This window comes from Gossypium hirsutum, chromosome A13, assembly GCF_007990345.1.
Source record: "Gossypium hirsutum isolate 1008001.06 chromosome A13, Gossypium_hirsutum_v2.1, whole genome shotgun sequence".
Lineage (NCBI taxonomy): Eukaryota > Viridiplantae > Streptophyta > Magnoliopsida > Malvales > Malvaceae > Gossypium > Gossypium hirsutum.
The window spans coordinates 53,321,937-53,394,025 of record NC_053436.1 but is presented as its reverse complement, the minus strand read 5'-3'; the positions used below and the strand labels follow the sequence as shown (position 1 = coordinate 53,394,025).

Genomic DNA, 72,089 nt, shown 5'->3' with positions numbered 1-72,089 from the left:
AATGATTATAACATTATACTCAAACACATATAAGCCATTTTCGCATGGCTATCCAAAATTATACAAGTCCAAAGGGTCCACGACCCACAACAAACGGGTAGTCCTATACATGCCATTTCGAAGTTCAACCAAAATTGTACCAAAAGGGGGGGGGCTTTGATAGTGTGGGCGACTTTGACTTCAAGATCCCGAGTCCGATAGCTGGAGAACCAAATCTATAAAACAGAGGAGCAATGAAACGGAGTAAGCAATTTATGCTTAGTAAGTTTTGAGCAAGGAATTCCAGCACAACAAAAGTATAGCATTCATATAGCTAAACGGATAATTTCATATGCACAAATTTTCGATATCATACTTGCTTCACATTACCAACCCTTATGTACATACACAAAAGATCAACTTAGCCAAAGGCCGGTAGCTCGTTTATCTACTGAGCGAATACTTATTTGTAAGGGCTCAACTAAATTCAAGCACATACGAAACATACCTCAATGTTGGGATGTTTCTAGAGTATTAACTGAAATTTTTACAGCAAGATCATTCATTCCCAAATCACGTACCTTCGGAATTTAACCGGATATAGCTCCTCGTTCAAATGCCTTCGGGACATAGCCCGGTTATAGTAACTCGCACAAATGCCTTCGGGACTTAACCCGGATTTAGTAACTCGCACAAATGCCTTCGGGCTTAGCCCGGAATTAGTATCTCGCACAAATGCCTTCGGATCTTAGTCCGGATATGGTCACTTAGCACAAAGCCTTCGGGACTTAGCCCGGACATCATTCAAATAACCATGCACATTTAACAATAAATCATGGCACATTCGTATTTCATTTTCGTTAGCAAAACTCAAACACAAGACACTTATCATTCTTGTAATTTCGGCTCAATAGCCACACACAAAGAGCATGATTTTGATTTGCTTAAAACATGATCTAATCAAATCTTAGTTTAAGCTCTCTTACTCAAGAACTTACCTCGGATGTTGTCGAACGATTCCGATGGCTATTCGACCACTTTTTCCTTCCCTTTATCGGATTTAGTTCCCCTTTGCTCTTGAGCTTAATTAAACAAATAAATTGATTTAATCATTTGAGCATCGAAAAGAGGAACACAAGGCACTTAGCCCATATTTATACATTAGACATTAAAGTCACATATGTACGGAATCATGAATCAAACTCAACATTTTAGCTAATTTTCCCCCTTGGCCGAATTTTCTAAGCCAAGACAAAAGCATCAATATGCTTGCCTCCAACCGAATACATGCAACACCAAATCTTCTTCCTATGGCCGAATATGCATGTCTATGTTGGGGCCGATTATATGCTTAATACTTCCTACAAGTATGGTTACTTGTATTGATTATAAATATCATCTTGTTTCAAGTTCAAAACTTGGCTAATACACACATATATACACTAGTAAAGCATCCTCTCCCTTTCCATCAATTTAACACATGCATTGCTCATTAACATACAAAAGTTATATTCGGCCTTAGCACACAACTTGCTAGCCGATTCTTCCCCATCTAGCAACCAATGCACATATGTGCTCACTCAAAAATGCTAAAAAGGAGATTCAAGAATCATCAATCCACCATCACATGCATCATTACAAAGCTTTACACTTAGCATGCAAATGACATCAACACAAATCCACCCTAGCCGAAACTTAACTCATCTTCATGCCTCATCACCACAACATCAAACATCAACCAAGAATGATGCATCCATGGCCGAGTGTCATTTCCATCACATAGCAAGATTTAGACCATGGGCTAGGTAGAACTCAAGCTAACAACTAAAACATGCATGCATCTCATGGAACATCATCAAACATACCTTAGCCTAGCTACATGCATAGCCGAACCTCTTCAACCTTTCTTCTTCCTTCCTCCTTAAAATTTTTGGCCAAGGATGAACCAAAGGATGAGCACTTTTTTTTTGTTTTTCTTTCTAGTTTCGGCAAAATGAGGGGGGGGGAGAAACAACCACACACTTTTTTGTTTTCATCATATTCCCTTTCATTATTTAATTTCCATGCTCATTATTTTATTTTTCCTAACATACCTCACTAACATAACATGTTTGTGACATGTTTCCACTCATGATGCACTAACACAACATGTCTATGACATGTCTTGCCCATCACACTTGGTCTACCATGCTTGTCATGGCCGGCCACTACTAATAGGGGGGAAATTGACATGCAAGTCCCCCCTTTTTCAACATGCACTAATAGGCCCTTATGCTTTGACCTATCACATTTCAAAATTTTCTCACATAAGTCTTATCGACTAAATTCACATGCAATCGACTAAATCGAACCTTGAAATTTTCACCCATTCATAATTACATATTCTAGACAATAAATATCACATTCAAACATTTCGGTGACTCGGTTTAGCGGTCCCAAAACCACTTCCCGACTAGGGTCAATTTTGGGCTGTCACACCCCTAACCCGTATCTGTCGTCGAAATAGGGTTACAAGGCATTACCGAATATTTCACATTAATCACATACATTTATGCAATCATTATCGTAAACTATTCACAAACATTCACATTGTCCCTTACAAGGTAATACGAAAGCTTAAAACATGTATAAGAGTGGTTCGTGTAACACCCCTAACCCGTATCTATCACCAGAATGGGGTTACGAGGTATTACCTAACGAGACACATCTTCTGGACATTCATGTATACACACAAAAATGTCATATAACATATTTTTAATAATTAAATCACAATTAACAAAACCACTTACTAAACTTGCATCAAACCATCTTGTTTAATAAAAGCATATGTTACTATTCATATGGTCAATTTCTAAGCTTTAGCCGAATGTAAATATGTTCAATACTTGTGCTTTAAAAATTGTCCACTTTCAACTTTATTCAATCATTTTACACGCCTAAACATTTCAAAGAACTAAACCAATAAATCAAACATATTTTGCCTTTCATATCAATGCATCATAAATATATATTTATGCATAATACATAGCAACTATTTGTCTAACACTTTAACATACCAAAACCAAATTTAAACATGTTAATTTACTTATCATGCAGTATATATATATTTATTCAATACTAATTCAATAAGCACAGATTCGGCTAAGCACATAAATATACATATAGCCAAAATTTATGTCATGTCAGACATATTACAAATATATCTCAACTAATATATAACTAATAAACCAATAAATAACCAAATACACAAACATATATGTATAATAATATAATCTTACAAGCCAAAACAACCAACTTTCAATTCACAAATACATGTTTTCCCAATTATCTAACATTAACCGAATGCTAATTCACCTTGTTTATCGTATCAAGACATGGTCATTTCACAAGCTATTCATTATTCCCAAAGTCTCATTTACAACCAATGATAAAAAACATATAATTATTATCCATATCTACTTTATCATATAACCAGTTACCAATACTAATATCATAACCATTTACCTAATACATCCCACTTTTACATCATGCATATCACTCAACAAGAATATCCAACCACAAATTTCATATCATACCAAATATACCATACTCATGTACTTTGACATAACTTCACCAGCATTAGCAAATATATCAGACAAGATTCACATATAAATATATAATGGCTGAAACATCAAAACCAAACTTAACATAATAAATAAGCTATTTTTGCATGGCTCATATTTACTTAACCCAAAATCAAACATAAACATAAGCTAGCTTATACATGCCATAGGTTTAAGTTTAACTTTATAAAAATACCGAAACAGTTGATAGTGTGATAAACTTCGATGACGATCCCCGAGCTTATAACTTGACTCCAAAATCTATAAAATCGAGGCAAACATACACACAGTAAGCTATCTTTGCTTAGTAAGTCATAAGGAAATTAACAACTCAATAACATTTATAATTCAATAAAACAAAGTCGAATCATGCTATCATATTCATATACATTTTCAAACTTGCAAAAATGCATTTATCAAACATATAACTATGCATCACATTTAAATAGATTAAATACACATGTAGTTCATAACATAATTATTTTTCACTTCTAAGATCACATATATACCCTTGGCCGAATATATTTATTTCATATATGAATACACATAAATTACAACTACAAGGTCACATATACTTAACATTTGGCCAATTATAGATTTTCAGATACGTATATACTTTCATTTGCATCATGAATACATCATTAGACCGAATGTATACACATGTCCCAGACGTGGTCTTACATGTAATCACATATCGATGCCACTGTCCCAGACAGCGTCTTACACGAGAACACATATCGATGCCAACGTCCCAGACGTGGTCTTACAGGAGAACACATATCAAAAATCCTATGTCATGACATATATATCCTAGCTATTCCTACGGTTCATACGGGGCTTTCAGACATCATAACTCAATTGAATCGAATTCGTAAACATAGCTCTCAAGCATATACACATTCAGCTACCACATATATATTTTCATATAATTCATTTTAGCATATATAACTCGTATTTATTTAAAATTTACAATATCTATTTGCTTATAAACTTACCTCAGACAACGATAATCAGAATGAGACGACTATTTAAGAACTTTGGTTTTCGCCCCGATCCAAATATGATTTCTTTAATTCTTGATCTATAAATATTCAAATTAAACTCATTCAAACATAATTCCATTCAATTTAGTCCAAAAACACATAAATGGGAAAGTTACCATTTTGCCCCTAACATTTTACACTTTTTAAAATTTAGTCCAAATTGCACAAAACACAAAACATGCAAAATTTACACACACCATGCTTAGGCCGAATCTTCCTTATGCTCATACAAGTCCATAAATTTCATTTATTTCACATTTTAGTCCCTTGATTTAATATTTTTTCAATTTAGCCCTAATTATTCAAAATCATCAAAAATTCCAATACAAAACATATTAATCCAAAACATATCTTTCATAATTCATCATCTAACATCACAAATCTCAATTATTCATCAATGGAATAACTGAAAATATTCATCAAAATCAGAAATTCAAGTATGGGCTTTGTACATTACACTATAATGATCTTGAAGGTATAACCCGAAGTAAACTCTTAATATACTTAAATATGCATGTTCTTGAATGTATGGAAATTTAGATATTCATTGCTTGATAAACCATGAAATGTGGTAGCGTAATTAAAAAGATGAATAATGTCTCGTTGAAATAGAAAGGGGAATCCGATGGATAAATTATGGCTTACCTGACATGAGATCCTGCATGTGTTGCAGAAAAGGATTTAGCTTGGACGGTAATTTGATGATCTCAAAATGGAAATGATCTAGCCTGGACGGGTGTACCTTAAGTGATCGAGCCTCTCAGAGAATATGGGTGCATTAAGGATTTAGCCTAGACCCGTAATTCGATTTGAGGACTGGATTTAGCCTGGATTGGAAATTCAGATATGAGCTTATGAGAGTAATTGTCGTTAAAAGGGATTTAGCCTAGAATGGTAATCCCGACATTGCTCTATGAGTTACTACTATAGGGGATTTAGCCTAGATTGATAATCTCGTCGTAAGATATAAGGTTCACGAGAGTGCGTACTCGAGATGATCACTTGTATGACTTGACGATAAATGGCTATCCATTGAGATTTCTGAGAAAATTCAACAGGATTGACGTGAGAAATAAAGAATGAAAATATTAAATTGATGAGCTCATCTAAGACTAATGACATGATGTATTGTTATGAAACTAACTTGGTGATTGAGTGCATGTGATAGGGAAACTATTTCATGCTTGATGGACTTATTTCCAAAATATGGTTGTATGCTAATTAACCGGTAAGTTTAATTTCCAGTTATCCGGACTTACTAAGCACATAAATGCCTACCCCTTCTCTTATCCCTATCTTACAAAGCTTGTGGACTCGTGAATATTGGAAGACGGTTGGAGAATCAACACATTATCAACTTGTCCTACTTTGGTATATAGATACTTTCATTTTGTTTAATGGCATGTATAGGATTTTTGGTTATTTTTTTATATCTGTCATTTGGCTAGCCAATGTAAGGGCCTAAATGGTATACTTATTCTTTTGTATATGGCCAAGAGATATGGCTCATATTGATGTAGGTAGTAAACCTACCAATGATGCATGTCTATGTTTAAATGTTTCATGAGATATGATGATGAGGTTTACCATGACAGGATGATTGAAAAGGAACCTAATAATTTGAAAGTGGACATAGCATATAATGGTATATGGTTATAATATGGCCTAAGTGTAAAAACAAAAATGTACTATGTTAAACGTAATACGAAATGGATTATTTAGCATGTACTAAACCGATTAGATGAGGTTGACATGCAATTTGGTTATGCTAAGGTTGTTTAAGTGTATGATTAGACCATGTTAAATACCCTTGAGGTCTTTAAGTGTGTATAAATGATAGAGGGTGACCAAAGGCTTGGTAAATAGCCCTAAAAAGGTCCACACGGGTAGACATACGGGCATGTGTCTAGGCCATGTGTGACACACGGGTAGCCCCATGGGCGTGTTGTCTGGCCGTGTGTCCTCTGCACCTAAAAATTTAGGTCAGTTTGCATGGTAGTAAACACACAGCTAGAGACACGGCCATGTGTCTCAACCGTGTGGAAGACACGGCCTAGCACACAGACATGTGCCTTGGCCGTGTACCTCAAAATGAATGATGATGTCATAAACATAATGTCCTTGTTTTTAGACACGAGCAATGACACGGGCGTGTCTAGGCCGTGTGAGGGACATGGGCCAGGGACACAGGCGTGTGGTTGGCTGTGTGAAAATCCCTGTAGGTTCAAATTGAAAAATAAATCCAAATAATTCAACACGGGTGGGACACGCGGGGTGTCCCTCAGCACACGGGCGTGTGAGGTACAACCTTGGTAATTTTTTTCTAAAATTTTCTATAGTTCTTAGTTTAACCCCGGGTCACTTTTAATGTATGTTTTGGGCCTCGTAGGTCCATAATTGGGACATTATGATGTTGTTAGATCTATTTTAAATTAGAACGAAATTTTATAACTCGTATCTTCTGAAAATATCTGAGTATGTGTCTGTTAACGCCTTGTACCTTGTCCCAGTCTCGGGGATGGGTAAGGGTGTTACATTTAGTGGTATCAGAGCTACAGTTTAGTCAATTCTCAGACTAACGTAGCATGTATTGTGTATAGCTATACATGCCATTATACAAGCTATGATAGTGTGTCATCTCCTAACCATTTTTAATTGTATTTGAGTATAGTAAATGTCTTCAAATCAAGCCCAAGATGAGTTCGAGGGAGCTGAGAGCCATGCTCCAGCTTCCATACAATGAGCTATTTCTAGTAGTAGCTGAAGGCCTATGTTTGAAGGCCGAGAAGAGGCAAAAGCTACCTTCTTCGAAATGGTGGATGAATGGTTTGGAGATTATTTGAGAAACAGCCCCAATATACCATGACCTCCTCCGCCCTCTGATCGGCCTGAGGTAGAAGTGCCACAGGGTATGGCTCCCGTGAGAATTGGTAATGCCATAGTGGACAAGCTTAGAAAATATGGGGCTGAAGAGTTTAGCACTAAGGTTGAGGATGATGTTGAACGAGCTGAGTTTTGGCTTGAGAATACTGTGCGAGTTTTGGATGAATTGTCATGTACACTTGAGGAATGCTTGAAGTGTGTAGTATCTCTTCTGAAAGATACAACAAATCATTGGTGGAAGAGGTATCCTCAGTGGTACCGAAGGAAGACATTACATAGAAGTTCTTCCAAGCTGAGTTTAAAAAGAAATACATCAGTCAAATATGTTTAGACTCGAAGCGAAAGGAGTTCCTAGAACTCAAGCAAGAAAATAAGTCTGTGTTAGAGTACAAAAGGGAATTCATGAGGTTAAGTTAGTATGCAATGGAGTGGGTCCAATCAGAGACAGAAATGTGTAAGCGCTTCGAGGAAGGCTTGAATGAGGAAATTAAATTACTGATCAAGATCCTTGAGATACGAGAGTTTGCCGCATTAGCTGATCGGGCCAAGAAGGTCGAAGAGCTAAATAATGAAAGAAAGAAAGCTAAGAGAGAAGCTCGAGTTTCGAGTAAGAGGTCTAGCGGTAGAGCACACTCCTTCATCAAAAAGAAATCAAGAAGTCACCAAGAATGTTCCGCTTTATCAGTGGGATATTTGAGTAGAACAAGAAGCTCTAAGTGACATAACCCGAAGTCTTCTTCCCCTATTGTAACTAGGGTGGGAAGCATAGATGATCTAAAGCAGAAGTGTAAAAGCTGTAACAAGTTTCACTTAGGAGAGTGCCGAATGAAGAGTGGTGCATGTTTTAGATGTGGGTCTCTTGACCATTTTCTTAGAGACTGCCCGGAGCGAGCTAATAAAGAGGTTGAATTAGCTCCGCAGCCGAGTGCTCCTATTTCTTGAGGCAAACCTCTGAGACATCCCGGAAGTGCAAGTGGCAGTCGAACTGTTGCCAAGGATGCTACTGGAAAATCAGAGGCTCGAGCCTCGGCAAGAACTTATGCAATACATGCTCGAGAGGAAGCCTCTGTTCTCGATGTCATCACGGGTACAATATCTATTTATAATACTCGTGTCATTGCCTTACTTGACCCAAGGTCAACCCATTAGTACATTTGCATGAAATTGGTGTCTTGTATGTTTGTAGAACCTACAGAATTTGTGATTAAGGTGTCAAACCCTCTAGGCAAGTCATTCCTAGTTGATAAAGTCTGTAAGAATTGTCCCTTGATGATTCAAGGTCATTGTTTTTCGGCTAACCTTATGTTATTTCCATTCAATGAGTTTGATGTAATACTTGGCATGGATTGGTTAGTTGTGCATGATGTGATTGTAAACTATGGTAGCAAGTATATTGAATTGAAATCCTCAGATGGTGAGATTCTCCGGATTGATTCAAACGGGTTGGATACTCCGCCGGTTGTGATTACTTAAATGATGGCTCAAAGGTATATGAGAAAAAGATATGAAGCCTACCTTGCTTTTGTGTTGAATACTAAAGAATCTGAGTTGAAACTGGAATCGGTACTGATAGTATATGAGTATTCGAATGTGTTTCCGGAAGAGCTACCCGGATTACCTCCCGTTAGAGAAGTAGAATTTGGTATTGAACTGGTGCCTGAGACAGCTCCTATTTCTATTTCTCCGTATAGGATGACACCAACCAAGCTGAAAGAATTAAAAGCACAGTTGCAAGAACTGACGGATAAGGGTTTTACAAGACCGAGTTTCTCACCTTGGGATGCTCCGGTATTATTTGTAAAGAAGAAAGATGGCTCTATGAGGCTATGTATAGAATACTGAAAACTCAACAAGGTAACTATCAAGAACAAGTATCTGTTATCGAGGATTGATGATCTATTTGAATAATTGAGGGGAGCCACTGTGTTTTCTAAGATAGACTTGAGATTCGGATACTACCAGTTGCGAGTTAAAGAGTCGGACGTGCCTAAAACCGCTTTCAGGACTAGGTAAGGTCATTTTGAGTTCCTGGTCATGCCTTTTGGTCTAATGAATGCCCCATCTGCGTTTATGGACTTAATGAATCGTGTTTTTTGACCATACTTAGACAAGTTTGTCATTGTGTTTATTGATGATATCCTAATTTATTCCAAAGATGAGACTGAGCATGCGGAACATTTGAGAAAGGTTTTAAAGATCTTATGGGATAAACAATTGTATGCTAAATTTAGCAAGAGTGAGTTTTGGCTCCGAGAGGTTGGATTCCTCGGCCACATTGTGTCGGGTGATGGCATTCGAGTTGACCCAAATAAGATATCTGCTATTGTTGAGTGGAAGCCGCCAAAGAATGTAACTGAGGTTAGAAGCTTTTTGTGCTTAGCCAGTTACTATTGACGCTTGGTAAAAGGGTTTTTGATGATTGAAACTCTTTTAACAAGGTTGCTGCAAAAAGATGTTAAGTTTGAATGGTCAGATAAGTGTCAGCAGAGTTTCAAAAAATTGAAGAGGTTGCTAACTGAATCTCTAGTTTTAGTGCAACTTGAGCCGGGAAAGGAATTTGTGGTCTTTAGTGTCGCGTCCTTAAATGGACTGGGTGGCGTGCTTATGCAAGAAGGCAAAGTAATAGCATATGTTTTGAGGCAACTAAAGCCGTACAAGAAAAATTATCCAACACATGACTTGGAGCTAGCTGCCATTGTATTTTCCTTGAAGGTTTGGAGGCACCATTTGTATGGCAAAACTTGCCGTATATTCACAGATCACAAGAGTTTGAAATATTTGATGACTCAAAGAGAATTGAATCTGAGACAACGGAGATGGTTGGAGCTGATTAAAGATTATGAATTGATCATTGACTACCACCCAGGAAGGGCGAATATGGTCGTAAATGCACTAAGCAGAATCCTTGTTTGCTTTGAGAGCCTTAAACACGCAGTTGGCCTTGATAGATGATGGTTCAGTTTTGGCAGAGTTAAGAGCAAGATTAATGTTTCTACAAGAAATTTGTGCAGCTCAGATCAATGATAGCGATTTACAAGCCAAGAGAACCTGATACGGGACAGGCACCAAATCAGATTTCTAGATTGGTCCTGATGGTTGTTTGATGTTCAGAGACAGGATCTGTGTACCGAGAGACGACGAGCTTATTCAAAGAACTTTGAAAAAAGCACACGATAACCGTTTGTCTATTCATCCGGGAAGTACCAAGGTGTACAATGATTTGAAGAAAATGTATTGGTGGAAAGGCATGAAAAGTGATATCTCCAAATTTGTATCGAAATGCTTTAGGTTTATTATAGCCCGTTATGGTTCCCGAATGGAAATAGGACAAGATTACTATGAGTTTTGTAACATGATTGTCATTAACACCGAAGAAAAAAGATGTCATTTGGGTTATGGTTGATAGACTGACGAAGTCGGCTCATTTTATTCCTGTATGGACAGATTTCTCTCTTGACAGATTGGTCGACTTGTACATATCTGAGATTGTGAGATTACATGGGGTACCGTTATCGATTATTTCAAATAGGGACCCGAGATTCACTTCGAGATTTTAGAAGAAGCTGCAAGAAGCCTTGGGTACAAAGTTGAGTTTTAGTACGATATTCCACCCACAGATAGATGGTCAATATGAATGGACGATTCAGACTCTCAAGGACATGTTAAGGTGTTGTGTCCTTAAACTTCAAGGTAGTTGGGAAAATATTTACCATTGGTGAAATTTTCCTACAACAAGAATTTCCAGACGAGTTTAAAAATGGTAGCTTATGAGGCATTGTATGGCTGAAAGTGTCAGACACCATTGTACTGGACAGAACTCAAAGAGCACCAGATTTATGGAGTTGATTTGATTAAGGAAACTGAAGAAAAGGTTAAAGTGATACGTAATTGTATGAAAGCAGCATCGGATAGGCAAAAGTCATATGCTAATTTGAAAGAAAAGAGATTGAATTTCAAGTTGAAGACAAAGTGTTTTTGAAAGTATCCCCATGGAAAAAAGTCTTGAGATTTGGTCGAAAAGGCAATCTGAGTCCAAGGTTTATTGGACCCTACAAGATTACTAAGAAAATTAGACCGTTAGCTTACCGTTTAGCATTGCCACCTGAATTGGAAAAGATTCATGATGTATTCCATGTATCCATGTTGTGATGATATCGGTCAAACCCCTCCTATGTGATTTCACCTACGGAAGTTGAAACTAGACCGGACATGACTTATGGTGAAGAATCAGTCAAGATTATGGTCGAGAAGTCAAACAATTGAGGAATAAGAATATAGCCTTGGTGAAAGTGAAGAGGTCACATGGAAACCTGAAGAAACCATGAGAAGTCAATATCTGAACCTGTTTATTGGTAAGACTTTCGAGGACGAAAGTCCTTGAAGAGGGAGAAACGTAACTTCCCGAATTAGGGCTTAGTCGAAATAGTGATTTTGGGACCACCAATCCGATGTTAAAATAATTAACTTATGATCACTATGAGGTATAGGATATGAAAATAAGCATGTGTTAAAGTTTCATGAAGAAATTCTATGTCTAGGGTGTCAAATTGCAAATTAGGGACCAAATTGAATAAATTGCAAAATTTGGATTCTAGAAGCAAATAGTATGAAATTGCTATGGATTATTAATTAGAGATCCTTAAAGAGTAATTTTCCCAATTTCTAAGTTTTTGGACAAAAATGGGCATGCATGGAAAATTTTGAAAGTTTAGTAAGGAAGGGCATTTTGGTCATTTGGTAATAAATTAAATAAAAAGGGAAATTCAAGCTAAAATCAACTCATTTTCTTCTCCATGCTGCCAAAATTCTAAAGGTCTCCATAGATAGGGTTTTCAACATTTTCAAGCTCAATAGTAAGTGTTCCCTAGCCCCTTTTTTAACGTTTTTCGTATTTTTGAGATCCTCGTAACATGCTCTCTCTATTTCTACTCATATTTCAAACTAGGGTTCATGTTAAAAAATTTACCCATGCATGATATGTTTGTGTTTTGATTATTTATGGAGGAATATGAGTGTTTAAAGGATGGTAAACAACTTTTACTAAGCAGTTTTTCATGGAAATGGCTTAAGGGACCATTTTGTAAAAGTTGTGAAAATGGGTAGAAAAATGTGAAATGAAAGAAAATTTGGGCTGATATAGGCAAGAAAAATATTTGGCTAGGCTTGGGTAACTTAGAAATTTCATGCATTTCATTATATGAGCCTTAGGACTAAATTGTAAAAGTATGAAAGGTTAGGGGCAAATTGGTCATTTTGCCCGGGGGTGATTTTTAAATCCTAAAATGAAAAATATGATGTATTAATAGTCAAATTTTATTGATATAGACCGCGAGGAACCAATTCCGGAGGTCGACTGTGGAAAACGAAAGGTTTCGGAAAAACAGAAATACGAAACCGAAGTAATTACCAGGTAAATTCGTATAACCCGAAGTAAACTCTTAATATACTTAAATATGCATGTTCTTGAATGTATGGAAATTTAGATATTCATTGCATGATAAACCATGAAATGTGGTAGTGTAATTGAAAAGATGATAAATGTCCCGGTTGAAATAGAAAAGGGAATTCGATGGATAAATTATGGCTTACATGACATGAGATCCTGCATGTGTTGCAGAACAGGATTTAGCCCGGACGAGTAATCTGATGATCTCAAAATGGAAAGGATCTAGCTCGAACAGGTGTTCCTTGAGTGATCAAGCCTCTCGGAGCATATGGATGCATTAAGGATTTAGCCCGGACGTGTAATCCGATTTGAGGACTGAATTTAGCCTGGACTGGCAATTCAAATCTGAGCTTATGAGAGTAACTGTCGTTAAAAGGGATTTAGCCTGGACTGGTAATCCCGACGTTGCTCTATGAGTTACTACTACGGGGGATTTAGCCTAGATTGGTAATCCCGCCGTAAGATATAAGGTTCACGGGAGTGCGTACTCGAGATGATCACTTGTATGACTTGATGGTAAATGGCTATCCATTGAGATTTCTGAGAAAGCTCAACAGGATTAACATGAGAAATAAAGAATGGAAATATTGAATTGATGAGCTCATCTAAGACTAAAGACATGATGTATTGTTATGAAACTAACTTGATGATTGAGTGCATGTGATAGGGAAACTATTTCATGCTTGATGGAATTATTGCCTAAATATAGTTGTATGCTAATTAACCAGTAAGTTTACTTTCTAGTTATCCGGACTTACTAAGCACATAAATGCTTTCCCCCTTCTCTTTTCCCTATCTTACAAAGCTCGTGGACTCGTGAAGTTTAGAAGACGATTGGAGAATCAACACACTATCAACTTGTCCTGTTTTGGTATATAGATACTTTCACTTTCTTTAATGGCTTTCTGTAATGGCATGTATAGGATTTTTGGTTAGTTTGTTATATGTGTCATTTGGCTAGCCAATGTAAGGGCCTAAATGGCATACTTATTCTTTTGTATATGGCCATGAGATATGACTCATATTGATGTAGGTAGTAAACCTACCAATGATGCATGTCTATGTTTAAATGTTTTATGAGATATGATGATGAGGTTTACCATGATTGGATGATTGAAAATGAACCAAATAATTTGAAAGTGGACATAGCATATAATGGTATATGGTTATAATATGGCATAAGTGTAAAAAGAAAAATGTGCTATATTAAACTGATACATGATATTCGTGACAGGTTTTAAAAATTTATAATTAATCAGTCTCGAAACTAACTATTATCACGATGAGGGCAAGTGTACCTTTCGAACAGTAGTATAGCTTTAGCAAGACCGGATTGTTGAACCCAAAGGAACCAAGAGTACTAGTAATTATTTTCTTTTTATTATCTAGCCTAAAAATTAAGGGATTTGTTTATCTAAACTAATTAACTAAACTAAGGGTGCACAGAGAGAAAATTGGGAAAAGCTTTTGGGAAAACTCGATTGATTAAGACAATACCCAATGAAAAATCTACCTAAACTTCAGTTGTTATTTGACTTTGAATCAGATGATTTATTCATTTGACTTGATCCGTAGAAATCCCTAAGTTATATTATTATCTCTCTCGAGACTAATAATGTTTAACCCTAGGCTGATTAATTGAAATCTCTTTCTAATTAACACCCTAGTGTTGCATTAACTCGTTCTATGGACTCCCTTATTAGGTTTCACCCTAATCCGACAAAATCTTGTCACCCTATCTCTAAGCGTGCATCAACTCCGCTTAATTACGACAAATTTACTCTTAGACAGGGACTTTTTCTCCTCTGAATAAGCACAATAACTTGAATCAATATCCTAGAATATTAGAACAAGAATTAAGAACACATAATTAAGAACAAGTCAAATATTTATCATACAATTCAGATAATAATAACAAGATCCATCTTAGGTTTCATTCCCCTTAGGTATTTAGGGGGTTTAGTTCATAATTATGAAAGAAAACATCTCAAAAGAATAAAGATAACAAAACATAAAGAAAACCTAAAACTCCTGAAGGAAATTGAAGGGAGATCTTTAGTCTTGACGGTGAATTCGGCTTCTGAGATGGATCAATCGGCTTTCCTTGAGTAATTCCTGCGTCCTCCTCCGTGTCTCTCCTTCTAAGTGCCTCATCAGGTGTTTAAATAGGCTTTAGAATGCCTAAGAGCCCTCAAAAGTGACCTTTTCGAATAGGACTATACTTGGGCTTGACAGGGACACGCCCGTGTGACACGCTCGTGTGCGATTGCTTCAGACCGTGGTCAAGGCTATTAAATAGGCACGGACGTGTGGTCTACCCATGTAAGTCGTGCTTTGATTCTGCCAAATGGAAACGACTGTGTGGATTACCCATGTGAGGAAGTCCAGCCGTGTTGATTTCTCATGTTGGTCCATTTTCTCGGTTTTCGGCCCATTTCTCGCTCTTTTTACTCTCCTATGCTCACCTAAGTATAAAACATGAAACTAAAGGATTAGGAGCATCAAATTCACCAAATCTAAGGAGAAATCATCCATAAATGTGCTAAGCATGGGATAAAAATTTGTATAAATTACGGTTTATCATAAACCCTAATACGAAATGGATTATTTAGCATGTACTAAACCGATGAGATGAGGTTGACATGCAATTGGGTTATGCTAAGGTTGTTTAAGAGTATGATTAGGCCATGTTAAATACCCTTGAGGTCTTTAAGTGTGTATAGATGAAAGAGGGTGACCAAAGGCTTGGTAAATAGCACTAAAAAGGTCCACATGGGTAGACACACGGGCATGTGTCTAGGCCGTGTGTGACACACAGGCAGCCCCATGGGCGTGTTGTCTGGCCGAGTGTCCCCTGTACCTAAATTTTTAGGTCAATTTGCATGGTAGTAAACAAACGGGTAGAGACACGGCCACGTGTCTCAACTGTGTAGAGGAAATGGCCTAGCACACGGGCGTGTGCCTTGGCCATGTGCCTCAAAATGAATGATGATGTCATAAACAGAATGTCTGGGTTTTTAGACACGGGCGATCACAGGGGCGTGTCTCGGCCGTGTGAAGGACACGGGCCAGGGACACGAGCGTGTGCTTGGCTGTGTGAAAATCCTGGTAGGTTTGAAATGAAAAATAAATCCAAATAATTCAACACGGGTGGGACACACAGGCGTGTCCCTAAGCACACGGGCGTGTGCTTTGCCAGCACACGGGCGTGTGCTTTGCCTCCACACGGGCATGTGAGGCATAACCCTAGTAATTTTTTCTAAAATTTTCTATAGTTCTCGGTTTAGCCTAGGGTTGCTTTTAATGTATGTTTTGGGCCTCGTAGGTCCATAATCGGGACACTATGATGTTGTTTGATTGGTTTTAAATTAGAACAAAATTTTATAACTCGTGTCTTGTGAAAATATCCGAGTATGTGTCTGATAACGCCTCATACCTTGTCCCGGTCTCGGGGACAGGTAAGGGGTGTTACACCCGTGTGGAAAGAAATAGGCCATTTGCAAAGCCAATTTGCCACTCTAATCTCAAGCACACATAGCAACCAAAATAACATCATTTCAATATGTCTTTAAGCCACCGAAACATGCCAATTCATCAAACCAAAACTATCACAATTTATCAAATTCCAAATGCATTAACACATCAATTAACAACTAACCAAGATAACCAACACATAATCACACCAAATAAGCCAACATATAAGGCATTATATGCATCACATATATATAACACTTACCAAACACAATTTATACTTTCATGATGACACATGCCAACATTCATAAGCGAAATCTCATGGCTAATATCATAGTTCAAAATAAATCAAAATGACATAAGCCTATACATGCCATATATCATATATATACAAAGGCCCCAAAAGTACCAACAAGTAGCCGATAGTGTGATGATAGTTCCCGATGATCCCCGATGTCTGAGCTAGCTTTGATGATCTATAAAACATGGAAATAACACACAAAGTAAGCTTGAAAAGCTTAGTAAGCCATATACAAATAAACTTATCACATATCACAATTATAAACCAATTCATTCATATAAATCATGGCATATAGCTCAATTGTTCATAATCACTTACTTATAAGTACATCACATTTCCATGTAGTTCACATATCAAAGATCATGTTCATGCTAACCTTTCATTGCAAAATTCCATATACAGTTCATACGTACCTGAATAGGATATACATTCACATAGTTATTCATTTATCGGAATGCCCGTTGAACCATTCAAAATCAATAAGGATACTTGGATAGCTCGAAAAGCTCGTACAATGCCAACATCCCAGACGTGGTCTTACATGTAATCAAATATAAATGCCACTGTCCCAGACAGGGTCTTACACGAAATCATATACGATGCTAATGTCCCAGATATGGTCTTACACGTAAATTTCAAATCGATGCCAACGTCCCAGACATGGTCTTACACGAAATCTCATATCGGAATCCTATGTCATGACATATGTATCCTATCTATTTATATGGTCTGTACGGGGCTTTTCAAACTTTGTCACATTATCGAAACTTTCTGAGATTTCACATACTCAACTCCAATAGCCATTCATCATAATTCATTAACATATACATAATAATAATTCAATTCAACACATTTATTTGTATATAGACTTACCTCGTACAAGAATGAATGGAAATGAACGGCTATTCAACTACTTTCGTTTTCCCTCTATTTAATTTTGTTTTCTTTGGTTCTTGATCTAAACACATTCAAATTTAACTCTTTTATTCACCAAGTCATTCAATTCAATCCATTTACACATATTTAGGGCATTTTACAAATTAGCCTTCATATTTTCACATTTTAACACTTTATTCCTTAATCACAAAAATCACAAAATATACAAAATTTCTATATACACATGCTTAGCCAAATTTTCCCTTAGCTCATATAAGCCATATATTTCATTTGTTTCACATTTTAACCCTTCATTTTCTCATTTTCACAAATTAGCCCAAAATACTCAAATTCATCCAAAATCAAAACACAAAACATATTAATCCAACACATATCTTTCATTTTTCATCAACTATCATCACAAAGCTCACAAAAGCATCAATGGCATAATTCAAAATCATCATCAAATTCTGAAATTGAGATGTGGGCTTAAGAGATTACTAAGCAACAATCAAAGGAATGTAAAAATTATTGAAAATCGATCAAAAACACATACCTAATCAAGCTTATCAATGGCCGAATAGTTTAAGCATTCAAACCCTATCTTTTTCTTTTATTTTCAGTGAAAAGATGAACAAAATGATCACCATTTTGTTTTATTTTAATTAATATAACATTAATTACCTTTTTACAATTTTACCCTTGTTTATAAACATATAAAATCAACTAATGGATATCCATTAATGTCCATTAACATTATATAGGGTCTAATTTCATCATAAGGACCTCCCATTTAATAAGCCATAGCATATAAGCACTTTTAACAAATAGCAAGCCACTTTTACAAATTCTGCAATTAGGTACTCTTTATCAAATCAAACACACAAACGGTAAAATTTTCATATGAAAATTTCACACATATCATATATCATGCTGTAAACACAGAAAATAACATTAAAAATATTTTTCTGACTAAGATTTGTGGTCCTGAAACCACAGTTTCGACTAGGGTCTAAACTGACCTATTACAATAATCTATACATAGGCACATTGATCCATCCTTCTTTTTAATAAATAAAATTGATTCACCCTATGGTGACACAGTAGGCCTAATAAAACCCTTACTCAATAGATCTTGTAATATTCCTTTAATTCTTGAAGCTCTAACTGCACCATGCTGTATGGTGTACATGATATATGGGCTGTGCTAGGTTCCAACTCAATCGAAAACTCAAAACACATCTAAAAACTCTCTCACCATAGGTAATAGATTGATCTCACTCCTAGACTTGGGTGTATCCATGATGTACTCCAGATAAGCATTTGCACTCTGACCAATCATTTGATTGTTTACCAGACATCATTATCTTTTTACCTTCAACACTTACTAGGCATACACTTCTAGTTCAATAGTTACCCATAACATTATGCCTAATCAGCCAATCTAATGGTATCAAACTCGTGAAAACTCAACAATAGCAAGTCCCCAAAAATACATGCTCGCCAACAACTAATACACAATTTTTGATCAACTTATTCACTACTGTAAATTGACCAAAAGGGTTTGTTACCAGTACATTCATTTCAAAGCATTCTGTCTCAAGAATAAGGCCTCTATAACCTTAGTAAAAATGTAAGAATGAGTAGAAATAGGATCAAACAAAGCATACATATTATTGTGAAGAAAAGAAAAATTACCAGTTATAACCTCTGGTAAATCTGCATATTCCTTAACCTTCAACATGTAGGCTCCAACTGATACGCCAGAGTTCGTTTTACTAAAGTTCTTCCTTTGTGATACCTGTATTGAGCTAGACTTAGATGCTATCTTATATCTACTCTCGCTTTGGAATTTTCGTGGACTTCTAATTGATTACTCAGTGCTAAATTTAGTCTTTGATGGGCTATTCTTAACTAAAAGGTCTCTAGATCCACAACAAAAATGAGCTAACTTGTTGAATCCCTCACGTGACTTCTATCACAATAGTCACATTCACTTTTTTATCCTTTTGGAACCACCAAAACTCTCCATAGACACAGCTGACTTGTTGAATCCTTCACGTTCTAGCTGATGAACTATGAGTCTTTTCCTGGAGCTAAAAAGGTGTGGTCCTTCAGTTTCTTAAAAATGGATCGATGTAGAGGATGTGATCTGCCTCTTTTCAATCTTTCTCTCTCAAAATTTTTACTCTTATCCCTGATAATCGATTCCATCTTATGGGCTTTAGTTGTTATTTCTGCCAGAGTCTTCCATTCCGAAGCCGCCACCAGAGCTTGGATTTCATCTCTCAGTCCCCATTCAAACTTATTGCACATTTCTTTTTCCATCTAAAACATATTTTTAGCATAGTGACTGAGCCGAAGGAATTTATGCTCATAGTCTAGAAGAAACATTCTTTCTTATTTCAGATGCAAGAAGTCTTTCTTCATTAGCTCTATGAAAATTTTATTGACATGACTCTCTCTAAACTTTTCTAGGAAGAAATCCCAGTCAATCATTGGTTCTGGGGTAACACTAACCAAGGTTTCCCACTATTGGAAAGCTTCTCCTTAATGAAATAACTACTACTCAGCTACAGTAGGGTCATCTACCTTATCACCAAGGAATTCATTGATGCCTCTTTTCAGAATCTCTTGGACATGATCAGCCTTAGGGGGAGCTGCAACCTGCACAGATGGTGCAAGCTGAGCTGGGTGAACCACTTTAGGTTATGGTTGAGGATGGTGTTGTAGTTGCTGTGGTTGTTGTTCTTGCTCATTTCCCATGAATTGGTCAAACAATTGAGTCATCATTGCAAAGAACATATTTTTAAATGCATTTCCTGTGTTGTTGTTGGTAGTGGTAGCTTGTTCTTGGGTGGGGACACGACTTTCCCTCTCCTTACCAACGAATTTTCTATAGCCATCAGACATTTTTTTACTCACTGCAAAAGAAGCGTTATCTTAGAAAAAAATATTAGAGACTAAGCTAGAGGTGTACCATGTATGATAGGGGTGTGACATTGCCTTCGATATTTCAAGAATTAGCTAAACCTTGACTCTGATTCCAAACTTGTAACATTCAAATCCCGATCCTAAAAAGGATGTAGGAATGGCGTGTTATTGCCTTAAAATCATTTTCTTGGAGCCATATCTAGCATATACCAGTTTACTGTAGTTTAAGCTAGTATGAAATATAAACTATTTGTCAGTCGAAGATAAATAAGATGATACACTTTGAAAACCATAAATACTTTACTGAAACTTCATTGAAATCATAGTTTCGAAAGTAAAAGTTTAAATATAAAATTTATTCTTCGATTCTGGACATTTGACACCGCCCCTATGTCATGCACAATACAAAATACAAGAAGTCTCATGGAAACGATTGTCCTCTGGTGTAGTCTGTAGAGATTCCTTTACTTCATCAACAGGTCTTAGAAGGAAATGTAACGAAGTAAGTTCAAAGGACTTAGTGAGTTCCAGAAGAAAATATTGCAATAGTTACATATAATTCAATTAAGCCTTTCTAACTCAGTAAAGTCACATAGTTCACTAGGTTGCAAATACCAAACACAGATAGGCCATACTTCAGACACTATTTCTTTGGCGTGTACACTACGCCCATGCAACCATATAAACTACCTTTTTTGTATCAGCCATAAACCCTGGTCCATAAGTAAAGTCATATCAATCTTTCATTCATTATCTTTTGTCATGATTTGCCAATCTGGTTTGCAATAACACTTACCCTACTAAAGGCTACACAACCATTTTCATGTATCACGATCTTTTAGCTCATTTCAGTGAAGACAACACCATGAATTCATTTCCATGTATCAGATCAGATTATTCATTTAAGAAGCAAGTGATAGTGGCTAAAACACAAAAGAAGGTTCTTACTTCTTAACACGGACAAACCAGACTAGACTGATAACAAGAAGCATTCATCACTCTTGTACAACCAGTTCATCTTAACAGAATATGTATACTTACCTTAAACCAAACATAAACAAAGGTATTACACACACATGATGTAAGAAAGAACTCGCTAGAAAATGCAACAGGTTTAAACAATAGGACTCTTGCCCTTATCACGAGAACCTTCAAGAGTTTCTTGATTTATAATATATATAGCTAAACTTATTAGACTGTACACCAAAAAACTAAAAAAACTTGAAAACTAAACAAACTTGCAAGTAATATCATCACTAAACCCAAATTTAGGAAGTTTGCTTCCTTACACTCAAAATTGATGCTTAAGTGTACAACCCTAAAGTCATGTAAATAACCTAAGGTTTATTGACATTTACACGGTGCTAAACAACGAAAGAGTTGACTTATACAATGAATCCAAATCTTTAAGCAGGTCTTTGGTCTTAGGATTTCTGAGAGAAAAATGTAGAGAAAGTTTAAGAAGAAAATGTGAATACAAGAAAAGATGTAAAAGTTCGCTCAACAAGCTAATACCAACTTTATACATATAGACACAAAAGCTAGGTTTAATGGATAAATATGATTATCTAACTAACATCCTCGATTCCTTTGACTAGTAACTTTCTCTCTCATCATAAGTGCGAGTCTTATTAGCTACAACAACTTAGTTCTATTCTAACAAATTATCATTTGTCTAACTAAATTTTTTAACCAAATAATAAAATAATAAATGGTTCTATCAAACTAAGGACATAACATACAGCTAAGGTGGCATATAATCTTCAGAAGAGTTCACCAAACCATCAACCTTCCCATCATAGGCTTCACCTAAGGGCGCACTCATAAACTTACATACTTAGTCACAATTAATACCTTACCCACTTAGAACTTGCTCTAAACACCATATTTCGATAAATAATTTTTGAACACTAGGACTACGTCGAGTGGGATGCTACAAGACAAGCCACCAGTAATTGTAGTGAAGCTACTAGAAATATATGTGGAGAAGCTACCAGATATGTAGATATACTACTAGAAATATATGAACAAGCCACTAGTAATTGAAATCAAGCTACTAAAAATATGTGGACAAGCCACCAATAATTGTATTTATACTGCCAGATCTTCATCCTTTCATAAATGTTCCAAACCTAATGCAATGCAGTATTACATAAAATGACAATAACAAAATTAGTACACTAGGCATGATTTTAACATGCAATAAGATTTATTAGAAAGAGTGGGCATGTTTTAAATAGGCAGTCAATATGGACAATAACAATCAATGGAATGCGTACATGCAATCAATATAAGTTTCAGTTCATGTCATGTTATACATGCAACCAATATAGGATACAATAAGTGGCATGCTATTTAATATAAAACATGTAATGTCATACATTCAATTAATCGATAATGATAACATTTACACATACAATTACTTCATTTTATGGTTATATATCATTCGACCACCATGACTTACCATAAACCAAATTTACATATTAACATACTTTCAATTATTCATCAACACAAAAGTTAGAACCTACACCTGATTTACGCAAATCCAAAGCACTATCGTAAATCCACAACTCCTAAGGCCCAGATATTATTAGATCTATATAAGAGCTGCACATAAGATGAACATTACATAGTTATAATTCAGCCTCTAAGGCCATATAGGGTTTGTCCAAAATAAAAATTGACTAGACTTTTGAAATTAAGATTCAAATATTGCAACTCACACTTCTACTCATTCAAAATAGATATCCAACAATATTTTGGCACTAATGAAGATCAGAGCAAACCGAATTGAAACCTTCAAGAAAATAGTATACATAAAATTAACACAAAGAATTAGGCCCTAACAGAGAAAATAAAGAAAAAAGATTAGATTAGGCTAATCACCACTTACAGTTCACCAGAATAAATCGGAATGTTATGGGCTCAATGGAAAATCTTAAGTAAGTAGAGATATTTGACTAAGGAAAAAAAATGATGAAGAAATAAGGTAAATATTCGGTCACACAAAAACAAAATGAAGAAGGAGGAATAAGAATAAAATAAAAAGAAAAGAAAAGTATTTATGATGACGGTTCTACGGTGTCATGGTGACAATGTGTGGTGTAAGAAGGGATGGAAATGGAAGAAAAATAATGATTAAAATGAAGGTAAACAATGGTGAAGTGAGAAGAAAATAAGAATAGAATAAAATAAATGAGGAGAAGAAAAAGGGCGAAAGCGGCGACTCGACGGTGATGTAGAAGAGGTACGGGGATGCGAAAGTAGAGCAATGTGGAGGGTGTGGTGGTGTGACAGTGGTGCAAATGATGGTAAAAGGGGAGATGTGGCGGCAAAGTGAAGAGAGGGATAGAAATAAAGAGCTAGGGAATGATGTGGCAGAAAGTGGTGGTTTCTGAAGAGAAAAGATGAAAAAAGAAACAAAAGTTGATTGGTTTCTTTGCTGATAGGTGTAACCTCCCAAACCTAACCCAGACGTTATGGTCGAATCGAAAAGGGCACATTGAAGACCTTAGTGTCAAACTTACCCTAATGATAGTTAAAAACCTTTAAGTACTTCTTTTTATAAACAATTGGTTTCTATTGTTAGCTTTGGAAAATGCCCATTTACTTAGTCCAACCATGCTTAGGTCAAATTAGCAAATTAAGCGAGCTTTTATAAAACCCTACCAACGGCGTTGCCTCTGAAAAATCATTTTGTTATCTTCTTAGCAGCAGAAATGTACCATTACTAGTCAAATTATTAATTTAGCCATATATCATGCATAGTCCATTTCAACATATTTATAAAAACCATGTATCTATACGAAATATGTGTCATGCATGCATGAAAAACCCCAAAATCTCGAACAGTCCCAAACTACGGTTTTAAGAAACTTTATGATCCAAAACCAAATAATAATAAAATAACCTAAAAATATAATTAGGTTAAAATAATATGAGTAAGTAAAGTCCGAAGTCTGCTGTATGTCTGTATGCCAATTCCGATCCTAAGTTCGATCATTACTTAAGAAGTTGAGTTAATGGGGTAAGCTTAACAAGCTTAGTGTGAGTCTAAACAAGTATTAAACATTAATACAGGCAATTTCATAGAGGTAGCAAAGCACAATCAAACATTAACAATAATAATTTTCAAATGCACATGATCGTGGAAAATGCACATGTGAGATCCTACCCATACCATCCGCTACACACACGAGTTCCCCAAAACTTGTCTGCCAAATTCCAATGTATGTGAGCAATGCTCGATGTGGTAAAACCACTAATAATTAATAATACAGTGAAACTGCCAAATAAATAATGAGATATAATCACCAATCCCCTTGGTACTCCAAATGCACAAAAACTCATAAGCCATAGTTACTATGTCATGCTATGAATTGCTATACACAAAGAAACAAGGAAGGTGAGAGAAGGAGAAATAAGGCGGTGAATGGGAAAGGGTCATTAAGGTGGAGAATAGGGATCAATACGATGTGCCAAACTATTTTCGTGTTTGTAACCCTTTGATACTTACTGGTTTTGAACTTCATACCTGTCATAAGCTTCAAAATGTTACAAGCTAAAAAGCCCTATGTGACTTAAATATCTTTTTACATGAATGGAAATCATACTAAATACTTACATAAACAACTATTTGTATTCTGCTCGGATAATCAAAGTACTTGTATGATATGTTGATGGATTCCTATAGGTGAGAACCTTAATACTTTTATATTTTGTAACATATTGAATATAGATTTTTGCGATCAAAAGTGGTAAGTTAATTACTCATCATGTTGAAATTGTTAGTAAATGTGAAATGTCTAAGTTATATGCTCCGAAACTAATACTTGCACAATACCTGCTCAATGGTCGTCATTTTTTCATTTTTCATCTTTGTTTAAGTTGCTTGAGGAAAAACAATGACTTAAGTATAGGGTAGTTTGATCTGCCATAATTTGGTATAGCAGATTATACTAGTTTCGGATTTAAGAAGTTTGAATACAAGCATTTTCGTTAAGTTTTAATTCAGTTCCTTTAGTTTTGTTTACATTCAATAAAATGTGCACATCGAGTGTTTTATTAACTTCAAGGGCCAAATGAGGCCTAAAGAAGAGCTAACATACTTTGTGAGTGTGCAGTAGACCATTAGAAGGCATTTTAGGGCAATACTAGATGCTATGTCACAACATGGGGGATCCAATGTCACAACATAGAAAGTAGAATAGAGAAAGTGAGAAACTACCTTCAATGTCGCAACACAGGCTGAAAGTGTCGTGACATACCCCTGAAGATGTCTACAGAGGGACATGTTGGTTGCTACGTCACGACACAGGTCTTGGCCTGTCGCGACATCGACTCTGTGATAAGAATAAAACACAAAGCAAGGCTGTTTTGGTCTGGACAATCAAACTTTAAAACTCGGGAACATTAGTTACCCTAAGGCTAAGGACGATGACTACCTAAAGGCTATACATAGACCTCTTTGGCACACATTGAAGGCACCATCCCATTAGCTTAGACTTTTTCTTTAGGTTTAATTTCATTTTCTTATGTTTTCAGAGTTTTTTTTTGTTCTTTATTTTCTTTCAAGAGATCTGAGTTGTAAAGGAGATCGACTTTGGTGGATTCACATTCGTTATCAATATTAGTCAGGCTTTTCTTAAACTCTATACTATTCTTTTATTATGATTAATTTTTATATCTACTCCATGTTGTTTATGAAAGCCATGAGGAACTAATACTTTTATAGGGGATTAACGAGTGGAAACATGATATTTTAATTGTTTTGTAGGGTAATTTAACAGATCAGTTGTTTAGGAAAGGAAGAACGTAAAAAAAACCCTAGGCTTGACAACCTCGGGAAGTCATCAAAGTGGGAATGAAGCCAAAATTGGTATTGCCCATCTGTGATCACCTTGACCCCAAACCAGTCTGGACTGTGAGGTTGGAAGCTAAGTACTTCTTGGTAACTCATTATGTTAGTGGAAGATTGAAAGATCCTGCTAGGGTAGCAACTAGTTGATTGACGAAGAATCTGAGATGATAGTTGATTGAGATTGTTTAAGCGAATTAATCACTTATCCTCAGATTTGATTCACTTTATCTATCTCTATCTCTTGCAATTTTAATTCTTTTATCTATCTCTATCTCTTGCAATTTTAATTCTTTGTTTTTTTTTCATTTCTTTTATTATTTTACAAATTCTAAACATATTTCTTATTTTATTTTCATACTATAACTGACTTAAAGTATTAATTAGATATTTAATTATTTAGGTTAAGATTGATTTAGTGCTTGCTTCCCTTGGTTACGATTCTCGGAGTACTCACCTACTTTGTTGTAAAATCTATATTACAACTCAACCAATATACTTGTGGATACTGCCTCATAACTCTCTATTTTATTACAGTATTCACACTCTGGACATTAGTACGTCTGGAGGCAATCACTATTGAAGACTTCATATGCTCTGTTGTTTATAAAGTAGCCAACAAAGACTCTTTTCTCACTTTTTGGATCAAATTTTCCTTTATGTTCCCCATCTCTATGTATGTAACAATGGATTCCAAGAATATGAAAATAGGAAAAAGATGTCCCCATTCACTTCTAAACATCATATGGAGTTATTTTAGTTTTGGGACAAATAATTTCACTATTGGCAGTATAACACGTTGTGTTGATTACTTCAACCCACAATCAATGTGATTGATCTTTTGAGTTTGTCATTACATGAGTCATGTCTTGATATGTTTGATTCTTCCTCTCCATTAATCCATTTTGATATAAAGTTTTTAATATTTAAAACTCATATTCAATTCCAACTTGATCAAGTAGCAAACTTATTATGTTCAAAATCATTTTTATGACCACTTCTAATTCTGAAAACTTTACCAAGTAGATAGCAATTTTTATTCATCAATCTAGTAAACAACTTCTTGAATACTTTATTTATTTTTTCTTGAAAAATTAAACCCAAGTGAAATGGAAAAATCATTAATAAGAATTTTAGTTTGCATGTGTAACACTCCTTAATCTGTCCTATCACCAAACTCAAGCGACGGAATGTTACAGTCATTACAGAAATAGAACACATTCAAATCACATCGATAATTTCAAAATAACTTGGAATTACTTCATAAGAATGCAATTACCATTCAAATCAAACATAAATCATAAAATCATAGTTAATTCAATTCATAATCACCAAATACAACATTTATCCAGCCTTATAGGAGCTTACATATGCTCCAGTATCATCCAAGAATTTAATTACGACTAATTTGTAACATTTCCAAAATTTCAAATCAATTGTATCATAAATAAATCCTTCAAATGATCAATGATGTCTTAAACACTCAATATTATGATATATATTTATATTCGAGTCTTAATTGAGTTTACGAAAGCTCTTAAATTGACTTAAGCAAAAATAAGGATCAAATTGCAACATCTTCAAAAGATAAAGAAAATCATGGAAAAAAGGGGTCACACAAACGTGTCTCCAAGCCGTGTAACTCTCTAGAGTCATGTGGATCAAATTGAAAAATTTCATCAAAAGTTACACAGTAGTGTGGCTAAGCTTTGTAACAAATTGAAACCGTGGGAAAATTAAATGACCAAATTTACAGTACTCACACGAGCATGTAGCTAACATGTGTGACAATTGAGAACCGTGTGCTTCTAATACTTCTTTTTATCCAATAGACACATAGTTGTGTCACCAGCCCGTGTGTGGAAAACGGTCGTGTGGTACAAAGTATGTCATTTAATGCTTATTTCATACCAAACTAAATCAATTGTCTATTTGTTGACCTAATGCACAATTAAACCAACTCAAAATCGGTATAAACTCAATAGAAAACATACAAATTTACAAACATTATACCAATATGCCTCAAATGACACCCTAATTCAAACATTATACCAATATGCTTCAAATGACACCCTTTTTCAAAAGACATTTCTTAAGTATGTCATGCCAACTAACCAATAAATAGACCATATTGTAACATTCAATCAACCTTACAAATAACCAAAACAATGACATCAACTGTTAATTATCCATTTAGTATCTTACCAAATAACACATCTGTAATAGCCTAAAATTGGGTCTAATTGGAACAGAGGTTTCGGGACCACAAAGTCCGAGATAGAAATAATTATTTCATGATTATTTTGAGGTCATGATATTATTGCATGATTGTGTGAAAATTTCGTGAAGAAATTCTATGCATAAAGTGCTCAATTTGAAGTTAGGGACTAAATTGAATAAGTTGCAAAACTTGCATTCTAGAAGTTTCTAGTATGAAATTGCTTTGAAATATTAATTAGGAGGTCTTAAATAGAAATTTGACCAATTTATAAGTGATGGACAAAAATTGGACATGGATGGAATTTTTGAAAGTTTAGTAAGGAAGGGCATTTTGGTCATTTGGTAATTAAAAGAAATAAAAAGGGAAAATAAAGCCAAAATTGACTCATCTTTTTCATGGAGGCTGAAATTAGCATGGGGGAAGCCATGGATAGGGTTTTAAAGCTTTCCAAGCTCAATAGTAAGTCCGTTTTAACCCCGTTTTTCAAGTTCTTTACGGTTTTGGAATCCCGATAATTTGATTAAGCTTATTCTAACAATAATTTAAGCTAGGGTTCATATTTGGAAAAATACCCATAGGTGAAATGTGTTTATTTTGCTGTTTTATGATAGAATATGAGGTTTTAAATTATGTTAGACAACTTGTGCTACTCGGTTTTGAGTGAAAACGAGTAAAAGGGCTTAATTGGTAAAAATACCTAATAATCATAAGTATATGTTAGAGTGAGAATTTGATGTTTCCATAGAAGGGAAAAGTGATCAGCATGTCATAAAACATAAGAATAAGGGATGAAGTTTAATTCCCGAGCCTAGAGGCAAAAGTGTAAATATGCAAAAGTTTAGGGGCAAAATTGTAATTTTGCCAAAGTTTGAGTTAAGGACTATTTGGAATAGTACATTAATTAAATAAGTAAAATATGATGTTTTAGATCTCGAAAAATGAGATTTGAACCTAGAATGAGAGAAAAATCGAAAATTGGGAAAGTTGGTAAAATGGTCGTTTTAGTATCGAGGTAAGTTCATATGTATAATAAGCATTAATTTATGCATGTTTCAATGTAAAATTGATATATTTATTATGATTTCTGAGGTGTTGAAAGTATGTAAGTTGGTATGATAATAATACAGCAATAATGCTGTAATTTATATTTGAAAGTTAAATTTAGTGAATTAATTAAATTATGTTAAATTAAATGATTATGGTGCCAAGTTTATGAATTGATTTAAAAATATGTCTATGGTACATGAAGTGCATTGAATTATCATACATAAATGTGATTTCTATGATTATGGATATTATGGGAAATTGTAAGTTCATATGATTTTTAATAAGGCAATGTGTAATTTAATGTTATTGCCTTGATATTAAATGAGATGTAAGTTTATATGTAAGTAATACATCAATATTACTTGTATTATGATATTTATAATAATATTGGAAATATGTTTTTGGATAATTACTTGATTGGTGAAATTGTTGGAAAAGATAGAAAAATCTCGGTTGAACCTTCGGAAAGATTGGATGATACAGATAGTATGTAGCTAGGTCACATGTATGGTGCTGAGTGCACATCATGTGTACAAGAGAGCTACAAGACATTATGATGTAGCTAGGTCGCATGGGTGATACTATGTGTACACCATGTAGACAAGAGAGCTACGGGATATATGTAGCTAGGTCGCATGCGTGGTTCCAGGTGAAGGACACCATGTAGACAAGAGAGCTACGAGATAAATTGGCTAGGTCACATCGGTGGTACTGAGTGTTCACCATGTGTACAAGAGAGCCGAATTATATGATGGGTGGAGCTATGTGCTGAAACCACCAAGTATCGAGGATTGATCCGAAGAGTTGAAGGGAGAATCTCTATGTATTGCTTTGTGACTTTTGTGATGAATAAGTGCAGGAACTTGGTTATGTGAATGATGTGTTCATTAAGTGACCAGGATGTGGTAAGGTTATAAACAAGTAAGTTATACATGAGGATGATTTTATGGTGACCTTGTGATCATGGGCCTATACTTGTGATGTATGAAATGTGGTGAAAATGATTTGTGATATGTATGTTAAAATGAGGTTAATACAAAGAAAGTGTGAAAGAGTGAATTAGCAATAAAACTGTTTTGGACAGTAGCAGTGATGTGATTTTGAAAAATCACCAAAAATAGTATAAATTGAATCAGAGATTGAATGAGATATAAAATTAAAGCTGAATGAGATATAAAATTAAAGCTTAATGAGTCTATCTTCATATAAAAGAAACAGAGAAAAAAAAGGAGTTCTATGTTTTTAGATATTTATGTTTTTGTGAGACTAGTGCAGAATGATTACGTGATACCCTGTTTTGATTTTGGAAAATCACAAAAATTCGGATAAAAATAATTAGATGCTTATACTTATATTTTTAAAATCCCTGATGAGTCTATTTTCAAGATAAATCAACAATAACATTATCCTAGTTCTGTACTATGAGATAATTAATTTTTAGTGAAGAGAGGTCAGAACTTTCAGAAAGTGAAATAGGGGAAATTTTAATGAATAAAATGTGCTAATTGGCTAAAAAAATTATAATAATTTTATGGTGGAAAGATATGTGAGTCTAGTTTCAGGGGAAATTTACAGATCTTAATTTGGAGCTCTATAGCTCGAATTATAAATAAGTAAGTGACTATGACTTGTGTGGACAGTTTGATGTGAGCATTTATTAGTAAATTGTGAAATCGTACTTACAAGAATGCTATATACATTAAGGATGTGGAATGGAGAGGAGGAGGAGGAAAATAAATATATGTGGAATACATGGAAACTATGGTATATGAAATATTGATAAGAAAACAGAAAGAGAATGATATGTATCATGACATGTATATATATATGACTAGTCTCAATGTAATGCTTGTTGGGTATGGAGTTGAATTGAAATGTTTCAGGCAAACATGTTATTTTGCGCATCTGAATTGTGATATTTTATAAAGATATGATCTAGTTTTAAATATGAATGCTTGATGATTAAGCTGAAGATATTTGGTAAGATGATAATCTTGGTATAAATGTATAAGTGGTACTATAATAAACAAGGTAAAACGAGTATGAGAGACACATGTATGATGACATACAAATGCTATGTTTGTTGTTTAATTGAGAATATTTAATCATTAAATGAATACCATGTTATATGCTTTTGATTTTGTATAAGTGTGTAAGAGATTAAGGTTGACCAAAGCTTGGAAAATAGCCTAGGTATATTCCACACAGGCAGAGACACGACCATGTGTCTCAGCTGTGTATGGAACACGACTATGGGACACAGGCGTGTGGAGCCTTAAAGCATGAAATTTCCAAGATTTTTGTAAGTTCCCGGTTTAGTCCCGAAGCCTTTCTAAAGTATGTTTTGGGCTTTGTGGACTCAAATAAGGGACTATGTGTAAGTGAATGAATGTTTTGAAATATGAATGAAATTTTATGGCCCGTATTTTAGTTTAGTGTTTGCATGTTTGTCTGGTAACGCCTTGTACTTTATCTCGGCCTCGGGTACAGGTAAGGGGTGTTACATTTAGTGGTATCAGAGCAGGTTTAGTCGATTCTCAGACTAACATAGCAAGTGTGAGAGCTTAGTTATACATGCCACAAATATGTGATAGTGTGATGTCTCCCGACACTAATGAGGACCATTTTGTTTAAAATGAAGTATTCTCCAACCGAGCTACATCTGACCATTTAATAGTAATATTGAAGTATTTGAATAAAGTGTAGCTATGATGTGTTAAACTCGGGAAAGTATGAATAAGAATTCGTGATATATGTATATGTGAGATGAAAGTTTATATAGTGATATATTTATTCATATTTGTTTGGCCTACATATGCTGTTGCATGCTTGACTAAATTAATTAGTAAATGTGATGACTAAAGTCATTCAAAATTCATAGAATGTATAAGTGAGTGCACTTGTTTGAAATGAGATAATTGGAAATTTTATGTAAGACAAATATGAATAATAAATTGTTTGAAGTGGATAGTATGATTATAATGACATATGTGGATAATGAAAAAAATGTGTCATATAGATATATGTCAGAATCGAGTTAGAGACTGTACGGCCTCACCCCCTTACCGATGAGGTGTATATAACAGAAATTCATGAGAATCATATTGACTAAGTTCCTAAGTGTGGAATCAAAGAGTTCAGTGATAAAATAATTATAGATATGACCAGAGACTGAGAATGGTTGACAAGTGAAGGACAGGGTTAGAGAAATATCAGAGTTGACTGAGTTATCTTGGGATTCAAATTGATGACAGAGTGTTTCTAAAAGTATCGTCTTGAAAACAATTAGTTAGTAATGCTGGAAATTATGAGAAATATACTAAACTTCACTCCGGTAAGATTTTCAAGGACGAAAATCTCTAAAGGGGGGAGAGTTGTAATAGCCCAAAATTGGGTCTAGTTGGAACAGAGGTTTCCGGACCACAAAATTCGAGATAAAAATAATTATTTTATGATTATTTTGAGGTCTATGATATTATTCCATGATTGTGTGAAAATTTTGTGAAGAAATTCTATGCATAAAATGCTCAATTTGAAGTTAGGGACTAAATTGAATAAGTTGCAAAACTTGCATTCTAGAAGTTTCTAGTATGAAATTGCTTAGAAATATTAATTAGGAGGTCATAAATAGCAATTTTACCAATTTCTAAGTGATGGACAAAAATTGGACATGGATGGAATTTTTGAAAGTTTAGTAAGGAAGGGCATTTTGGTCATTTGGTAATTAAAAGAAATAAAAAGGGAAAATAAAGCCAAAATTGACTCATCTTTTTCATTGAGGCCGAAATTAGCATGGGGGAAGCCATATATAGGGTTTTCAAGCTTTCCAAGCTCAATAGTAAGTCCGTTCTAACCCCGTTTTTCAAGTTCTTTACGGTTTTGGAATCCCAAAAATTTGATTAAGCTTATTCTAGCAATAATTTAAGCTAGGGTTCATATTTGGAAAAATACCGATAGGTGAAATGTGTTTATTTTGCTGTTTTATGATAAAATATGAGGTTTTAAATTATGTTAGACAATTTGTGCTACTCGGTTTTGAGTGAAAACGAGTAAAAGGGCTTAATTGGTAAAAATACCTAATAATCATAAGTATATGTTAGAGTGAGAATTTGATGTTGCCATAGAAGGGAAAAGTGATCAGCATGTCATAGAACATAAGAATAAAGGATGAAGTTTAATTCCTGAGCCTAGGGGCAAAAGTGTAAATATGCAAAAGTTTAGGGGCAAAATTGTAATTTTTCCAAAGTTTGAGTTAAGGACTATTTTGAAGAGTACATTAATTAAATAAGTAAAATATGATGTTTTAGATCCTGAAAAACGAGATTTGAACCTAGAATGAGAGAAAAATCGAAAATTGAGAAAGTTGGTAAAATGGTCGTTTTAGTATCGAGGTAAGTTCATATGTATAATAAGCATTAATTTATGCATGTTTCAATGTAAAATTGATATATTTATTATGATTTCTGAGGTGTTGAAAGTATGTAAGTTGGTATGATAATAATACAACAATAATGCTGTAATTTATATTTGAAAGTTAAATTTAGTGAATTAATTGAATTATGTTAAATTAAATGATTATGGTGCCAAGTTTATGAATTGATTTAAAAATATGTCTATGGTACATGAAGTGCATTGAATTATTATACATAAATGTGATTTCTATGATTATGGATATTATGGGAAATTGTAAGTTCATATGATTTTTAAAAAGGCAATGTGTAATTTAATGTTATTGCCTTGATATTAAATGAAATGTAAGTTTATATGTAAGTAATACATCAATATTACTTGTATTATGATATTTTATAATAATATTGGAAATATGTTTTTGGATAATTACTTGATTGGTGAAATTGTTGGAAAAGATAGACAAATCTCGGTTGAACCTTAGGAAAGATTGGATGATACAGATAGTATGTAGCTAGGTCACATGTATGGTGCTGAGTGCACATCATGTGTACAAGAGAGCTACAAGACATTATGATGTAGCTAGGTCGCATGGGTGATACTATGTGTACACCATATAGACAAGAGAGCTACGGGATATATGTAGCTAGGTCGCATGCGTGGTTCCAGGTGAAGGACACCATGTAGATAAGAGAGCTACGAGATAAATTGGCTAGGTCACATAGGTGGTACTGAGTGTTCACCATGTGTACAAGAGAGCTGAACTATATGATGGGTTGAGCTGTACTGAAACCACCAAGTATCGAGGATTGATCCGAAGAGTTCAATGAGAGAATCTCTATGTATTGCTTTGTGAGTTTTGTGATGAATAAGTGCAGGAAATTGGTTATGTGAATGATGTGTTCATTAAGTGACCAGGATATGGTAAGGTTATAAACAAGTAAGTTATACATGAGGATGATTTTATGGTGACCTTGTGATCATGGGCCTATACTTGTGATGTATGAAATGTGGTGAAAATGATTTGTGATATGTATGTTAAAATGAGGTTAATACAAAGAAAGTGTGAAAGAGTGAATTAGCAATAAAACTGTTTTGGACAGTAGCAGTGACGTGATTTTGAAAAATCACCAAAAATGCCCTTACTCACTAAACTTACAAAAATTTCCATAGATGTCCATATTTGTCCAAAAATTTAGAAATTGGGCAAATTTCTCTTTAGGACCTTTTAATTCATATTTCAAAACAATTTCTCACAAATTGCACCTAAAACCCAAGTTTTGCATCTTATTCAATTTAGTCTTTATTTTGTAATTGGACACTTTATTCTTAAGATTTCCTCATGAAACTTTACCACATGCATAATCTTATATTCTAAATCTCATAATCATCAAAATCTAAATATTTTAACGTTGAATTTATGGTATTGAAACCGTTATTCTGACTAGACCATTTTTCGGGATGTTACACTTATATTAAGTGATTTTATATGTTTATTATAAAGGTTAAAACGGTAATTTGGTTATTTAACTAAAAAAAACTATAATCATCTTTATTTCTTCATCTATAACCGATTATTGAAGGAAAAATAAAGCTTCCAGGTCCAGCTAGGGTTCGGCCCTCATTGATCTTGATTAAGGTATGTTCTTTGCTAGGTTTTTGATGATTTTTACGTTTTTGATATCGTTGCTTTGTGTTTTAGCTAGCCCATGCCTTAATTTTTGAAGTTGTTAATGATTTTGTGAAGTGCCATTGATGAATACTTGAGTTTTTGAAAGTTTGATGATAAAAAATGAATATTTGTTGATAGTTACACAAGTTTTGTTAAGTGATTTTGAGTAAAAATGCCTATTAGGGGTTTAATTGTGAAAAATGTAAATTGAGGGGTTGAAATGTGTAATAAATAAAAGTGTTGGGCTTCTAGGGACCTATATGAAATTCGGCTAGGCTTGGGTTTAATGAAATTTCATGAATTTTGTGTATTTGTGAAATAGGGACTAAATTGTAAAAAATGTTAAATTTTAGGGACTAAAAATATGGGTGTGTATTTGGTCATTTGGGTTAGATTAATTTATGAATTTGGTAAGTGACATGTGATGTATATATGGCCTTATGTTTTAACATGTTTGGTATGGTTGTTGTGATGGCTAAGTGGTTAATTGTTTTGATTAATTACGAATGATATATCATGTTTGATTTGGTATGATATAGGGATGATGAATTGGTATAATTTTGTGGCATGAACTAGTTGATAAAATGATGAGAAAAATGCATAGGGAAGATAGGTGAAATTGTTGGTAATGACATATTGTTTTGGTATGTTTATGGTTATGATTTGAGTAGTGAAATGGTTGAAGATGAAATGGCATTATTTGTATATGAATTGGCATGTTTTGGTTGCCTATAAGTGTATTGAAATCGTATGAAATGTTGTGGTTTAGTTATGCTTGAAGTGGGTGAGAAACATGGCTTAAACAAAGCCTAATTTCCCCTCATACGGTTGAGCACACGGGCATGTGGCTCGATCGTGTGCCTGCTGTAACTTAGCTAAACTAGTCAGTGAGTTACACAGCTTAGACACACGGACGTGTCTACTGGCCGTGTGTGGCACACAGGCTGGCACATGGGCGTGTGGCCAGCCGTGTGACCCAAGTCAGTATACCCTTCATACTTTACACGGCCATGGCACAAGGGCGTGTCTCCGGCCGTCTGATGCAAGTCAGTATGTATGCCCTGTTTCTACACGGCTTGTGACACGGGCGTGTCTGGTGGCCGTGAGAGGCACACGGCCTGTTCACACAGGTGTGTGATCCCTGTATGCTTGAGAATTTTATAAGTTTTCCCAAAGTTTTTAAATGTTATCGGTTTAGTCCTGAACCTCTTCCAAGCATGTTTTAATGTCTCGTAGAGCCTTATAAGGGACAATGTGAAAATGCTTGATCGATGTTTATGTAATTTTGGTTTCATGTATGATGAAATGTATGTTGTATGTTGTGATTTGATAGGCAATGCCTTGTAACTCTATTCTGGAGACGGATATGGGTTAGGGGTGTTACACCATTCCTGGATCGAAAGGTTATCTTAGGCACATCACCACCTTTAATCTTTATTTGGTAATAACCTAATCTTAGATCAATCTTGAAGAAAACTGAAGCCCCACTTAACTGATCAAATATGCCTTCAATTCTTGGTAGAGGGTACTTATTCTTTATCGTGACCTTGTTTAGTTGATGATAATTGTAACACCCCTAACCCGTATCCATCGCTGAAATAGGGTTATAAAGCATTACTAGATATTACACATCAATCACATACATTTATGCAATCATTATCGTAAACTATTCAAAGACATTCACATTGTCCGTTACAAGGTAATACAAAACCTTAAAACATGTATAAGAGTGGTTCGGGACAAAACCAATCACATATAAAAGCTTCCGGACACTTAGAAAAATTATGCAATTATAGGTCACATGCCCATGTGAACAGGCCGTGTGACTGACACGGTTATCAAACATGCCTGTATCATAGGCCGTGTGAAAACAGGGCATACATACTGACTTTTACCACACGGCCGGAGACATGCCCGTGTGCCTTCACTGTGGTCGAAACTAACTTGGTCACATGGCTAACCACACACCCATGTGTCTAGTCCGTGTACCCTTCGAAATGGCCACATATGCCCATGTGCCAAGGCTGTGTGCCTCACATGGCCACCAGACACGCTCGTGTGTCTAGGCCGTGCTCGAGACTAACTTTAAATTGTAGGACTACCCCAAGGGACACACGGTCGTGTAATATGACCGTGTGTAACACACGGCTGAGACACATGCCCGCCTGTGTGGACAAAATAGGCCATTTGCAAAGGCAATTTGCCACCCTAATCTCAAGCACACATAGCAACCAAAATAGCATCATTTCAATATGTCTTTAAGCTACCAAAACATGCCAATTCATCAAACCAAAACTATCACAATTTATCAAATTCCAAATGCATTAACACATCAATTAACAACTAACCAAGATAACTAACACATAATCACACAAATAAGCTAACATATAAGGCATCATATGCATCACATATATATAACACTTACCAAACACAATTTACACTAACTTTCATGGCAACACATGCCAACATTCATAAGCCAAATCTCATGGCTAATATCATAGTTCAAAATACATCAAAATGAAACAAGCATATACATGCCATATACCATATTTATACAAAGGACCCAAAAATACTAACAAGTAGTCAGTAGTGTGATGATGGTTCTCGATGATACTCAATGTCCGAGATAGCTTCGATGATCTATAAAACATGGAAAGAACACACAAAGTAAGCTTTAAAAGCTTAGTAAGCCATATATAAATAAACTTATCACATATCACAATTATAAACCAATTCATTCATATAAATCATGGCATAACACAATAGCAAGTTCATATTTCTCATTTAGCTCAATTGTTCATAATCACTTACTTATAAGTACATCACATTTCCATGTATATCAAAGATCATATTCATACTCACCTTTCAATGCCAAAGTCCATATACAGTTCATACGTACCTGAATCGGATATACATTCACATAGTTATTCATTTCTCAGAATTCCCGTTGAACCGTTCAAAATCAAAAAGGATAGTCGAATAGCTCGAAAAGCTCGTACAAAGCAAACGTCCCAGAAGTGGTCTTACATGTAATCAAATATCGATGCCACTGTCCCAAACAGGGTCTTACACGAAATCATATACAATGCCAACGTCCCAGACGTGGTCTTACACGTAAATCTCAAATAGATGCCAACGTCCCAGACGTAGTCTTACACAAAATCTCATATCGGAATCCTATGTCATGACATATGTATCCTAACTATTTCTATGGTTCGTACGGGGCTTTTCAAATATTGTCACATTATCGAAACTTCTCGGATTTCACATACTCAACTCCAATAGCCATTCATTAGAATTCATTAACATATACATAATAACAATTTGATTCAACAGATTTATTTGTATATAGACTTACTCGTACGAGAATGAACGAAAACGAACGGCTATTCAACTACTTTCGTTTCCCCCTATCTAATTCCATTTTCTTTGGTTCTTGATCTAAACACATTCAAATTTAACTCTTTTATTCAAGAAGTCATTCAATTCAATCCATTTACACATATTTATGGCATTTTACAAATTAGCCCTCATATTTTCACATTTTAACACTTTAGTCCTTAATCACAAAAATCACAAATATACAAAATTTCAATATACACATGCTTAGCTGAATTTTCCCTTAGCTCATATAAGCCCATATATTTCATTTGTTTCACATTTTAACCCTTCAATTTCTCATTTTCACAAATTAGCCCAAAATACTCAAATTCATCAAAAATCAAAACACAAAACATATTAATCCAACACATATCTTTCATTTTTCATCAACTATCATCACAAATCTCACAAAAGCATCAATGGCATAATTCAAAATCATTATCAAATTCTGAAATTGAGATGTGGGCTTGATAAATTACTAAGCAACAATCTGAAAAACGTAAAAATTATCGAAAACTGATCAAAAACACATACCTAATCAAGTTGATCAATGGCCAAATAGTTTAAGCATTCAAAACCTATCTTTTTCTTTTATTTTTGGTGCAAGGATGAACAAAATGATCACCATTTTGTTTTATTTTAATTAATATAACATTAATTACCTTTTTACAATTTTACCCTTGTTTATAAACATATAAAACCAACTAATGGATATCCATTAATGTCCATTAACACTTTCTATGTCTAATTTCATCATAAGGACCTCCCATTTAATAAGCCATAGCATATAAGCACTTTTAACAAATAGCAAGCCACTTTTACAAATTCTGCAATTAGGTCCTTTTTATCAAATCAAACACACAAACGGTAAAATGTTCATACGAAATTTTCACACATATCATATATCATGCTGTAAACACGAAAAATAGTATTAAAATATTTTTTGACTTGGATTTGTGGTCCCGAAACCACTATTCTGACTAGCGTCTAAACTAGGCTATTACAACTCTCTCCCCTTAGGGTTTTCGTCCACGAAAATCTTACGGTTGAACAGATTTGGATATTGCTGTCCCATAGCATATTCGGGTTCCCACATAGCTTATTCGACCCCATGTTTATGCCATAACACTTTCACTAAAAATATTTTCTTATTTCGTAGTTCTTTAACCTCGCGAGCCAAAATATGGATCGGTTCTTCTTCATATGTCATATCAGACCGAATTTCTATTTCTGACGGAGAAATCATATGCGAGGGATCAGATTTGTATTGTCGAAGCATCGATACGTGAAACACATTATGGTTCTTTTCTAGCTCAGATGGCAATAACAATCTATATGCAACTGTCCCAATATGCTCAATAATCTCAAACGGTCCAATGAACCTCGAACTCAATTTGCTTTTTCTACCCAATCAGAGTATTTTCTTCCACGAAGATACTTTCAAAAACACTCGATCCTCAATCTGAAACTCAATATCTTTTCGTTTCAAGTCTACGTATGATTTTTGACGATCTAATGCTGCTATCAGACTTTCATGAATCACTTTCACTTTCTGTTCAGTCTCTTTAATCAAATCAACCACGTGAATCTTATTCTCACTAAGCTCAGACCAGTATAACGGTGTTCAGCATTTACGACCATATAAAGCTTCGTACGGTGCCATTTTAATGCTCGATTGAAAACTATTATTATACGCGAATTCAATCAATGGAAAATACTAGTCCCACGAACCTTTAAACTCAAGAATGCAACATCTCAACATATCCTCGAGTAATAGAATAATCCGCTCGGATTGACCATCCGTGTGCATGTGAAAAGCAGTACTGAAATACAATTTCATACCTAAAGCATCTTGCAATTTCTTCCAAAACCTCAAAGTGAAACTCGGATCTCTATCTGACACAATAGATAGTGGCACCCCGTGCAATCTCACAATTTTAGAAATGTATAATTCAGCTAACTTATCAATTAAGTAATCTGTTCGAACCGGAACGAAATGGGCTGATTTCGTCAATCTATCAATTACAACCCAAATTACATCCTTTTTTCTCGGAGATAGGGGTAAACCCGAAATAAAATCCATCGTCACTCTATCCTGTTTCTACTCGGGAATCATAATTGGTTGTAACAAAGCAGATGGCACCTGATGTTCAGCTTTAACTTGCTGACATATCAAACATTTCGAAAAAAGTCAGAAATATCTCTTTTCATTCCAGGCCACCAGTATAGTTGTTTCAAATCATTATACATTTTTGCACTTCTCGGATGAACAGATAAAAGACTGTTGTAAGCTTCGTTCAAAATCATTTGAATCAACTCTGGATTTCTCAGAACACAAATCCGATCTCGAAATCTCAAGCAATCATTATCATCAACTCTAAATTCTGAATCAGAATTCAATTCACACTGATCTCGTTTTGATATTATCTCATTATCAACTCTCTGGGCATTACAAATCTGTTGTAAAAAAAAGGGTCTCGCTTTCAATTAGGCTAAAACTGATCCATCATCAGACAGACCTAAATGTGTGTTTATCGTACGTAGCGCAAATAGTGATTTCTGACTCAAAGCATCAGCAACAGCATTTACTTTTCCTGGATGGTAATCAATAACTAGCTCGTAGTCTTTTAATAGTTCTAGCCATCTTCTCTGTCACAGATTCAAATCTTTCTGAGTCATCAAATATTTCAGGCTTTTATAATTTGAAAAGATGTGAAATTTCTCATCAAACAGATAGTGACGCCAAATCTTCAAAGCGAACACAATCCCAGCTAATTAAAGGTCTTGTGTCGGATAATTCTTTTCATGCTGCTTTAATTGTCTCGAGGAATAGGCTATAACTTTGCCTTCCTGCATCAAAACGCATCCCAGACCGTTGAATGAAGCATCACTATATATCACAAATTCTTTACCGGATTTTGGTTGTTTCAACACTAGAGCTTCAGTCAATAGGGCTTTCAACTGATCGAAACTTTTCTGACATTTATCTAACCACTTAAACTTTACATCTTTCTATAATAATCTCATCAACGGATTTGTAATCATCAAAAAGCCTTTTACAGACCGTCTAAAATAACCAGCCAGTCTTAGAAAACTACAGACTTTAGAAACATTTCTCGGAGGCTTCCAATATAAAATAGAAAAAATTTTGCTCGAATCAACTCGTATACCAGATGCTGATACAATATGGCCCAGAAAACTGACTTCGTGCAACCAGAATTCACATTCACTGAACTTCGCTTATAACTGCTTATCACGCAAAGTCTGTAACAATATTCTCAAATGCTTGACATGTTCAATTTCATCACACGAATAAATAAAAATGTCATCAATGAATATGAAAACAAATAGATCTAAATATGATCTAAAAATTATGTTCATTAAATCCATAAAAATAGCAGGAGCATTCGTTAATCCGAAAGGTATAACTAAAAACTCCTAATGCCTGTACCTCGTTCGGAAAGCAGTTTTCGGAATGTTTGAATCTTTTACTCGTAACTGATAGCATCTTGATCTCAAATCTATCTTTGAAAATACAGAAGCTCCTTTCAACTGATCGAACAAATCAACAATTCACGGTAGAGGATACTTGTTCTTAATAGTCACTTTATTTAACTGATGATAATCAATGCACATTCTCATCGTGCCATCTTTCTTTTCACAAACAGAACAGAAGCATCCCAGGGAGAAAAGCTCGATCGTGGGAATCCTTTATCGGTCAACTCTTGCAACTGAGACTTCAATTCTTTCAATTCTATCGGAGCCATCCTATACGAAACTATTGAGATTGGGGTCATCCCCAGCACTAACTCAATGCCAAACTCAACTTCTCGAATCGGAGGTAATCCCGGAAGTTCTTCAGGAAACACGTTAGGAAACTCACAAACAACAGGCACTGATTCTATTTTCCTTTATGTCAATTTCGTATCAAATCACATACGCGAAATAAGCTTCACATCCCTTTTTCACATAATTCAAAGCTTTCATCAAAGATATCACAACTAGTATCCCATTCAAATCACTGGATTCAATTTGGACTATCTCATCATTCTGACTTTTCAATTCAATAGTTTTCCGTTTGCAATTCACAATAACATTACGCAATGTCAACCAATCCATACTCAGAATTATATCAAACTTGTCAATGGGTAACAGTATCAGATTAGCCAGAAAACAAACATCAACAGACAACTCTTGCATACTTTGTCAACTAAAACTCTCTAGCCTAAGGGGTTTGATACTCTATTATAAATTCAATAGACTCCATAGGTAAAGTCTTACTGGATACTAAATTTATGCATACATACGAATGTGTTGATCTCGGATCTATCAATGTAATCACAGAAGTATCATAAAGAGTAAATGTACAAGTAATCACATCTGGAGATGAATCTTCCTCACGAGCTCAGATAGCATAAGCTCTGGCAGGTGCTCTAGCCTCAGACCGAATAGCTGTATCTTTAGTAGCTCTTCGGCTACCGCTCACATTTCCTGTATTTCTAGGAGGCCTGCCTCTAGCTGAAGTGCCACTTGGCCTCGGATTCTGTACAATTTATTGTTCAATAGACTCGGGGCAATCTTGACTAAAGTTATCTAAAGATCCACATTTAAAACAAGCTCGATCATTTAATCTACAGCTACCGGGATGTCATTTACCGTAATATTTGCACTGAGGTGGATTACATCTAATGTTACCAATACTAGCTATTGAGCTAGCTTTCGAACTCACAGGTGGTCTATCTCGATCACGTCTAGAATAACCCGCAGTAGCCTTTGAATAGCTAAAATCCTCTCAGAATTTCTTTGATGTGGACTGAAATGACTTACTCGATGATCTTTTTAATACCTCTTTAGCTTCTGAGTAAGCTTTTCTTTTCTCTTTACTTAATTCTTCCTCTTTACACTCTCGTTCAACAAGCACCACCATCTCTTTTATCTCCAGAATCCCGACTAACAAGCGGCTATCTTCATTTAAGCCATCTTTAAACCTTTTACACATTATTGCTTTAGTCGAGACACATTCTCGTACATACTAGTTCAATCTCACAAATTCTCGCTCATATTCTGTAACAGACATACGACCCTGTTTTAGCTCAAAAAACTCTTTGCGTTTCTGATCTATAAATCTCTGACTGATGTACTTTTTTCTAAACTTAGTTTGAAAGAACTCCTAATTAACTATTTCTTTTGGAACCACAGATATCAACATTTTCCACCAACGGTATGCCGTATTTCTCAGGAGTGATACAACACTTTTAAGACGTTCGTCCGGGGTACATGATATTTCATCAAACATTCGATTGAATTCTCGAGCCAAAACTCAGCTCTCTTAGCATCATCATCAGTAGTAGCATGAAACTCTTCAGCCCCATATTTTCTAGTTTTATCAACCGGAGGCTTACTCGACTGAATCAGATTCATAGCTTATGGCATGACAGGGACTTGTGAAGGATTAGGCGGGGGTGAAGGTTGTGGCACAGCCGGATTAGTTCTAATATACTGAGTGAACCAATCATTCATCATTTGGTAAAAGGCTTGCTTAGCCTCTCCCTCGTGGCTACTCGAAACAAGTCTAGAATCAGATTGCACTGCCCCTTGAGTGGGAGCGGTTGCATTACTTTTACCATCGTTAGCTACGACTCAATCGGGATCCATTGGCTATATAAAAACACATTTTTAACTGTCAAGAATAATCACACTATCACAGTTTATATAAATGGCATTTATAGTTAGACCCTCTTACACTACGTTAGTCTTAGAATCGACTAAACTGTAGCTCTGATACCAATAAAATGAACACCCCTAACCCGTATCTATCGTCGAAATAGGGTTACAAGGCATTACCGAATATTTCACATTAATCACATACATTTATGCAATCATTATCGTAAACTATTCACAAACATTCACATTGTCCCTTACAAGGTAATACGAAAGCTTAAAACATGTATAAGAGTGGTTCGTGTAACACCCCTAACCCGTATCCATCACCAGAATGGGGTTACGAGGTATTACCTAACGAGACACATCTTCTGGACATTCATGTATACACACAAAATGTCATATAACATATTTTTAATAATTAAATCACAATTAACAAAACCACTTACTAAACTTGCATCAAACCATCTTGTTTAATAAAAGCATATGTTACTATTCATATGGTCAATTTCTAAGCTTTAGCCGAATGTAAATATGTTCAATACTTGTGCTTTAACAATTGTCCACTTTCAACTTTATTCAATCATTTTACACGCCTAAACATTTCAAAGAACTAAACCAATAAATCAAACATATTTTGCCTTTCATATCAATGCATCATAAATATATATTTATGCATAATACATAGCAACTATTTGTCTAACACTTTAACATACCAAAACCAAATTTAAACATGTTAATTTACTTATCATGCAGTATATATATATTTATTCAATACTAATTCAATAAGCACAGATTCGGCTAAGCACATAAATATACATATAGCCAAAATTTATGTCATGTCAGACATATTACAAATATATCTCAACTAATATATAACTAATAAACCAATAAATAACCAAATACACAAACATATATGTATAATAATATAATCTTACAAGCCAAAACAACCAACTTTCAATTCACAAATACATGTTTTCCCAATTATCTAACATTAACCGAATGCTAATTCACCTTGTTTATCGAATCAAGACATGGTCATTTCACAAGCTATTCATTATTCCCAAAGTCTCATTTACAACCAATGATAAAAAACATATAATTATTATCCATATCTACTTTATCATATAACCGGTTACCAATACTAATATCATAACCATTTACCTAATACATCCCACTTTTACATCATGCATATCACTCAACAAGAATATCCAACCACAAATTTCATATCATACCAAATATACCATACTCATGTACTTTGACATAACTTCACCAGCATTAGCAAATATATCAAACATGATTCACATATAAATATATAATGGCTGAAACATCAAAACCAAACTTAACATAATAAATAAGCTATTTTTGCATGGCTCATATTTACTTAACCCAAAATCAAACATAAACATAAGCTAGCTTATACATGCCATAGGTTTAAGTTTAACTTTATAAAAATACCGAACAGTTGATAGTGTGATAAACTTCGCTGACGATCCCTGAGCTTATAACTTGACTCCAAAATCTATAAAATCGAGGCAAACATACACACAGTAAGCTATCTTTGCTTAGTAAGTCATAAGGAAATTAACAACTCAATAACATTTATAATTCAATAAAACAAAGTCGAATCATGCTATCATATTCATATACATTTTCAAACTTGCAAAAATGCATTTATCAAACATATAACTATGCATCATATTTAAATAGATTAAATACACATGTAGTTCATAACATAATTATTTTTCACTTCTAAGATCACATATATACCCTTGGCCGAATATATTTATTTCATATATGAATACACATAAATTACAACTACAAGGTCACATACACTTAACATTTGGCCAATTATAGATTTTCAGATACGTATATACTTTCATTTGCATCATGAATACATCATTAGACCGAATGTATACACATGTCCCAGACGTGGTCTTACATGTAATCACATATCGATGCCACTGTCCCAGACAGCGTCTTACACGAGAACACATATCGATGCCAACGTCCCAGACGTGGTCTTACATGAGAACACATATCAAAAATCCTATGTCATGACATATATATCCTAGCTATTCCTACGGTTCATACGGGGCTTTCAGACATCATAACTCAATTGAATCGAATTCGTAAACATAGCTCTCAAGCATATACACATTCAGCTACCACATATATATTTTCATATAATTCATTTTAGCATATATAACTCGTATTTATTTAAAATTTACAATATCTATTTGCTTATAAACTTACCTCAGACAACGATAATCAAAATGAGACGACTATTTAAGAACTTTGGTTTTCGCCCCGATCCAAATATGATTTCTTTAATTCTTGATCTACAAATATTCAAATTAAACTCATTCAAACATAATTCCATTCAATTTAGTCCAAAAACACATAAATGGGAAAATTACCATTTTGCCCCTAACATTTTACACTTTTTAAAATTTAGTCCAAATTGCACAAAACACAAAACATGCAAAATTTACACACACCATGCTTAGGCCGAATCTTCCTTATGCTCATACAAGTCCATAAATTTCATTTATTTCACATTTTAGTCCCTTGATTTAATATTTTTTCAATTTAGCCCTAATTATTCAAAATCATCAAAAATTCCAATACAAAACATATTAATCCAAAACATATCTTTCATAATTCATCATCTAACATCACAAATCTCAATTATTCATCAATGGAATAACTGAAAATATTCATCAAAATCAGAAATTCAAGTATGGGCTTTGTACATTACACTATAATGATCTTGAAGGTATAACCCGAAGTAAACTCTTAATATACTTAAATATGCATGTTCTTGAATGTATGGAAATTTAGATATTCATTGCTTGATAAACCATGAAAAGTGGTAGCGTAATTAAAAAGATGAATAATGTCTCGTTGAAATAGAAAGGGGAATCCGATGGATAAATTATGGCTTACCTGACATGAGATCCTGCATGTGTTGCAGAAAAGGATTTAGCTTGGACGGTAATTTGATGATCTCAAAATGGAAATGATCTAGCCTGGACGGGTGTACCTTAAGTGATCGAGCCTCCCAGAGAATATGGGTGCATTAAGGATTTAGCCTAGACACGTAATTCGATTTGAGGACTGGATTTAGCCTGGATTGGAAATTCAGATATGAGCTTATGAGAGTAATTGTCGTTAAAAGGGATTTAGCCTAGAATGGTAATCCCGACATTGCTCTATGAGTTACTACTACAGGGGATTTAGCCTAGATTGATAATCTCGTCGTAAGATATAAGGTTCACGAGAGTGCGTACTCGAGATGATCACTTGTATGACTTGACGATAAATGGCTATCCATTGAGATTTCTGAGAAAATTCAACAGGATTGACGTGAGAAATAAAGAATGAAAATATTAAATTGATGAGCTCATCTAAGACTAATGACATGATGTATTGTTATGAAACTAACTTGGTGATTGAGTGCATGTGATAGGGAAACTATTTCATGCTTGATGGACTTATTTCCAAAATATGGTTGTATGCTAATTAACCGGTAAGTTTACTTTCCAGTTATCCGGACTTACTAAGCACATAAATGCCTACCCCCTTCTCTTATCCTTATCTTACAAAGCTTGTGGACTCGTGAATATTGGAAGACGGTTGGAGAATCAACACATTATCAACTTGTCCTACTTTGGTATATAGATACTTTCATTTTGTTTAATGGCATGTATAGGATTTTTGGTTATTTTTTTATATGTGTCATTTGGCTAGCCAATGTAAGGGCCTAAATGGTATACTTATTCTTTTGTATATGGCCAAGAGATATGGCTCATATTGATGTAGGTAGTAAACCTACCAATGATGCATGTCTATGTTTAAATGTTTCATGAGATATGATGATGAGGTTTACCATGACAGGATGATTGAAAAGGAACCTAATAATTTGAAAGTGGACATAGCATATAATGGTATATGGTTATAATATGGCCTAAGTGTAAAAACAAAAATGTACTATGTTAAACGTAATACGAAATGGATTATTTAGCATGTACTAAACCGATTAGATGAGGTTGACATGCAATTTGGTTATGCTAAGGTTGTTTAAGTGTATGATTAGGCCATGTTAAATACCCTTGAGGTCTTTAAGTGTGTATAAATGATAGAGGGTGACCAAAGGCTTGGTAAATAGCCCTAAAAAGGTCCACACGGGTAGACATACGGGCATGTGTCTAGGCCATGTGTGACACACGGGTAGCCCCATGGGCGTGTTGTCTGGCCGTGTGTCCTCTGCACCTAAAAATTTAGGTCAGTTTGCATGGTAGTAAACACACAGCTAGAGACAAGGCCGTGTGTCTCAACCGTGTGGAAGACACGGCCTAGCACACGGACATGTGCCTTGGCCGTGTACCTCAAAATGAATGATGATGTCATAAACATAATGTCCTAGTTTTTGGACACGAGCAATGACACGGGCGTGTCTAGGCCGTGTGAGGGACATGGGCCAGGGACACAGGCGTGTGGTTGGCTGTGTGAAAATCCCTGTAGGTTCAAATTGAAAAATAAATCCAAATAATTCAACACGGGTGGGACACGCGGGGGTGTCCCTCAGCACACGGGCGTGTGAGGCATAACCTTGGTAATTTTTTTTCTAAAATTTTCTATAGTTCTTAGTTTAACCCCGGGTCACTTTTAATGTATGTTTTGGGCCTCGTAGGTCCATAATTGGGACATTATGATGTTGTTAGATCGATTTTAAATTAGAACGAAATTTTATAACTCGTATCTTTTGAAAATATCTGAGTATGTGTCTGTTAACGCCTTGTACCTTGTCCCAGTCTCGGGGATGGGTAAGGGGTGTTACATTTAGTGGTATCAGAGCTACAGTTTAGTCAATTCTCAGACTAACGTAGCATGTATTGTGTATAGCTATACATGCCATTATACAAGCTATGATAGTGTGTCATCTCCTAACCATTTTTAATTGTATTTGAGTATAGTAAATGTCTTCAAATCAAGCCCAAGATGAGTTCGAGGGAGCCGAGAGCCATGCTCCAGCTTCCATACAATGAGCTATTTCTAGTAGTAGCTGAAGGCCTATGTTTGAAGGCCGAGAAGAGACAAAAGCTACCTTCTTCAAAATGGTGGATGAATGGTTTGGAGATTATTTGAGAAACAGCCCCAATATACCATGACCTCCTCCGCCCTCTGATCGGCCTGAGGTAGAAGTGCCACAGGGTATGGCTCCCGTGAGAATTGGTAATGCCCTAGTGGACAAGCTTAGAAAATATGGGGCTGAAGAGTTTAGCACTAAGGTTGAGGATGATGTTGAACGAGCTGAGTTTTGGCTTGAGAATACTGTGCGAGTTTTGGATGAATTGTCATGTACACTTGAGGAATGCTTGAAGTGTGTAGTATCTCTTCTGAAAGATACAACAAATCATTGGTGGAAGAGGTATCCTCAGTGGTACCGAAAGAAGACATTACATAGAAGTTCTTCCAAGCTGAGTTTAAAAAGAAATACATCAGTCAAATATGTTTAGACTCGAAGCGAAAGGAGTTCCTAGAACTCAAGCAAGAAAATAAGTCTGTGTTAGAGTACAAAAGGGAATTCATGAGGTTAAGTTAGTATGCAATGGAGTGGGTCCAATCAGAGACAGAAATGTGTAAGCGCTTCGAGGAAGGCTTGAATGAGGAAATTAAATTACTGATCAAGATCCTTGAGATACGAGAGTTTGCCACATTAGCTGATCGGGCCAATAAGGTCGAAGAGCTAAATAATGAAAGAAAGAAAGCTAAGAGAGAAGCTCGAGTTTCGAGTAAGAGGTCTAGCGGTAGAGCAGACTCCTTCATCAAAAAGAAATCAAGAAGTCACCAAGAATGTTCCGCTTTATCAGTGGGATATTTGAGTAGAACAAGAAGCTCTAAGTGACATAACCCGAAGTCTTCCTCCCCTATTGTAACTAGGGTGGGAAGCATAGATGATCTAAAGCAGAAGTGTAAAAGCTGTAACAAGTTTCACTTAGGAGAGTGCCGAATGAAGAGTGGTGCATGTTTTAGATGTGGGTCTCTTGACCATTTTCTTAGAGACTGCCCGGAGCGAGCTAATAAAGAGGTTGAATTAGCTCCGCAGCCGAGTGCTCCTATTTCTTGAGGCAAACCTCTGAGACATCCCGGAAGTGCAAGTGGCAGTCGAACTGTTGCCAAGGATGCTACTGGAAAATCAGAGGCTCGAGCCTCGGCAAGAACTTATGCAATACATGCTCGAGAGGAAGCCTCTGTTCTCGATGTCATCACGGGTACAATATCTATTTATAATACTCGTGTCATTACCTTACTTGACCCAAGGTCAACCCATTAGTACATTTGCAAGAAATTGGTGTCTTGTATGTTTGTAGAACCTACAGAATTTGTGATTAAGGTGTCAAACCCTCTAGGCAAGTCATTCCTAGTTGATAAAGTCTGTAAGAATTGTCCCTTGATGATTCAAGGTCATTGTTTTTCGGCTAACCTTATGTTATTTCCATTCAATGAGTTTGATGTAATACTTGGCATGGATTGGTTAGTTGTGCATGATGTGATTGTAAACTATGGTAGCAAGTATATTGAATTGAAATCCTCAGATGGTGAGATTCTCCGGATTGATTCAAACGAGTTGGATACTCCGCCGGTTGTGATTACTTAAATGATGGCTCAAAGGTATATGAGAAAAAGATATGAAGCCTACCTTGCTTTTGTGTTGAATACTAAAGAATCTGAGTTGAAACTGGAATCGGTACTGATAGTATGTGAGTATTCGAATGTGTTTCCGAAAGAGCTACCCGGATTACCTCCCGTTAGAGAAGTAGAATTTGGTATTGAACTGGTGCCTGAGACAGCTCCTATTTCTATTTCTCCGTATAGGATGACACCAACCAAACTGAAAGAATTAAAAGCACAGTTGCAAGAACTGACGGATAAGGGTTTTACAAGACCGAGTTTCTCACCTTGGGATGCTCCGGTATTATTTATAAAGAAGAAAGATGGCTCTATGAGGCTATGTATAGAATACTGAAAACTCAACAAGGTAACTATCAAGAACAAGTATCTGTTATCGAGGATTGATGATCTATTTGAATAATTGAGGGGAGCCACTGTGTTTTCTAAGATAGACTTGAGATTCGTATACTACCAGTTGCGAGTTAAAGAGTCGGACGTGCCTAAAACCGCTTTCAGGACTAGGTAAGGTCATTTCGAGTTCCTGGTCATGCCTTTTGGTCTAATGAATGCCCCATCTGCGTTTATGGACTTAATGAATCGTGTTTTTTGACCATACTTAGACAAGTTTGTCATTGTGTTTATTGATGATATCCTGATTTATTCCAAAGATGAGACTGAGCATGCGGAACATTTGAGAAAGGTTTTAAAGATCTTATGGGATAAACAATTGTATGCTAAAATTAGCAAGAGTGAGTTTTGGCTCCGAGAGGTTGGATTCCTCGGCCACATTGTATCGGGTGATGGCATTCGAGTTGACCCAAATAAGATATCTGCTATTATTGAGTGGAAGCCGCCAAAGAATGTAACTGAGGTTAGAAGCTTTTTGTGCTTAGCCAGTTACTATCGACGCTTGGTAAAAGGGTTTTTGATGATTGAAACTCTTTTAACAAGGTTGCTGCAAAAAGATGTTAAGTTTGAATGGTCAGATAAGTGTCAGCAGAGTTTCAAAAAATTGAAGAGGTTGCTAACTGAATCTCTAGTTTTAGTGCAACTTGAGCCGGGAAAGGAATTTGTGGTCTTTAGTGTCACGTCCTTAAATGGACTGGGTGGCGTGCTTATGCAAGAAGGCAAAGTAATAGCATATGTTTTGAGGCAACTAAAGCCGTACAAGAAAATTATCCAACACATGACTTGGAGCTAGCTGCCATTGTATTTTCCTTGAAGGTTTGGAGGCACCATTTGTATGGCAAAACTTGCCGTATATTCACAGATCACAAGAGTTTGAAATATTTGATGACTCAAAGAGAATTGAATCTGAGACAACGGAGATGGTTGGAGCTGATTAAAGATTATGAATTGATCATTGACTACCACCCAGGAAGGGCGAATATGGTCGTAAATGCACTAAGCAGAATCCTTGTTTGCTTTGAGAGCCTTAAACACGCAGTTGGCCTTGATAGATGATGGTTCAGTTTTGGCAGAGTTAAGAGCAAGATTAATGTTTCTACAAGAAATTTGTGCAGCTCAGATCAATGATAGCGATTTACAAGCCAAGAGAACCTGATACGGGACAGGCACCAAATGAGATTTCTAGATTGGTCCTGATGGTTGTTTGATGTTCAGAGACAGGATCTGTGTACCGAGAGACGACGAGCTTATTCAAAGAACTTTGAAAAAAGCACACGATAACCATTTGTCTATTCATCCGGGAAGTACCAAGATGTACAATGATTCGAAGAAAATGTATTGGTGGAAAGGCATGAAAAGTGATATCTCCAAATTTGTATCGAAATGCCTGATATGTCAACAAGTCAAGGCTAAACACCAAGTACCTTTAGGTTTATTATAGCCCGTTATGGTTCCCGAATGGAAATGGGACAAGATTACTATGAGTTTTGTAACATGATTGTCATTAACACCGAAGAAAAAAAATGTCATTTGGGTTATGGTTGATAGACTGACGAAGTCGGCTCATTTTATTCCTGTATGCACAGATTTCTCTCTTGACAGATTGGTCGACTTGTACATATCTGAGATTGTGAGATTACATGGGGTACCGTTATCGATTATTTCAAATAGGGACCCGAGATTCACTTCGAGATTTTAGAAGAAGCTACAAGAAGCCTTGGGTACAAAGTTGAGTTTTAGTACGATATTCCACCCACAGATAGATGGTCAATATGAATGGACGATTCAGACTCTCAAGGACATGTTAAGGTGTTGTGTCCTTAAACTTCAAGGTAGTTGGGAAAATATTTACCATTGGTGAAATTTGCCTACAACAAGAGTTTCCAGACGAGTTTAAAAATGGTAGCTTATGAGGCATTGTATGGCTGAAAGTGTCAGACACCATTGTACTGGACAGAACTCAAAGAGCACCAAATTTATGGAGTTGATTTGATTAAGGAAACTGAAGAAAGGGTTAAAGTGATACGTGATTGTATGAAAGCAGCATCGGATAGGCAAAAGTCATATGCTAATTTGAAAGAAAAGAGATTGAATTTCAAGTTGAAGACAAAGTGTTTTTGAAAGTATCCCCATGGAAAAAAGTCTTGAGATTTGGTCGAAAAGGCAATCTGAGTCCAAGGTTTATTGGACCCTACAAGATTACTAAGAAAATTAGACCGTTAGCCTACCGTTTAGCATTGCCACCTGAATTGGAAAAGATTCATGATGTATTCCATGTATCCATGTTGTGATGATATCGGTCAAACCCCTCCTATGTGATTTCACCTACGGAAGTTGAAACTAGACCGGACATGACTTATGGTGAAGAATCGGTCAAGATTATGGTCGAGAAGTCAAAAAATTGAGGAATAAGAATATAGCCTTGGTGAAAGTGAGGAGGTCACATGGAAACCTGAAGAAACCATGAGAAGTCAATATCTGAACCTGTTTATTGGTAAGACTTTCGAGGACGAAAGTCCTTAGAAGAGGGAGAAACGTAACTTCCCGAATTAGGGCTTAGTTGAAATAGTGATTTCGGGACCACCAATCCGATGTTAAAATAATTAACTTATGATCACTATGAGGTATAGGATATGAAAATAAGCATGTGTTAAAGTTTCATGAAGAAATTCTATGTCTAAGGTGTCAAATTGCAAATTAGGGACCAAATTGAATAAATTGCAAAATTTGGATTCTAGACGCAAATAGTATGAAATTGCTATGGATTATTAATTAGAGATCCTTAAAGAGTAATTTTCCCAATTTCTAAGTTTTTGGACAAAAATGGGCATGCATGGAAAATTTTGAAAGTTTAGTAAGGAAGGGCATTTTGGTCATTTGGTAATAAACTAAATAAAAAGGGAAATTCAAGCTAAAATCAACTCATTTTCTTCTCCATGCTGCCAAAATTCTAAAGGTCTCCATAGATAGGGTTTTCAACATTTTCAAGCTCAATAGTAAGTGTTCCCTTGTCCCTTTTTTAACATTTTTCGTATTTTTGAGATCCTCGTAACATGCTCTCTCTATTTCTACTCATATTTCAAACTAGGGTTCATGTTAAAAAATTTACCCATGCATGATATGTTTGTGTTTTGATTATTTATGGAGAAATATGAGTGTTTAAAGGATGGTAAACAACTTTTACTAAGCAGTTTTTCATGGAAATGGCTTAAGGGACCATTTTGTAAAAGTTGTGAAAATGGGTAGAAAAATGTGAAATGAAAGAAAATGTGGGCTGATATAGGCAAGAAAAATATTTGGCTAGGCTTGGGTAACTTAGAAATTTCATGCATTTCATTATACGAGCCTTAGGACTAAATTGTAAAAGTGTGAAAGGTTAGGGGAAAATTGGTCATTTTGCCCGGGGTGATTTTTAAATCCTAAAATGAAAAATATGATGTATTAATAGTCAAATTTTATTGATATAGACCGCGAGGAACCAATTCCGGAGGTCGACTGTGGAAAACGAAAGGTTTCGGAAAAACAGAAATACGAAACCGAATTAATTACCAGGTAAATTCGTATAACCCGAAGTAAACTCTTAATATACTTAAATATGCATGTTCTTGAATGTATGGAAATTTAGATATTCATTGCATGATAAACCATGAAATGTGGTAGTGTAATTGAAAAGATGATAAATGTCCCGGTTGAAATAGAAAAGGGAATTCGATGGATAAATTATGGCTTACATGACATGAGATCCTGCATGTGTTGCAGAACAGGATTTAGCCCGGACGAGTAATCTGATGATCTAAAAATGGAAAGGATCTAGCTCGAACAGGTGTTCCTTGAGTGATCAAGCCTCTCGGAGAATATGGGTGCATTAAGGATTTAGCCCGGACGTGTAATCCGATTTGAGGACTGAATTTAGCCTGGACTGGCAATTCAAATCTGAGCTTATGAGAGTAACTGTCGTTAAAAGGGATTTAGCCTGGACTGGTAATCCCGACATTGCTCTATGAGTTACTACTACGGGGGATTTAGCCTAGATTGGTAATCCCGCCGTAAGATATAAGGTTCACGGGAGTGCGTACTCGAGATGATCACTTGTATGACTTGATGGTAAATGGCTATCCATTGAGATTTCTGAGAAAGTTTGTAACACCCCGAACCCGAAACCGACACCGGAGTCGAACACGAGGTGTTAACTGACTTCAACCCCTTATAAAATTTATTTTCCAGACACTGCCCAATCTGTGTACTAGTCGTTTTAAAAATCATATCTTGAGTTTCGTAACTCGAAAATCAGTTTTGTAATTTTTCCCAGAAACTAGACTCATGTGCCCATCTATGTATTTTTTTCTAGAATTTTTGGTAGGGCCAATTAGTACAGTTTATTAGTCAAAGTCTCCCATGTTGCAGGGGTCGACTACACTGACCTTTGCCCATTACGACTTGGATATCTCCCTGCACGGGGCTTCAATATTGATGCCGTTTGTTTCTATGAAAACTAGACTCAGAGAGGAATCTGTACATATATGGTACGACCCCTAATTATCTCTGGTTAATTTATAATGAATTTCCAAAGTCGGAGCAGGGAATCCAGAAACCGTTCTGGCCCTGTCCCACAAAAATCTGATTATCTCTTAATATACTGCCCATATGATCTTTTCGTTACTTCCTCATGAAAACAGACTCATCGAGCTTCGATTACATAATTTATTCATCAATTAATTCTACTCCTACTATTTTTAGTGATTTTTCAATCTCATGACACTGCTGCTGCCAGCATCTGTTACGAAAGTAACTAGGTCCATTTCATGCCTACCCTTGATCCAACTCAATCGAACATTCGTGCCATTTTCGCATGGCTTAAAGTTTACATGCCAAAGTTCAAACACAACGTAATAGCTTATACATGCCAAAATGTTCTTCTAAGCCAACTAAGAAGAAAGTACCAAAACTTGCTATCCGGTGTGATGACTTCGATGACGGCCTGACCCCGCAAAAATAGATGAGTCCAAGCAACCTATAATGGGTGACAAGGAAACACCGAGTGAGTTTATAACTCAGTAAGTCATAAGCAATGCACTACCATCCATCAATAACATTATCACAAGAGGAAACAAAATGGAACGAGACAATTTACTCCATCCATACCGAACCATACCATAGTTCCTCCAACCTATCGATTCAGTTTCATATCAATTCATGCATTCACATTCCATATACTCATCAATAGGACATTGAAGCATTTTCATAAATCAATTTATTTTCGTTACAATCAAACGACTAAACGGCCTTTCACCCATCCTACGATAAATTTTATGTACGTGACTTCAAGTATATTTGTCACATAGGTTCAAACTTACCGAGCTCAACACCAAGTATAAGCATAGCACCTATTAGCCATGTACTCAAGACACTTACCCGATCCGCTGTCCCGATCGACTCAATAATGTCGCACACATAGTGTCCATAATGATTCACGAATGTATATTGAGTCCGCACACTCAGTGCTATATAATCAACTCGCACACTTAGTGCTACGTAATCAAATCGCACACTTAGTGCTACATAGTCAAACTCGCACACTTAGTGCCGCATGGTCAATTCGCACACTTAGTGCATCATATTCATTTCGCACACTTAGTGCAACATAGTCAAATCGCACACTTAGTGCTGTACAATTTAATCCCGCGCACTTAGCGCCAATCTCATGGTCATAAATGGTTATACCCGCACGTTTAGTGCCGAGATCAACAACTCAGTACATCTTACCTCTTTTCATTCAACAATTTCATCATCACATACGTACATGCATATATATATATGTATATTTATTCATTCCATTCAGCATCAATACATAAACATTATGACCATTTGAAATAATACCAACTACATGCTTAATGACTTACCTTGTGTTGGGTAAGACGGTTCCAACTCGGCTACTCAGTGATCTTTTCTTTGCCTTTGCTTGATTCTCCTCCTTTAGCTCCTTGAGCTTAATCAATAATTCACTAGTTTAACCATCTTGTTAAACATTCATAATTCAATTACACATGCTTATGTATGTTTGTATATTCGGCAACCATCCTCACTAATTACTCATGTTGATGGCCGAATGGATGTATGTGTGTACAATGTCAACTATAACATCATGTAATTCCACATATGACTACATTTCTTAAGTTCCACATCTTAATGCCCATTATACATAATCAAATTTAACATCATATATATATTTACTCATGTGGCCGAATATACATACTCCCATATAATATCAAGTACTCACTTTAAGTATATTGCCGAATATACTTAATCATACACACACCTAACCAAAATAATTTCTAAAATCTTTATATCATTTAATACATCTAATTATCCTTTTTCACATTATCAACTCAAATCACATACATTATTTACTATAACATCTTTACATTCGGCATTGGTGTCAACCATAGTAGCCGATTCTTCCTACTTTGTACCCATGCATCTATTAATCCTTAGTTGGTTCAAACACTTCACACACTAGGATTCATCAAATTTTTAACAAGAAATAAAATCTCTAATCCTCAAACTACCATGGCCGAACCTTCATGGAGTTGCTAAGACTCCTCATTTCTACTTCTCACACACTCTCACATCCAAACCCTTTTATTAAACACCCAAAGTCAGCCATCTCCTTACCTCATCACCAAAGACATCAAAATACCAACCAAGAACGTAACATTCATGGCGAATGTCATCTCCATCATTTAACAAAGTTTGAACCATGGCTAGGTAGATTTTGAACTTACAACTTAAAATATACATGAATCTCAAAGAATAACATTAAACATACCTCAATCTAGTTACATGCATGGCCAAACTTCCTCCTAATCCTCTTCCTTAGGATTTTCGGTCAAAAGAGGTTGAAAAAGGATGAACAAAACCTTTCTTTTCCTTCCTTTAGCTCACGGCAATGGGGTGTATGCATGAGACCATTATTATTTTTTTTCTTTTTTTTCATCACCCTTCCTTTCATTATTTAATTATCATGCTTATTATTTTATTATCCTTACCATACATCACTAACACAACATGTTGGTGACATGTTTCCACCCATAGCATGGCCGACCACTACATATTAGGGAGGGGGAATTTGACATGCAAGTCCCCTTTTTCTTCCACATGCACTAATAGGTCCTCATGCATTGACCTATCACATTGTAAAATTTTCTCATATAAGTCCTATTGACTAAATTCACATGCAATCGACTAAATCGAAGCTTGAAATTTTCACACATTCATGATTACATATTCTAGACAATAAACATCACATTCAAACCTTTCGGTGACTCGGTTTAGCGGTCCCGAAACCACTTCCCGACTAGGGTCAATTTTGGGCTGTCACAACTCTCCCTCACTTAAGAAATTTTCGTCCTCGAAAATCTTACCGGTAAATAGGTTTGGATATCGTTCTTTCATCGAGCTCTCGGGTTCCCAGGTTGCTTCCTCGATCCCGTGTTTGAGCCACAACACCTTAACCAACGGAACCCTTTTATTTCGCAACTCTTTCACTTCACGAGCTAGGATACGAATCGGTTCTTCTTCATAGCTCAAGTCAGATTGAATTTCAACTTCTGAGGGATTAATCACATGTGACGGATCGGATCTATAACGTCGAAGCATTGAAACATGGAAGACATCGTGCATCCTTTCAAGTTCAGGGGCAAAATCAATCTATATGCAACCGGCCCCACTCGTTCGGAAATTTCGTACGGCCCAATGAATCTCGGGCTCAACTTGCCTTTACGGCCAAATCTGAGTACCTTCTTCCAAGTGACACTTTAAGAAACACTTTATCTCCCACCTGATATTCAATGTCCTTTCGTTTTAAATCCGCATACGATTTTTGACGATCTGTGGCTACCTTCAGACTTTCGCGGATTACCTTTACTTTTTGTTCGGCATCTTTAATCAAATCAACTCTGAAAATTTTACTTTCACCAAGCTCGGTCCAAAACAATGGCGTACGGCATTTACGACGTACAAAGCCTCATAAGGTGCCATCTTAATACTTGATTGAAAACTATTGTTGTAAGCGAATTCAATCAAAGGTAAATACCGTTCCCATGAACTACTGAACTCGAGGATGCAACATCTCAACATATCCTCAAGTATTGAATTATCCGCTCGGATTGACCATCGTTTGGGGTGAAAACCGGTGCTAAAATGCAGCTTGGTACCCAAAGCTTCTTGCAATTTCTTCCAAAATCGTGAGGTGAATCTCGGATCTCTATCCGACACGATAGAAATAGGTACTCCATGTAATCTCACAATCTGAGAGACATACAATTCGGCTAGTTTATCCAATGAAAGATCCGTACGCACGGGGATAAAGTGAGCCGACTTAGTCAGCCTATCAACAACAACCCAAATCGCATCCTTCTTACTTGCGGACAATGGCAGTCCGGACACAAAGTCCATTGTGACTCGGTCCCATTTCCACTCGGGTATCATGATCGGCTGAAGTAACCCTGAAGGCACTTGATGTTCCGCTTTCACTTGTTGACATATTAAACATCTCGAAAAAAGTCAGAGATGTCTCGTTTCATACCATGCCACCAAAACCGACGTTTCAAGTCGTTGTACATTTTCGTGCTCCCCGGGTGAATTGACATTCGGCTACAATGGGCTTGTTCAGAATCATCGGAATGAGTTCCGAATTCCTTGGAACACACAAACGACTTTAAACCTCAAACAACCATCATCATCAATCTGAAACTCCGATTCCTTGTTCGGAACACACTCAGCTCGTTTTGCAACCAATTCATCATCGACTTTCTGAGCTTCACGAATTTGATGAGTCAATAATGGTTTGGCTTTTAATTCAGCTACTAACACATTGTCAGGTAGAACAGACAAGTGTACATTCATCGCTCGCAAAGCAAACAGTGATTTCCGGCTTAAGGCATCCGCAACCACATTAGCCTTTCCCGGGTGGTAATCAATGACAAGCTCGTAATCTTTCAACAACTCAAGCCATCGTCTTTGTCGCAGATTCAAGTCTCGTTGAGTCATCAAATATTTGAGACTTTTGTGATCCGAAAACACATGGCACTTCTCACCAAACAAATAATGTCGCCATATTTTCAATGCAAACACAATGGCGGCTAGTTCGAGATCATGGGTCGGATAATTTCTCTCGTGTGGCTTCAATTGTCTCGACGCATAGGCCACAACTCGACCTTCTTGCATCAATACGCAACCCAACCCAAGTAGGGATGCGTCACTATAAATGACAAACTCTTTACCCGATTCGGGTTGCACCAAAATTGGAGCTTCAGTCAAATGAGTTTTCAGTTGATCGAAGCTTTTCTGACATTTCTCCGTCCATTCGAACTTAACATCCTTTTGAAGTAGCTTCGTCATTGTGTGGCTATCATCGAGAAACCTTTGACAAATCGTCGGTAATAACCGGCGAGCCCTAGAAAGCTCCGGACTTCGGTAACATTTCTCGAGGCTTCCAGTTAAGTATGGCTGAAATTTTGCTCGGGTCAACTCGAATACCCGATGCGGAACCACATGACCCAAGAAGCTAACCTCTCTTAACCAGAACTCACACTTACTGAACTTAGCATATAACTGCTTATCCCGCAAAATTTGCAACACTAGCCTCAGATGCTCAGCATGTTCGGTCTCATCTCTTGAATAGACCAAGATGTCATCAATAAACACAACTACGAACCGATCCAAATACGGCCTGAAGATCCGATTCATCAAATCCATAAACACCGCAGGGGCATTAGTGAGCCCAAACGGCATCACTAAGAACTCGTAGTGACCGTACCTCGTTCTGAAAGCAGTTTTGGGTACGTCCGAATCTCGAATCCGCAACTGATAATAACCCGATCTCAAATCTATCTTTGAAAACACCGATGCTCCCTTTAATTGATCGAACAGATCATAATACGTCGGTAACGGATACTTATTCTTTATCGTCACTTTATTCATTGACGATAGTCAATGCACAACCTCATGGTTCCGTCCTTCTTTTTCACGAACAATACTGGTGCACCCCAAGGTGAGAAACTCGGTCGAGCGAAACCTCTACCGTCAATTCTTGCAACTGAGCTTTCAACTCTTTTAACTCGGTTAGTGCCATACGATACGGAGCGATCGAAATTGGCGTAGTTCCAGGTACAAGCTCAATACCAAACTCTACCTCCCGAACAGGTGGCAAACCCGGTAACTCTTCAGGAAAAACATCCGGGATTCACAAACCACCGGCACCGATTCAGGGTTTCTTTTCTAACTCCTTGTCATCAAGTACATACGCGAGGTATGCTTCGCACCCTTTCCTTACATATTTCTGGGCCAACATTGCTGATATTACAGCTGGCAACCCCCTTAAGTCTGCAGACTCAACTCGGATTATTTCGTTATTTGCGCACCTCAAATCGATAGTCTTGCTTTTGCAATTCACAACCGCATCATGCGCGGTTAACCAATCCAAACCAAGAATAACATCAAACTCGTCGAACGGCAAAAGCATCAAATCGGCCGGAAAACAGGATTCTCAGATTATTAGAGGGCATCTCTTACACACTTTATCAACAAGTACGCATTGACCCAAAGGGTTTGATACTCGAATTACGAGCTCAGTAGACTCAACAGGTAGAGTCTTACTGGTTGCTAAGGTTTCGCATACATATGAATGAGTAGAACCAGGGTCAATCAATGCAATCACATTAGTATCAAAGAGAGTGAAGGTACCAGTATGACGTCGGGGGAGGATGCCTCCTCTCGTGCACGAATGGCATATGCTCTAGCAGGAGTACGGTTCTCGGCTCGATCGGCCGTATCAGAGGCCCCCTCTGACTACCACCCCTGCCTCCTAAAATTCTCGGTGGTCTACCTCTAGATGTCACTCCACTAGGTCTTGCACCTTGAATCTTATTCTTCTCATCCAGCTCCGTGCAATCTCTAATGAAGTGGTCCTTCGAACCGCATCCGTAACAGGCCCTGCTAGTAGACTTGCCCCAACATTCACCTAGGTGTCGTCTTCCACATTGGGGACATTCAGGTTTCTCGTGACGATTATTGCCCACACTAGCTACCGAAGTAGCTCGGGAGCCCATCGATGGTCTTGCCCTGATGGAAATTCCTGCAGTCGCCCTCGACTTATTAATGTCCTCCCTGAACTTCTTTACAGCTGAGAACGGAGCTTTACCCGTCGATCTTTTACGATAATCTCTATCTTCAAATTCAGCCTTCCTCTTCTCCTTTCCAAGTTCTTCGCCTTGCAGGCTCGTTCGACTAGTGTTACGAATTCTTTTATTTCCAAAATACCCATTAGTAGCTTTAAATCTTCATTCAATCCTTCCTCGAATCTTTTGCACATAGCAACCTCATCAGCTACACACTCCCGGGCATACCTACTGAGTCTTACGAATTCATGTTCGTATTCAGATACAGTCATACGGCCTTGCTTGAGTTCCAAGAACTCCTTACGCTTCTGATCAATGAACCGTTGGCTAATAAATTTCTTTCGGAATTCCGTTTGAAAGTAGTCCCAAGTTACTCGCTCGTTCGGGACTATGGAAATCAAGGTCCTCCACCAATAGTAGGCTGAGTCTCGCAACAAAGATACAGCACATTTTAGACATTCGTCGGGTGTGCATGACAATTCATCGAACACCCGAATGGTGTTATCAAGCCAGAACTCGGCCCTTTCGGCATCATCAGTTACTATGGCCTTGAACTCCTCGGCCCCACGCTTCCTAATCAAGTCTACAGGTGGCTTACTCAGCCTCACAGGATCAGCGACTGATGGCATTACAGGCTCTTGGGGTGGATTATTCAAATTTGGGAATTGTTGGACAGCCGGGTTGGTTCGGGCATATTGCGCGACCCACTCATTCATCATGGTAAAGAAGGCTTGTTTAGCCCCCTCACCTTGATTATTCGCAGATGACTGAGGTTCAATAGGCAGCGTCCCTTGTGCAGGAGCAGCCGCTACGCTCTCAACGTCATCCGCTAGGGTTCTTTCTTCACCGGGGTCCATTTACTAATCAAAACAAAAACATTTCAACCGTCAGAAGTCATCACACATTTAAACATTAACATTCGGCATGTATAGCTAGACTCATACGCGCTATGGTAGTCCTAGAACCGACTAAACCATAGCTCTGATACCAATGAAATGTAACACCCCGAACCCAAAACCGACACCGGAGTCGAACACGAGGTGTTAACTGACTTTAACCCCTTATAAAATTTCATTCAACAACTCAGTACATCTTACCTCTTTTCTTTTCATTCAACAATTTCATCATCACATACGTACATGCATATATATATGTATATTTATTCATTCCATTCAGCATCAATACATAAACATTATGACCATTTGAAATAATACCAACTACATGCTTAATGACTTACCTTGTGTTGGGTAAGACGGTTCCAACTCGGCTACTCAGTGAGCTTTTCTTTGCCTTTGCTTGATTCTCCTCCTTTAGCTCCTTGAGCTTAATCAAAATTCACTAGTTTAACCATCTTGTTAAACATTCATAATTCAATTACACATGCTTATGTATGTTTGTGTATTCGGCAACCATCCTCACTAATTACTCATGTTGATGGCCGAATGGATGTATGTGTGTACAATGTCAACTATAACATCATGTAATTCCACATATGACTACATTTCTTAAGTTCCACATCTTAATGCCCATTATACATAATCAAATTTAACATCATATATATATTTACTCATGTGGCCGAATATACATACTCCCATATAATATCAAGTACTCACTTTAAGTATATTGCCGAATATACTTAATCATACACACACCTAACCAAAATAATTTCTAAAATCTTTATATCATTTATAACACATCTAATTATCCTTTTTCACATTATCAACTCAAATCACATACATTATTTACTATAACATCTTTACATTCGGCATTGGTGTCAACCATAGTAGCCGATTCTTCCTACTTTGTACCCATGCATCTATTAATCCTTAGTTGGTTCAAACACTTCACACACTAGGATTCATCAAATTTTTAACAAGAAATAAAATCTCTAATCCTCAAACTACCATGGCCGAACCTTCATGGAGTTGCTAAGACTCCTCATTTCTACTTCTCACACACTCTCACATCCAAACCCTTTTATTAAACACCCAAAGTCAACCATCTCCTTACCTCATCACCAAAGACATCAAAATACCAACCAAGAACGTAACATTCATGGCCGAATGTCATCTCCATCATTTAACAAAGTTTGAACCATGGCTAGGTAGATTTTGAACTTACAACTTAAAATATACATGAATCTCAAAGAATAACATTAAACATACCTCAATCTAGTTACATGCATGGCCAAACTTCCTCCTAATCCTCTTCCTTAGGATTTTCGGTCAAAGGAGGTTGAAAAAGGATGAACAAAACCTTTCTTTTCCTTCCTTTAGCTCACGGCAATGGGGTGTATGCATGAGACCATTATTATTTTTTTTTCTTTTTTTTTCATCACCCTTCCTTTCATTATTTAATTATCATGCTTATTATTTTATTCTCCTTACCATACATCACTAACACAACATGTTGGTGACATGTTTCCACCCATAGCATGGCCGGCCACTACATATTAGGGAGGGGGAATTTGACATGCAAGTCCCCTTTTCTTCCACATGCACTAATAGGTCCTCATGCATTGACCTATCACATTTTAAAATTTTCTCATAGAAGTCCTATTGACTAAATTCACATGCAATCGACTAAATCGAAGCTTGAAATTTTCACACATTCATGATTACATATTTTAGACAATAAACATCACATTCAAACCTTTCGGTGACTCGGTTTAGCGGTCCCGAAACCACTTCCCGGCTAGGGTCAATTTTGGGCTGTCACAGTGTTAGCCAAGTTTTGAACTTGAAACAAAAGGGTGTTTAGTCAATACAAGTGACCATACTTGTAGAATGTATTAAGTGTTGAAATCGGCCCCAAAATAGACATGCATATTCGGCCAAGGGGGAAAAATTAGCTAAAATGTTGAGTTTGATTCATGATTCCGTACATATGTGACTTTAATGTCTAATGTATAAATATGGGCTAAGTGCCTTGTGTTCCTCTTTTCGATGCTCAAATGATTAAATCAATTTATTTGTTTAATTAAGCTCAAGAGCAAAGGGGAACTAAATCCGATAAAGGGAAGGAAAAAGTGGTCGAATAGCTATCGGAATCGTTCGACAACACCCGAGGTAAGTTCTTGAGTAAAAGAGCTTAAATTATGATGTGATTAGATCATGTTTTAAGCAAATTAAAATCATGCTCTTTGTGTGGCTATTGAGCCGAATTTGCAAGAATGATAAATGTCTTGTGTTTGAGTTTTGCTAACGAAAATGAAATACGAATGGGCCATGATTTATTGTTAAATGTGCATGGTTATTTGAATGATTTCCGGGCTAAGTCCCGAAGGCTTGTGCTAAGTGACAATATCCGGACTAAGATCCGAAGGCATTTGTGCGAGATACTAATTCCGGGCTAAGCCCGAAGGCATTTGTGCTAGATACTAATTCCGGGCTAAGCCCGAAGGCATTTGTGCGAGTTACTAAATCCGGGTTAAGTCCCGAAGGCATTTGTGCGAATTACTATAACCGGGCTATGTCCCGAAGGCATTTGAACGAGGAGCTATATCCGGTTAAATTCCGAAGGTACGTGATTTGGGAATGAATGAACTTGCTGTAAAATTCCAGTTAATACTCTCGAAACATCCCAACATTGAGGTATGTTTCGTATGTGCTTGAATTTAGTTGAGCCCTTACAAATAAGTATTCGCTCAGTTGATAAACGAGCTACCGGCCTTTGGCTGAGTTGATCTTTTGTGTATGTACATAAGGGTTGATAATGTGAAGCAAGTACGATATCGTAAATTTGTGCATATGAAATTATCCGTTTAGCTATATGAATGCTATACTTTTGTTGTGCTGGAATTCCTTGCTCAAAACTTACTAAGCATAAATTGCTTACTCCGTTTCATTGCTCCTCTGTTTATAGATTTGGTTCTCCAGCTATCGGACTCGGGATCTTGAGGTCAAATTCGCCCACACTATCAAAGCCCCTTTTTGGTACAATTTTGGTTGAACTTCGAAATGGCATGTATAGGACTACCCGTTTGTTGTGGGTCGTGGACCCTTTGGACTTGTATAAATTTTGGATAGCCATGCGAAAATGGCTTATATGTGTTTGAGTATAATGTTATAATCATTTGGTGTGGATATGCTTGACAAGGATTGGCCACGGGGATGGTTAATCACTTTCATAAATTGTGCTATTTATGCAAAAAGGGCTAGTTGAATCATGGAAACCATGAAATAGGTAAAGTCTACCTTAAAGGCAAATGCTGACAGCAGCAGTGATGTAGATTTGGAAAATCACTAAAAATAGTAGGAATGGAATTAAATAGTGAATAAATTATGTAAACAAACCTTGATGAATCTACTTTCATAGGAAAGTAACAAAACAATCATACGGACAGTATGTTAAGAGATATTCAGGTTCTCGTGAGATAGGGCCAGAACGGTTTCTGGATTTCCTGTTCCGACTTTGGAAATTCATTATAAATTAACCAGAGATAATTAGGAGTCATACCATATATGGATAGATTCCTCTCTGAGTCTAGTTTCTATAGAAACAAACGGCATCAGTATTGGAGCCCTGTACAAGGAGATATCCAAGTCGTAATGCACAAAGGTCAGGGTAGTCGATCCCTGTAACATGGGAGACTTTGACTAATAAACTGTACTAATTGGCCCGACCAAAAATTCTAGAAAAAAATATGTAGACGGGCATATGAGTCTAGTTTCAGGAAAAAATCACGAAACTGATTTTCGAGTTGTGAAACTCAAGATATGATTTTTAAAGCGACTAGTACGCAGATTGGCAGTGTCTGGGAAATATTTTTATAAGGGGTTTAAAGTTTGTTAACACCTCGTGTTCAACTCCGGTGTCGGTCTCGGGTTCGGGGTGTTACACCGTAACTTTAAATTCTCACTGGTTAATTCAGGGACATCTACTCTATTATCAGACATATTCACAGGTCGTAAAACTGCAAAATATATGAACATGCATGCTTAACATAAATTTGAGACAAACATAAATCACAATTTACCCATACAAATTATGTAATTAATGAATCTAGTGATACAAATTATGTAATTAATAAATCTAGTGACATAAAAATTTCTCGTGGACTAAATTTGTAATTCAATTATATTCACTTTATGATAGAAATATAATTTTGTTTCTAAGATAAAATTCTATCAACATGATAAAATTATTAAATTAATCTTCATAACTCTTGTGGATAATTCTATCTTAACATTAATATATATGCTTTTGTATGTGATTTTAACCTTAGTAATGGTATTTAACTAAAGAAACTAGGTAGATATTAATCTAATTCAAGTTCATTATGCAAAATATCAAATGTTTGCAATCCTTATGTGATCTTAAGGACAATATATAATTTTATTTAAGGTTTAAGGGTATAAAAAGCCCTTAAACTTTAAAAAAAACAATATTAAGCCTCTCCTTTTAAAATCAATAAGCTTAATTTCTTTTTTTGAAAAGGTTTGAGAGCTTTTTTGTTACATTTTAAAAGTTCAAGTACCCAAATGAGTGCAAAAAAAAAAGGTTTTAATTTTTTTTAAAAAGTTTGAGGGCTTTTTGCACCCTTAAACATTTATTTAAGTAAGGTTATTGTGTTTTATAAAAAAAAAAAGATAAGGTTATTGTGGTTAATTCCCTAATTAAATAAAATTATATGGATCACTAGATATCTATTCTAAATTTTATTGCTAAAAAATTTATACAATAAATTTAATTTTTATGCATTTATAAGATTTTCAAAAATTGTATGCATAAAAATAACTAGACAATACATATACGATACTTAATAACTCAAATAATCAATAAAATTTCCTAAAATTTTCAAAGAGACACAATAAGAAATCCCTATAATATATTTCTATAGAAAACTTAAGATTTTAAAACACAAAATTGTCCCAATGATTGCTAACAAAATTTGCATAGAGAACTTCAAACAATTTTTAACCCTTTTTTTATACACTCAAATAGAACAAGACAGAGGCAAGAAACAATGTTCTGACAACAAATGTTAACAAATTCAAGCAATTCAAAAATAAAATAATGAAAGAATGATCAATTATTACCTCCAAACATTATCGAAGTAAAAAAAAAAAAACACACTTGAAATGAGAAGAATAACAACACCAAGAAGGATGTTGAATTTTGTAATATAAAATAGAATTGCCAAAATCTTTTAAACATTTGAAAACATCTCATTAGATAGTATAGTTTAAGGACATGGAATTATTTTCTACTAAGGGACCTTGATTCGCTTTTACACATATTTATACTAGTTCTATCATTAAGAACTACCATAATCATTTTCTCCTAATTTCATGACCATAATTAGAAATTATGAGAATATAAGAATTGCTTTTATATTTTAGTGATCCTCACAATATGAACCACTAAATCCACTTAAAACAGTTCCCACGTTTAAAAAAATATAACATAATATAATTAGACAACAATATTTAAACTAATGGTATTTTGTGTACTATTAATGAGTCAGTCAAGATAATTTATTAAGTTTTATTGGTCTGGCAATGAATTTAGTGGTGAAGTGAAGGGAAGGTATGGGTTTTTACCTCCCTAAAATAAATTTTTTTTAATTTAAATTTCTTTACAATTTATAAAATTTTAAATTAATAATAATAAAATTGTATTTTACTCTTAAAATAATAAAAATTTAATTTAATTTTTTAAAAATTATAAAAATATAAACTATTAAAATAATAAAATTATATTTTACTATTATAAAAATATATAATTTAATTTTGAATTTTCTTTTAAAGAGAATCAACTTGTCAAAATTTAATATATCATGTTGTTGTTTTCTACCCAAAAAAGTGGAATTGGAGTTGCTAAATTCTAATTGATTGATAATTCCATCCTACCATTTCCATATTTCTTTGACAATTAATTTCCTACTTTGACAGCAATATATGGGAAATGAATTATAAGGAAAAATCCAAATTCCTTCTTATATACATGATTCTTTTACCTTTAGGTCTATATTTCAAATTATGCCAACTTTTAACTTAAAAAAGGCATCCCTATTTCAGGAATAAAACTTTAAACATTTCATATCCATTTTTTCTAACATGTCACACAATATTAAAAAGCTGCAAAAAAGCTGCCGACTTTTTTTTTTTAAATAAAGTTAGAAAAGTAATGGGTTTTAAAATATAAAAATTTCATTACGACTAAGAAAAAGGGGTTAGGAGGTACCTTGGAAATTGTCTCCTTTTCCTTCCGAGGGATTGTGGATTAAACTTTAATTTTGAAGCATCTTAGCTTGTAAATGATTAGTCTTAGATTTATAATTTCAAAAAAATAATGTTACAATGTGACTTAAATAAATCAAAATTTGTAACTCCAAATGTAATATCTTCAACGTTACTATTTTATCAGTATGAGTTTGGCATATATACATAAACCAAGGAACTAGAACCTAAGAAATCTGGGAATAGGCCTTGGAGGCTTGGGCCCTGAAAATTAAGCTTGTTTGGACCACAACACTTCGCAATCAGACCCAAAAATAGAGCACTAATCTTGGAATTTTGGATTGCATTCTAATCTCAAAAACCAAGTGCGTCGTCGTTTCTTACTAACCTCTTCTATAAGTATATTGTAAACCCTAATCCCTTCGTCTATCAGAACATCTTCTCAGGTATGTGCTATTTGTTTTGCAAATTACGGCAGTGTTAAGCACGAAATAGCCCCTTGCTTCCTAAAGTTTTTAGTTGCAAGGAATACACGAGAAAAGGGTATTGTGCAAAATTGAAGTTTGTTGGCGCCACATTTCAGTTTTTTGTTTGAATTTTATCTCACTCAAACAATGTTTGGAGCCAGAAAATTGGGTTTTCTTTCATTTGTTCATTTGTTTTTTTTTCAGAATAATTGCAAAGCAAAATGATGAAAGTAATTTAAAAATCTGAATTCTGTGTGGGAATCCCATTCTGGGTCTTCGAAGTTCTCTGATTGCTTTGCGGAACTATGTGTTTTTCTTCAATTTGTTGTTTACAAAGATGGGTTGGTTTTATTCTCTTTTTTGTTTTCTAATAAAAAAAACTGTATAGTAAGCAAGATGAGGAGATCCGTTTGACAGCTGAATTTAATGTGGAATTTCTACAGTTCTAATGGTCTTCAAAGTTCTCTGATTGCTTTCATACTTAAAAATACTGAAGTGCTATGCTTATGGCTAAAGAGCTGCTTCTTTTTGGCATTTTGGCTTCCGTTAATTTGCTATTACGGGTTTTAAGTTGTGTTGCATAGGGAAGTTAAGGGCCAGAATAATTGGGCACCAAAATTCATAGTCTGATGTGTATATATTACTTCAGGCTATACGAGCATGGTGCAATAGAAATTGTTTCTTCTTTATGTTCACTCATAGCTGGACTTGGAAATATCAAAAGACTGGTGCAGCAAGAACTGTGAAGAACACATGCTTTGCTTTTTCTTGGTTTCCATCTTATTTATATCATATAGCTGGGATGTATCTCTCGAGTCTTTACTTGCATCCTTGAAAGTAACCCGTCTCTTGTGTCAATGCTACTTGTTTGACGTTGGGATGAGTGAATTTTTCAGGTTGGAAGTGCTGATTTACCCTTTAAAATGAATGGCCACAATGTTCCTGTTTAGGGTATTGGATCTAATTTGTTACATTGTATCTGCTGGGAAAGAAATATGACATCTTCGACCACTATATTTTAAAAATTATATAATGGGCTTGATTTGCACTATTTGAAAAACTGTACTGTTGAAAATGGCATCTTCTGTGAGGCTTAAGATATGATACCATGGGAATGGATTCTGATTCTTCGTTTGCTTTTTAACTTTGAGCTTGACATTTGAAGGATGCAATAAATATGTTTCTTGGCCTGGATTTCTATCTAAAATGAGGATTTGACTTTTGTCCTATTCAACTTAATTAAATACATTAACAACTTACATATTGTGAATGTATACAATCTTATAATTCAAGTATTACAGATGAATCATTTGGGAGATTCTGGAGATGGTATCTTTGTCATTGATTATAAATCAACAAATCTCTAACATTCCCTTTTCTTGTAACTTAACACT

The 72,089-nt window shown here is 35.7% G+C and overlaps 1 protein-coding gene and 2 non-coding genes across 3 annotated transcripts in view; 2 read left to right on the top strand and 1 right to left on the bottom strand.

The window, feature by feature from the left end:
- The first annotated feature begins 70,910 nt into the window (after window positions 1-70,910).
- On the top strand, window positions 70,911-70,990 carry LOC121212987 (small nucleolar RNA R160). Its single transcript, XR_005908354.1, has one exon. It is a non-coding gene; the product is annotated as a small nucleolar RNA R160 (small nucleolar RNA).
- Window positions 70,991-71,085: 95 nt separating this feature from the next.
- On the top strand, window positions 71,086-71,169 carry LOC121212986 (small nucleolar RNA R160). The gene has a single exon (XR_005908353.1). It is a non-coding gene; the product is annotated as a small nucleolar RNA R160 (small nucleolar RNA).
- Window positions 71,170-71,226: 57 nt separating this feature from the next.
- Window positions 71,227-72,089, bottom strand: part of LOC121212709 (protein PHYLLO, chloroplastic) — a 2,059-nt gene continuing 1,196 nt past the window's right edge. The window contains exon 4 of the mRNA XM_041086027.1: window positions 71,227-72,089. This exon is cut by the window's right edge and continues 238 nt beyond it. Within this exon, the coding sequence (XP_040941961.1) occupies window positions 72,048-72,089 (42 nt within the window). The 3' untranslated portion in view covers window positions 71,227-72,047.